This window comes from Oncorhynchus kisutch, linkage group LG25 (assembly GCF_002021735.2).
Source record: "Oncorhynchus kisutch isolate 150728-3 linkage group LG25, Okis_V2, whole genome shotgun sequence".
Lineage (NCBI taxonomy): Eukaryota > Metazoa > Chordata > Actinopteri > Salmoniformes > Salmonidae > Oncorhynchus > Oncorhynchus kisutch.
In genome coordinates, this window is record NC_034198.2 from 20,228,147 (window position 1) to 20,299,932 (window position 71,786).

General features: G+C 43.8%; 4 protein-coding genes across 6 annotated transcripts in view; 3 read left to right on the forward strand and 1 right to left on the reverse strand.

Moving 5' to 3' along the window:
- Positions 1-23,526: 23,526 nt before the first annotated feature.
- LOC109869892 (desumoylating isopeptidase 1-like) lies at positions 23,527-41,183 on the reverse strand. Of its 2 annotated transcripts, none has more exons than XM_020460174.2 (6): positions 41,050-41,183; positions 34,919-34,940; positions 34,630-34,699; positions 34,311-34,420; positions 32,316-32,438; positions 23,527-27,165 (listed from the first exon to the last, which is right to left on the reverse strand). In XM_020460174.2, the coding sequence occupies exons 1-6, from the start codon at positions 41,165-41,167 to the stop codon at positions 27,072-27,074; spliced, it is 537 nt and encodes a 178-aa protein (XP_020315763.2). In that variant the 5' UTR covers positions 41,168-41,183; the 3' UTR covers positions 23,527-27,071. The 2 variants fall into 2 exon arrangements, with proteins under 2 accessions (XP_020315763.2, XP_020315764.1); XM_020460175.2 differs by lacking the exon at positions 41,050-41,183 and adding an exon at positions 40,504-40,911.
- A 1,958-nt stretch (positions 41,184-43,141) lies between these two features.
- On the forward strand, positions 43,142-53,402 carry LOC109870006 (X-ray repair cross-complementing protein 5-like). The gene is made up of 11 exons (XM_031804807.1): positions 43,142-43,477; positions 43,759-43,872; positions 43,962-44,074; positions 44,308-44,449; positions 44,697-44,948; positions 45,176-45,362; positions 47,046-47,218; positions 47,335-47,499; positions 47,697-47,858; positions 47,948-48,077; positions 52,475-53,402. Exons 2-11 carry the CDS (start codon positions 43,800-43,802, stop codon positions 52,752-52,754), a joined length of 1,677 nt encoding a protein of 558 aa, XP_031660667.1. The 5' UTR covers positions 43,142-43,477; positions 43,759-43,799; the 3' UTR covers positions 52,755-53,402.
- A 4,176-nt stretch (positions 53,403-57,578) lies between these two features.
- LOC109870302 (josephin-1) lies at positions 57,579-71,522 on the forward strand. 2 transcript variants are annotated; one of them, XM_020460752.2, is made up of 5 exons: positions 57,579-57,890; positions 58,359-59,242; positions 59,605-59,733; positions 65,660-65,854; positions 69,768-71,522. In XM_020460752.2, exons 2-5 carry the CDS (start codon positions 58,938-58,940, stop codon positions 69,868-69,870), a joined length of 732 nt encoding a protein of 243 aa, XP_020316341.1. In that variant the 5' UTR covers positions 57,579-57,890; positions 58,359-58,937; the 3' UTR covers positions 69,871-71,522. The 2 variants fall into 2 exon arrangements, with proteins under 2 accessions (XP_020316341.1, XP_031660668.1); XM_031804808.1 differs by lacking the exon at positions 57,579-57,890 and having other exon boundaries at positions 57,913-59,242.
- A 128-nt stretch (positions 71,523-71,650) lies between these two features.
- LOC109870400 (chromobox protein homolog 7) overlaps positions 71,651-71,786 on the forward strand; it is a 6,546-nt gene continuing 6,410 nt past the window's right edge. Inside the window, exon 1 of the mRNA XM_020460891.2 lies at positions 71,651-71,786. This exon is cut by the window's right edge and continues 328 nt beyond it. The gene's annotated coding sequence lies outside the window, so the exon portion shown is untranslated.

Below are 71,786 nucleotides of genomic sequence, written 5' to 3' on the forward strand. Positions count from 1 at the left end.
TTGGAGGGTTGAGCATCGCTGCACAGCTATTTTCAGTACTCTCCAGAGATTTGATTGGGTTCAATTCCGGGCTCTGGCTGGGCCACTCAAGGACATTCAGAGACTTGTCCCGAAGCCACTCCTGCGTTGTCTTGGCTGTGTGCTTAGGGTCATTGTCATGTTGGATGGTGAACCTTTGCCACAGTCTGAGGTCCTGAGCACTCTGGAGCAGGTTTTCATCAAGGATCTCTCTGTACTTTGCTCCGTTAATCTTTGCCTCGATCCTGACGAGTCTCCCAGTCCCTGTCTCTGAAAAACATCTCCACAGCTGCCACCGCCATGCTTCACCGTGAACATGGTGCCAGGTTGCCTCCAGACGTGACTCTTGGCATTCGATCTTGGTTTCCTCAGACCAGAGAATCTTGTTTCTCATGGTGCTGTTTGGCAAACTCCAAGCGGGCTGTCATGTGCCTTTTACTGAGGAGTGGCTTCCGTCTGGCCACTCTACCACAAAAACCTGATTGGTGGAGTGCTGCAGAGATGGTTGTCCTTCTGACAGGTTCTCCCATCTCCATAGAGGAACTCTGGAACTCTGTCAGAGAGACCATTGGATTCTTGGTCACCTCCTTGACCAAGGCCGTTCTCCCCCAATTCCTCGGTTTGACTGGGTGGGCAGCTCTAGGAAGAGTCTTGGTGGTTCCAAACAGTGTTTGGAAAAAGTACCCAATTGTCATTCTTGAGTAAAAGTAAAGATACCTTAATAGAAAATTACTCAAGTAAAAGTGAATGTCACCCAGTAAAATACTACTTGAGTGAAAGTTTTAAAGTATTTGGTTTTAAATATACTTAAGTATCAAATGTTAAAGTAAAATTAGAAAAAATAAACCAAAGCAGGTGGGATCCTTTTCTTGTTTTTAAATGTACTGATAGCAGGCACATGCTCCAACACTCAGACATAATTTACAAACAAAGCATGTGTTTAGTGAGTCTGCCACTAAATCTCTTGATAAGTGTGTGAATTAGACCATTTTCGTGTCCTGCATTCAACGAGTACTTTTGGGTGTCAGGGAAAATGTATGGAGTACAAAGTATATCATTCTCTTTAGGAATGTAGTAAGTAAAAGTAAAAGTTGTCCAAATCATAAATAGTAAGGTAAAGTACCAATACCCCCAAAAACTACTTAAGTAGTACTTTGAAGTATTTTTACTTAAGTACTTTACACCACTGGTTCCAAACTTCTTCCATTTAAGAATGATGGAGGCCACTGTGTTCTTGGGGACCTTCAATGCTGCAGACATTTTTTGGTACCCTTCCCCAGATCTGTGCCTCGACACAATCCTGTCTCGAAACTCTACGGACAATTCCTTCGACCTCTTGGCTTGGTTTTTGCTCTGACATGCACTGTCAACTGTGGGACCTTATATAGACAGATGTGTGCCTTTCCTGATCATGTCCAATAAATTGAAATTACCACCGTTGGACTCCAATCAAGTTGTAGAAACATCTCAAGGATGATCAATGGAAACAGGATGCACCTCAGCTCAATTTCGAGTCTCATTGCAAAGAGTCTGAATACTTATATAAATAAGGTATTTCAGTTTTTTTTTTTTCGTACATTTGCAACATTTTCTAAAAACCTGTTACGCTTTGTCGTTATGGGTTATTGTGTGTAGATTGCTACACATTAAATATTTAATCTATTTTAGAATAACACTAACGTCACAAAATGTGAAGAAATTCAAGGGGTCTGAATACTTTCGAAGGCACTGTATATATTGCAAACTGCGCTGGCATGCCTTGGCAATGTTGGTGTAACAGTACATCATAGGGAAAAACACTTGGGGATTTTTATGGCGATGTACCGGTATGAAGGAATGATCATGTGAGCCTACTGTCTGTGCTCATATAGGCTACTAACAGACCCCAGTTCTAGGGCCACTGGCCATGCAGGGTGTGAGATGGCTCTGCCCCTATGCAACCCCTGTGTCCCACTTTTCTTGTTCCCCCTGACAGCATGACAGAGGCTGGGCCAGCAGCGGTCATTGATGCAGTTTTTTTCTACTTAGTTTGTTTGTTCCATTGTTAATTAGTCACACCTCATTTAGTACTAGGGGCCACATCCTCCCTTGGCAAAACAGCACTTTGCAACATGCAGTGTTGGGCTGTGATAGATCTGTGACAGATAGGGAAGAAGAATTCTCAATCCCATCACAAATGTTAGGAGCATTTAAATAGTATGCTGTTTGTACAATTGACAAATAAAGTGGTATTAATCTTATTACTAACTTTATTCTCTTTTTTTCTCTCCATCTCGCTCTCTATTCTTCTTTCTCCCTACAGAGCACTACCACCTGAACAATTCAGCCTTATACCCAGGAATGCCACACCCTCATAGCAACCTCAGTGGACTGGGCCTCAACAAGTACAACTCCCTAAGGGCTGTGGGTAAGGGGACACACACACACACACACACACACACACACACACACACACACATACACACACACACACACACACACACACACACACACACACACACACACACACACACACACACACACACACACACACAAGCATAATGGACACAAACATGCGCGTACACACACACATGCATAAACACACATTAACACACATATAAACATATGGACACACACATGCATTCTCACACACACACACACTGTGCACTCCAGGACATGCTGATCATAATCCAGACTGGCACTGTAACCTATTCAAACCATCGTAAGGTTTTCAAGCTGGCATCTGATGTGGTTTTGGCTCCCTTCATGGAAAAGACATATCATGAATGAAAGGAGATATCCTACTGGCATTACAGTCTCAGCGCTTTTCTGGAAAGTGTAGGTCAGATCCATATACACTCAGTGGCAGTTTATTAGGTTCACAAAAATGGTTTGCTCCTATAGGCAGACAGGCATCAAGCAGGCAGACAGGCATCAAGGCATTCAGTTACTGTTCGAGGTACTGCTGCTCATTCGGTTCACCAGCTCCGGAGGTCTACATCACCGGCCTTCTAGGCGTCACTGAACTGGATTCATTACCACCAACCCCGGACTGTCTTGTTTCATTACGCACACCTGGTTCCATTTCCCCCTGATTAGTATGTGTACATATGTGTCCTCTGTTCCCCTTTGTCCTTGTTGATTATTGTTCCGTGTCCATTGGTCTTGTGAGTACCTGTGCTGTGTTGTATTCGCTTGCGTGTTACCATGTTAGTGTGCACTTGTTATTATGTGTCACAGTCTTTGAGGAGTAGTGGGGTTGGAGTCAGGCGCAGAGAGCAGAGGGTTCGGAAACTCGTATTTTATTCCGGAACAAACGGTCACGCCAAACCTAAGTGGGCCTAACAGGCTTAAATAGACATAAATCAAGAAACAAAATAAGGGACAGGTGCAACCAATAAGACCAAACGAACAGAAAAGGAAAAAGGGATTGGTGGCGGCCAGTAGACCGGCGACGGTGACCGGGAGCCACCTTTCAGTGGGAGTTGGGACAGTACCCCCCTGACGTGCGGCTCCCACAGCGCTCCCCCACCGGCCTCGAGGGCGACCCGGGGGGCGAGGCGCAGGGCGATCCGGGTGGAGGCGGTGGAAGTCCCTCAGTAGTGAAGGGTCCAACATGTCCCCCACCGGTACCCAGCACCTCTCCTCCGGACCGTACCCCTCCCAGTCCACGAGGTACTGTAGGCCCCTCACCCGGCGTCTAGAGTCCAGGATAGCACGTACTGTGTACTTCGGGGACCCCTCGATGTCCAGAGGGAGCAGAGGGACCTCCGGCACCTCACCTTCCTGCAGAGGACCAGCCACCACTGGCCTGAGGAGAGACACATGAAACGAGGGGTTAATACGATAGTAAGGAGGAAGCTGTAACCTATAACACACCTCGTTTATCATCCTCAGGACTTTAAATGGCCCCACACACTGCGGCCCCAGCTTCCGGCAGGGCAGGCGGAGGGGCAGGTTTCGGGTCGAGAGCCAGACCCGGTCCCCCGGTGCGAACACGGGGGCCTCACTGCGGTGTTGGTCAGCGCTCCTCTTCTGCCGTCCACTAGCTTGTTTTAATGAAACAAGCTAGTGGACTTGTTTCCTCCACCGCAGGAGCCCATTCCTCCACCGCAGGAGCCTTGGTCTGGCTCTGATGCCATGGAGCCAGGACTGGCTGGTATCCCAACACGCACTGGAACGGTGACATGTTAGTAGAGGAGTGGCGGAGGGAGTTCTGAGCCACCTCCGCCCATGGGACGTACCTCAGAAACCTACCCACATCCTGGTTCACTCTCTCCACCTGCCCATTACTCTCGGGGTGGAAACCCGAGGTCAGGCTGAACGAGACCCCCAGCCGTTCCATGAACGCCCTCCAAACTCTGGACGTGAACTGGGGACCCCGATCAGAAGCGATGTCCTCAGGCACCCCGTAGTGCCGGAAGACATGGGTAAACAGAGCCTCCGCAGTCTGTAGGGCCGTAGGGAGCCCGGGCAACGGGATGAGACGGCAGGACTTAGAAAACCAATCCAAAACGACCAGGATCGTGGTGTTTCCCTGAGACGGGGGGAGGTCGGTGAGAAAATCCACTGACAAGTGCGGCCATTGCCGTTGTGGAAAGGGGAGGGGCTGTAAATTCCCTCTAGGCAGGTGTCGAGGAGCCTTGCTCTGATCGCACACCGAGCAGGAGGAGACATAAAACCTCACGTCCTTGACCAAAGTGGGCCACCAGTACCTCCTCCTAAGACTCCGCACTGTCCTCTCGATCCCAGGATGACCCGAAGAGGGTAGTGTATGGGCCCATCGAATCAACCGATCACGGACACCAAGAGGCACGTACTGAACACCTGCTGGACACTGAGGGGGTGCAGGTTCCAACCGTAACGTCCGCTCGATCTCCGCGTCCACCTCCCATACCACCGGTGCTACCAAACTTGAAGCCGGGAGGATGGGAGTTGGATCATTGGGCCGCTCCTCGGTGTCATATAGGCGGGACAGCGCATCGGCCTTCGTATTAAGGGAACCTGGCCGATAGGAAATCGTAAAACAAAATCGGGTAAAGAACATGGCCCACCTGGCCTGACGCGGATTCAATCTCCTCGCTGCCCGGATATACTCGAGATTACGATGGTCAGTCCAGATGAGGAAAGGGTGCTTGGCCCCCTCAAGCCAATGTCTCCACCCATTCAGAGCCTTGACTACAGTTAACAACTCCCGGTCCCCCACGTCATAGTTCCGACTCCGCCGGACCGAGCTTCCTCGAGAAGAAAGCGCAGGGGCGGAGCTTTGGTGGCGTGCCCGAGCGCTGTGATAGCACGGCTCCCACTCCAGCCTCGGACGCGTCCATCTCCACTATGAACCCCAAAGAGGGGTCCGGATGAGCCAGCATGGGAGCGTCGGTGAACAGCTCCTTCAGGCGACTGAATGCTCTGCCTGCCTCTGCTGACCAGCGCAAGTGCGCCGGTCCCCCCTTCTGCAGTGAGGTAATGGGAGCAGCCACCTGACCAAAACCCCGGATAAACCTCCGGTAGTAATTTGCAAACCCTAAAAACTGCTGTACCTCCTTTACCGTGGTCGGAGTCGGCCAATTACGCACGGCTGTAATGCGGTCACACTCCTTCACCACCCCAGAGGTGGAAATGCGATAACCCAGGAAGGAAGCGGCTTGTTTGGAGAACACACATTTCTCAGCCTTGTCGTACAGATCATGCTCCAGCAGTAGCACAAGTACCGTACGCACCAGCGACACGTGCGTGGCGCATTTGGCAGAATAGATCATATATCATCGATCATATATCATATATATATCATATATATATCATATATCATCGATCATATATCATCGATATACACTACCACCCCCTGCCCGTGCAGGTCTCTGAGAATCTTGTCTACGAAAGATTGGAAAATGGCTGAATCATTCTTCAACCCATAGGGCATGTTGAGGTACTCATAATCAAATCAAATCAAATCAAATGTATTTATATAGCCCTTCGTACATCAGCTGATATCTCAAAGTGCTGTACAGAAACCCAGCCTAAAACCCCAAACAGCAAGCAATGCAGGTGTAGAAGCACGGTGGCTAGGAAAAACTCCCTAGAAAGGCCAATAACTAGGAAGAAACCTAGAGAGGAACCAGGCTATGTGGGGTGGCCAGTCCTCTTCTGGCTGTGCCGGGTGGAGATTATAACAGAACATGGCCAAGATGTTCAAATGTTCATAAATGACCAGCATGGTCGAATAATAATAAGGCAGAACAGTTGAAACTGGAGCAGCAGCACAGTCAGGTGGAAGTTGAAACTGGAGCAGCAGCATGGCCAGGTGGACTGGGGACAGCAAGGAGTCATCATGTCAGGTAGTCCTGGGGCATGGTCCTAGGGCTCAGGTCAGTTGAAAATGGAACAGCAGCATGGCCAGGTGGACTGGGGACAGCAAGGAGTCATCATGTCAGGTAGTCCTGGGGCATGGTCCTAGGGCTCAGGTCCTCCGAGAGAGAGAAAGAAAGAGAGAAGGAGAGAATTAGAGAACGCACACTTAGATTCACACAGGACACCGAATAGGACAGGAGAAGTACTCCAGATATAACAAACTGACCCCAGCCCCCCGACACAAACTACTGCAGCATAAATACTGGAGGCTGAGACAGGAGGGGTCAGGAGACACTGTGGCCCCATCCGAGGACACCCCCGGACAGGGCCAAACAGGAAGGATATAACCCCACCCACTTTGCCAAAGCACAGCCCCCACACCACTAGAGGGATATCTTCAACCACCAACTTACCATCCTGAGACAAGGCTGAGTATAGCCCACAAAGATCTCCGCCATGGCACAACCCAAGGGGGGGCGCCAACCCAGACAGGATGACCACATCAGTGAATCAACCCACTCAGGTGACGCACCCCCTCCAGGGACGGCATGAGAGAGCCCCAGCAAGCCAGTGACTCAGCCCCTGTAATAGGGTTAGAGGCAGAGAATCCCAGTGGAAAGAGGGGACCCGGCCAGGCAGAGACCGCAAGGGCGGTTCGTTGCTCCAGAGCCTTTCCGTTCACCTTCCCACTCCTGGGTCAGACTACACTCAATCATATGACCCACTGAAGAGATGAGTCTTCAGTAAAGACTTAAAGGTTGAGACCGAGTTTGCGTCTCTGACATGGGTAGGCAGACCGTTCCATAAAAATTGAGCTTTATAGGAGAAAGCCCTGCCTCCAGCTGTTTGCTTAGAAATTCTAGGGACAATTAGGAGGCCTGCGTCTTGTGACCGTAGCGTACGTGTAGGTATGTACGGCAGGACCAAATCAGAGAGATAGGTAGGAGCAAGCCCATGTAATGCTTTGTAGGTTAGCAGTAAAACCTTGAAATCAGCCCTTGCTTTGACAGGAAGCCAGTGTAGAGAGGCTAGCACTGGAGTAATATGATCACATTTTTTGGTTCTAGTCAGGATTCTAGCAGCCGTATTTAGCACTAACTGAAGTTTATTTAGTGCTTTATCCGGGTAGCCGGAAAATAGAGCATTGCAGTAGTCTAACCTAGAAGTGACAAAAGCATGGATAAATTTTTCTGCATCATTTTTGGACAGAAAGTTTCTGATATGGCCAGATGTGGTACTAAACGCGGTCTTCCACTCATCTCCCATCCGGATACGCACCAAATTATATGCACTCCTAAGGTCACCGCCGTGGCGATGAGAGGTGATGGACTTTAGACCTCTATAATCAATGCACGGATGCAGACCTCCCTCCTTTTTCTTCACAAAAAATAAGCTTGAGGAGACGGGTGACGTGGAGAGCCAAATGTACCCCTGTCCCAGAGATTCAGTGACGTATGTCTCCATAGCCACTGTCTCCTCCTGGGACAACAGGTACACGTGACTCCTGGGAAGTGCAGCGTTTACCAGGAGGTTTATTGCGCAATCCCCTCGTCTATTAGGTGGTAATTGGGTCGCCCTCTTCTTACAGAAGGCGATAGCCAAACCGGCATATTCAGAGGGAATGCGCACAGTGGAAACTTGGTCTGGACTCTCCACCGTCGTCGCACCGATGGAAACTCTGATGCACCTGCCTGAACACTCCTCTGACCACCCTCGGAGAGCCCCCTGTCTCCATGAAATCTCAGGATTGTGATTAGCCAGCCAGGGAATCCCCAGCACCACTGGAAACGCAGGTGAATCAATAAGGAAGAGACTAATCCGCTCCTTATCATCCCCCTGCGTTACCATGTCCAGTGGAACCGTGGCCTCCCCGACCAGCCCTGACCCTAATGGTCGGCTATCTTAGGAGTGCACGGGGAAAGGTTGGCCTAACGACACCAGGGGAGTCCCTAGCCTTAACGTGAGCCCACGATCCATAAAGTTCCCAGCTGCGCCTGAATCGACTAGCGCCTTATGCTGTAGAGAGGGAGAAAACTCAGAAAAATAAATTAGTAAGAACATATGACCAACAGGGAGCTCTGGGTGAGTCTGGTGCTGACTCACCTGGGGTGAACAAGGAGTGCTCTGCCGGCCATCCCGACTCCCAGACGAGCTCCTCGAGCACCGATCGGCAGTGTGTCCTCTCTGAGCCTCCTCCGGTCACCCTCGATGCAGCCCCCCCTAACTCCATGGGGATTGGAGCGGGAGGGCCTGGAGGTGGAACCAACAGGGCATGTTCTGGACTCCCGCGGGCAGCCAGCAGTCAATAACTCGTGTCCCGACAAGCTAGCTCCCTGTGGATGTCCTCCCGGAGGCTACAGCGATAGTGGTCCATCAGGGCCCTGTCGTTCCACCCCGCCCCGGCGGCCAAGGTCTGGAACTCCAGCGCAAAGTCCTGCGCACTCTTCGTCTCCTGTCGCAGGTGAAACAGCCGTTCATCCGCCGCTCGGCCCTCCGGTGGGTGGTCGAACACGGCCCGGAACCGGCGGGTGAACTCGGGGTAGTGATCCCTCGCTGAGTCTGGGCCATTCCACACTGCGTTGGCCCACTCCAGGGCTCGACCAGTCAGACAGGAGACGAGGACGCTCACGCTGTCCTCCCCCGAGGGAGTCGGACGAACGGTAGCCAGGTACAGCTCCAGCTGTAGTAGGAACCCCTGGCACCCAGCCACCATTCCATCGTACTCCCTGGGGAGCGCCAGACGCAGGGCACCGGATCCGGATGCCAGAGGAGGGGTAGGTGGTGCTGGCAGAAGAGGAGCTGGGGTGAGGTAGGGAGGTCATTCCTCTCCCATCTGTCCATCCTCTCCATCATCTGGTCCATTGCCGACCCGATCCGGTGGAGAATGGCCGTATGATGGAGGACTAGTAGACCGGCGATGACGACCGCCGAGTACCACCCCGAACAGGCAGGGGAGCCACCTTCGGTGGGAGTCGTGACATTATGGGTCTCGTCCCGTGTATTTATTAGAGGTTTACACCTTGCTCTTTGTTTGGGTTACAGCCCTGTGTTATATGTATACATATTTGTTTTGGGCTTCGTCTATTTAATATTCATGACATAAGCTATTTTGGGTAGAGAAATAAAAGCCCCTATTTCACATCAATTGCCCGTTAGAATGGGCAAAACGAGTGACCTTAGCGACTGCGCGTGGCATGATCGGCGGTGCCAGGCGCACTGGTTCCAGTATCTCAAACGTCCAGCCCCCTGGTCTTTTCATGCGTGACAGTGTCTAGGCATTGGCGGAAAAAGTTAAAGTAAAGATGATACTCTTTAATATAAAGTTACTCAATAAAAGTCACCCAATAAAATATTACTGGTTTTATATATACTTAAGTATCAAAAGTACATGTGATTGCTAACATATACTGAATTATCAAAGGTAAAAGTATAAATATTTTGATATTCCTTACATTAAGCTAACCAGACAAAACACTCCAACACTCAGACATAATTTACAAAGGAAGCATTTGTGTTTAGTGAGTCCACCAGATCAGAGGCAGTAGGGATGAGTAGGGATGACTAGGGATGTTCTCTTGATAAGTGTGTGAATTGGACCATTTTCCTGTCCTGCTAAGCATTCAAATGTAACGAGTACTTTTGAGTGTCAGGGAAAATGTATAGCGTAAAAAGTACTTATTTTCTTTAAGAATGTAGTGAAGTAAAAGTTGTCAAAAATAGAAATAGTACAGATGCCCCAAAAAACTACTTAAGTAGTTTTATTTACATCACTGTGTCTAAAGGTTACAGAGAACGGTGCGACAAACAAACAACCAGTCAGTGAAGTCCTGTGGGCGAAAACATCTTGTTTATGAGAATGGTCGAAGTAGAATGGCAAGAATCGTGTAAGCTAACAGGTGGGCCACAAACAGACAAATAATGGCGCAGTGCAACAGTGGTGTGCAGAACAGCATCTTCGGAAAGCACAACTCGTCAGTCCTTATCGCGGACTATTATAGCAGACGACCACACCGGGTTCCACTCCTATCAGCTAAAAACAAGAAGCGGCTCCAGTGAGCATGCGATCACCAACACTGGTGGAGTGGAAAAACATAATCTGGTCCGACGAATCACGGTTCCTGTTGCGTCATTCTGATGCCAGTCAGGATTTGGCATAGGCAGCATGAGTCCATGGCCCCATCCTGCCTGGTGTCAATGGTTACAGGCTGGTGGTGGTGGTGTAATGGTGTGGGACATTTTTCCCTGGCACGTTTGGTCCCTTGATAACAATTGAGCAACATTTGAATGCCACACCTTGTAGAATACATGCCTCGAATAATTCAGGCTGTTCTGGAGGCAAAAAAAAGGGGTCCAGCCCGGTAGTAGATGGGTGTACCCAATAAACTTGTCACTGAGTGTATATACACAGTTTATGGTTCTGGTGAAGGTCATGTAAACCAGGGTTTCCCAAACCCTGGGTGCACGTTTTGTTAATTTCCTTAGGACTACACAGCTGATTCAAATAATCAAAGCTTGATGTTGAGTAAGTTATTTGAATCAGCTGTGTTGGGCAAAAACCAAAACATGCACCCAGGAGCTACAGTGATGTTGTGGTACAGACTGGCAGATCATGAACTTGGGAGATAGAAATATTAAAGTCGCACACTCTATACCATTCACAGTAATGTATTATTTTGGCAGTGTGTTGGGACAGAACACACCATTCACACCGACAGGCTGAAGAGAAATACAGCAATGGACAGGGAACAGAATCTCTGTCACTCCACAATCTACTTTTCAGGCATAAAGGGATGATTCACTGACTAGAGTGGAATGGAAAGTATTGCACTCTGAATTCCTCTCAGAAACATTCGCTCTTTCTCTCTTAGATTTGTCTCTCTCTCTAGTGAGTATCCAGGCATCACACACATACATATTGCCTTGCCGATAACGCTGATCCGACCTGACAGAGGTCACACGTACACACGTAGACACACACACACACGTGTATAAACGTATGTAGGAACACACATACTGTGCATACGTACAGGCAGACACTAAGATTTAGATTATTATATTTTTTATGAAAATCCTTCCTGAATTTAAATGGAATTGACACCAACTCTGCTGCTTCATTCAAAACCAAAAGCATCATCTGTGTGAAAGGGGCATTATGACTTCAGCTCAGAGAGAACAGAACGTCATTGACGTGTTCATGGAGAGAGACAGAACAATAAATTCACAAGAGCACACACACTCCTAACCCTGTCCTGCTCGCTTTGTGTATGCCTGAGGGATCGGGGTTCTGGAAGCACTGACCTCACTGCTAAGACCGAGGCTGTCCCCGTCCCCCTGAGCTGACCGAGGCTGTCCCCGTCCCCCTGAGCTGAAGCTACCTGACACACTGGCCTCCCAGTGCCCACCCTATTTATAACACAAACTTCCAGGATTATTACAGTCGAGTATTTTAGTTTTTTTCTGAAATCAGAGCCTCTTCTTAGACAGTTGACAGTTAACTTCAGGCCACTAACTCTCTTCTCTCTTGTCTGCTGCAGCGGACACTGCCTCTAGGGGATACTATAAGAGCTACCCTTTGATGGACTTCTCCCAGTACCAGGCAGCTCCAGCCTTCCAGCCCATCTCCCTGCACCCCAAGGACAAGTCCTACCTTCACCAGGACCACCACCAGCTCCCCACCCACCACAACCTCCACGCCCCCCTCTCCATCTCCATCCCCCAGAGCCACCCGGAGAGGTCCCGCCTGTCCAAGACCACCAGCCACCCCCTGTTCTCTAGCTCGGCCTTGAAAGCCTGGGACACCAGTGGACACTACGTCCAGAGGCAGACCTCCCAGCCTGGGCACATCTCAGCCCATCAGCATGCCTATTCCACCAGGAGACTGCACAGCGTAGAGAATTTCCCGGAGATGTTCAACCACCCTGTGTCATACGGCCACCCATCCTCCTACCACCACACCAGGCGTAAGAGCTACTCCACCAACAGCAAGACAGAGGTCACTGTCTGAGAATGGAGCTCTGAGCTCCTCTGTACCTACAATGATACAGAAACAGATACAAAAATGTACAGGATAGAGAGGAGTGTCGGATTGTTTAAAAGATACTGGATGAAGGGGGGTTAAAAGATAGGGCAACAATGTATCAGCATCGCCACCCACCACCATGACTCAAGTACAATAACAGAACCACAAAGATCCCCAAGACATTGATAATGCAAGAGAAACACTGTCGCTCTCGGAACACCTCTGAGCCTCTCGGTCTCTATGTCTACCACAACTCCTTGTTGCTCGAAACCTTTCTTTAACTCTACCACATCTCTCCATGCATTCTTCTCTGATCTTGTTCTTTCGCCTATATCCTCTATTTCCCACTCCCACCTCTCTCAGCCCTTAGAAGCGCTGTGTTCAGGCCTTTAGAGGGATGATGGCATCCCCGGGGCCACATTAACTCGACAGGGACAATGCCATCCTCACGTCAGCTCCAATCAGCCTCCGCCCCAGCGCAAGACAGAGAGAGAGAGAGAGAGGGAGAGAGACAGGTAGGGAGATAGTGGGAAATCACTCTAGGGATCTTTAGAGGAAAGTCGGATGACAGGAGTGGACAAAGTATATATGTACAGATTTTTCTTCCCTGGGGGTGAAATGAAGGAGTCATTGTGGACCTGGAGACTGTATAGCCTGGGTGCCAGTCTGTTTCTGCTCTCTTGCCAACTCCTTATGGAATTGTCACAGCTTGACAATGACAATGGAGTAGGCAATGGCACAAACAGATCTGGGACCAGGCTAGAGACTGGGTCTTGGTGGAGTGTTTATGAGTGCGTGTGAGAATGTGAGGACACACTGGGCTGTCAGTGTAAGTGAATTCGCTGCGGCATCTCAGACCCCAGAGGAGGTCTTCCGTGTTTTCCCCTGATGCACGGACAGTAAAGGGCACAGACAAGAGCTCTAGAGGTGTTGCTAAGGCTACCAGACTCTCTTTAAATGGCAATGGATGTACCCTATTCTACAAGTGGTGCATCTATTTGTTTACCAGGACTATGATTAACCACTGAGGTAGAATAAAGAAACAAAACTATTGTTGAAAAGTAGGATACTTGTACATGACTAAATGACACATAACAGGCAGGGGACTAGTGATAGCAGCATCTTTGGTCAGGTGCAGTAGTTCTAAAACCCAGACAATGGTGCAGAAATGTGTAAGGACCAATGAAGTCTAATCGACGCTACGGTCTCTCGGAAGGTATTGGGTTGAGCACAAACTCACCCTAAAGAGGTACACGCATCTAGTCTTGTAGGACCATCCTGCGATCTAGCAAGATCAGGATGGCCATACGAGGCTAACACACATGGCCAATGTACTAGCTGCACACTTCAGATTAAACCACTTCCAGAAGTGCTAATGCTAATGAAGGCAATGAATACAACTAAACTCTTTACATGAGTCATGATCATGATGCATTACTACCCCTTACCTCGCACATCCCTACCCTTCCTCCTTTTCGACAAGTAGTCTAACGTTTAAGAGTGTGTGCGCCAGTAACCGAAAGGTCACTGGTTCAAATCCCCAAGCCGACTAGATGAAAAATATGTCAATGTGCCCTAATTGTGCCTGTAAGTCACTCTGAATAAATGACTAACATGTAATCTTCACTCTATTCCTCCTCATCTTCTCTTCTCTATTCCTCCTCATCTTCTCTCTATTCCTCCTCATCTTCTCTCTATTCCTCCTCATCTTCTCTCTATTCCTCCTCTACCATTTTCTAATCAGCTCCTCTCCAGTTGTAACCGTAGCCTTCTTTCATCTCTTCCTTCTCTCGGCTCTCTCATCAAGTCTCTATTCACCCCATCTTTTGGAGAGCTATTTTCTTTCTCATTCCCTCCCTATCACTGTTCTCTGGCTCTAGGCGGTGTAACTGATAGTCCTTTGGCCCCCTGCTCTGTTTCCCAGTCCCATCACCCCACGTCCCACAGCCCCAGAATGCAGGTTTGCTTGCGTGTGTATGTATGTGTTTCAGGGCAGTGGGCTGAGACAAGGGCATGTGTACTCTCACATGAACATGATTGAAACTACCAGACACTGTTTAAATGACTCCCGCGCCAATAGCAGCTTTTAAAACAAATGTTTTGACGACAAGAACAGAAAACAGACCCGTTTTCAGCTAAGTTTTCCACTGAATGCTTCCTGTCCTCAACTGAAAACCGAACATAGCCTATGCAATGCCAAACCTGTAACACTGTATCAACATCAACACGCTAGCATTACACCCTCACAACAAATTGTAAGATACCACCACCACAATGACTACCGCAACTGGTCATAACCATGTCATAACAGCTGACATAACTTGCCATAACATGTCATAATGGTCATAACACTGTCATGACCCATATATTTTCACCTGTTGTGATATATATTGTGTTATTTTATGGCTGGTTATGACACCTACATACGAAACCCACATTTTTTTCAATTTCTTAAAATGCGTTTTAAAATCCTTTGTTGTTGTAATGTATTCATTAAAGCCATGTTTTTTTTTTAAATATTTTAAATAACTTGTAGAAAATACACTTTGTGTCATGAAGCATTCTGGCCACCCTGTGTCACTTTACTTGGACTAAGAAAATACAAAGAGTGAAGAGTGCAAAGCTGTCATCAAGACAAAGGGTGGCTAATTTGAAGAATCTCAAATATAAAACAAATTTTGATTTGTTTAACACTTTTTTGGTTACTACATGATTCCATATGTGTTATTTCTTAGTTTTGATGTCTTCACTATTATTCTAGAATGTAGAAAATAGTAAAAATAAAGAAAAACCCTGGAATGAGTAGGTGTGTCCAAACTTTTGACTGGTACTGTATATATACAGTTGAAGTCGGAAGTTTACATACACTTAGGTTGGAGTCATTTTTCAACCACTCCACAAATTTCTTGTGAACAAACTATAGTTTTGGCAAGTCGGTTAGTACATCTACTTTGTGCATGACACAAGTAACTTTTCCAGCAATAGTTTACAGACAGATTATTTCACTTATAATTCACTGTATCACAATTCCAGTGGGTCAGACGTTTACATACACTAAGTTGACTGTGCCTTAAAACAGCTTGGAACATTCCAGAAAATGATGTCATGGCTTTAGAAGCAACTGATAGGCTAATTGGAGGTGTACCTGTGGATGTATTTCAAGGCCTACCTTCACACTCAGTGCCTCTTTGCTTGACATCATGGGAAAATCAAAAGAAATCAGCCAAGACCTCAGAAAATAAATTGTAGACCTCCACAAGTCTGGTTCATCCTTGGGAGCAATTTCCAAATGCCTGAAGGTACCACATTCTGTACAAACAATAGAATGCAAGTATAAACACCATGGGACCATGCAGCCATCATACCGCTCAGGAAGGAGACACGTTCTGTCTCCTAGAGATGAATGTACTTTGGTGCGAAAAGTGCAAATCAATCCCAGAACAACAGCAAAGGAACTTGAAGATGCTGGAGGAATGCTGGAGGGAAACAGTAAAATAAAATACATCATATATCGACATAACCTGGAAGGCCGCTCAGCAAGGAAGAAGCCACTGCTCTAAAACCGCTATAAAAAAAGCCAGACTACGGTTTGCAACTGCACATGGGGACAAAGATCGTACTTTTTGGAGAAATGTCCTCTGGTCTGATGAAACAAAAATAGAACTGTTTGGCCATAATGACCGTCGTTATGTTTGGAGGAAAAAGGGGGAGCCTTGCAAGCCGAAGAATATCATCCCAACCGTGAAGAACGGGGGTGCCAGCATCATGTTGTGGGGGTGCATTGCTGCAGGAGGGACTGGTGCACTTCACAAAATAGATGGCATCATGAGGAAAGAAAATTATGTGGATATATTGAAGCAACATCTCAAGACATCAGTCTTGGAAGTTGAAGCTTGGTCGCAAATGGGTCTTCCAAATGGACAATGACCCCAAGCGTACTTCCAAAGTTGTGGCAAAATGGCTTGAAAGTCAAGGTATTGGAGTGGCCATCACAATGCCCTGACCTCAATCCTATAGAAAATTTGTGGGCAGAACTGAAAAAGCGTGTGCGAGCAAGGAGGCCTACAAACCTGTCTGAGTTACACCAGCTCTGTCAGGAGGAATGGGCCAAAATTCACCCAACTTATTGTGGGAAGCTTGTGGAATGCTACTCAAAATGTTTGACCCAAGTTAAACAATTTAAAGGCAATGCTACTAAATACTATTTGAGTGTATGTAAACTTCTGACCCACTGGGAATGTGATGAAAGAAATAAAAGATTAAATAAATCATTCTCTCAACTATTATTCTTTATTTTTCAAATAAAGTGGTGACCTAAGACAGGGAATTTTTACTAGGATTAAATGTCAGGAATTGTGAAAATCTGAGTTTAAATGTAGTTGGCTAAGGTGTATGTTAACTTCCGACTTCAACTGTATATAACATAAACCTACTGTTGACACATAGGCTATGGAGTAATGGAATGTTTTGCTTTGTGTGTAGGTTTTGTGGGTTTTGAAACTTCTGTACGAGTCATAACCAGCCATAAAATAACTACCGTGGTAGGTTTTGTGGGTTTTCACACTCTTATGTAGGTGTCATAACCAGCCATAAAATAACTACCATGGTAGGTTTTGTGGGTTTTCACACTCTTATGTAGGTGTCATAACCAGCCATAAAATTACTACCGTGGTAGGTTTTGTGGGTTTTCACACTCTTATGTAGGTGTCATAACCAGCCATAAAATTACTACCGTGGTAGGTTTTGTGGGTTTTCACACTCTTATGTAGGTGTCATAACCAGCCATAAAATTACTACCGTGGTAGGTTTTGTGGGTTTTCACACTCTTATGTAGGTGTCATAACCAGCCATAAAATAATGCAATGTCACAACAGGTTTAAACATGTGTCATGACAGTGTTATGATCATATTATGACAGGTTATGTCAAACGTTATGACATGGTTATGACTCTGTAATGAGGCTGGGTGTCACGTAAAGTGTTACCATACAACATAACACAACATGAGTGAGGCAAAAACTGTGCAAGCAGCACACACTGGTGACGGTGGTCAATAGGGACTAGAAAGGTTGAAGCAATATAAATAATTATTCATATTTCAGCATTTAAGTCAATGTTTTTACCGTTGAATGAAGTGCTTCCAACCTTTTCTATTATGACACCATGCATTTTTCCAACCCTTGTACTTACCGTAAGAGTAGGGGTGTTAACCCCGGTGTCCTGGCTAAATTACCAATCTGACCCTCATGCCATCATGGCCACCTAATGATCCCCAGCTTTCAATTTGCTCATCCATCCCCCTTCACTCCCCTGTAACTATTCCCCAGGTCGTTGCTATGAATGAGAATGTGTTCTCAGGCAACTTACCTGGGAAAAAAAATAAGAACGTACAGGGAATACTTTGCTTTAAATGTATGACACACAGTGAGCTCCAAAAGTATTGGGACAACAAATATTTTGTTATTTTGGCTTTGTACTCTAGTACTTGTTGGTTGTGAAATGATACTATGACTATAAGGTTAAAGTGCAGACTGTCAGCTTTAATTTGAGGGTATATACATCCATATCGGGTGAACCGTTTAGAAGTTACAGCACTTTCTGTACATAGTCCCTTCATTTTAGGGGACTAAAAGTAGTGAAAAGTTAAGTATTTGGTCCCATTTTCATCGCACGCAATGACTACATCAAGCTTGTGACTCTACACATTTGTTGGACGAATTGGCTGTTTGTTTGGTTGTTTCAGATTATTTTGTGTCTAATAGAAATGAATATACCTAACTGAAAGCGCGAACCATCGCATTTAACAATGAAAAAAGGTGACTGGGAATATTGGTGAATACAAACAGTGTTGAAGTCCTGGACTTCCTGACGGGCCGCCCCCAGGTGGTGAAGGTAGGAAACAACACCTCCACTTCGCTGATCCTCAACACTGGGGCCCCACAAGGATGTGTGCTCAGCCCACTCCTATACTCGTCGTTTACCCATGACTGCGTGGCCATGCACGCCTCCAACTCAATCATCAACTTTACAGACGACACAACAGCCTGATTACCAACAATGACGAGAGCCTACAAAAAGGAGGTGAGGGCCCTGGGAGTGTGGTGCCAGGAAAATAACCTCTCCCTCAACGTCAATAAAACAAAGGAGATGAACGTTGACTTCAGGAAACAGCAGAGGGAGCACCCCCTCATCCACATTGACGGGGCCGCAGTGGAGAAGGTGGAAAGCTTCAAGTTCCTCTGCGTACACATCACTGACAAACTGAAATGGTTCACTCACACAGACAGTGTGGTGAAGAAGGCGCAACGGAGCCTCTTCAACCTCAGAAGGCTGAAGAAATTTGACTTGACACCTAAAACCCTCACAAACAGGTGCATCAAAGCTGGGACCGAGAGACATCTATCTCAAGGCCATCAGACTGTTAAATAGCCATCACTAGCACATTAGAGGCTGCTGCCCTATATACATAGATTTGAAATCACTGGCCACTTTAATAATGGAACATTAGTCACTTTAACAGTGTTTACATATTTTGCATTACTTATCTCATATGTATATACTGTATTGTATACTATTCTACTGTATCTTAGTCTATGCTGCTCTGACACTGCTTGCCCAAATATTTATATATTCTTAATTCCATTCCTTTACTTTAGATTTGTGTGTATTGTTGTGAATTCTTTAGATATTACTTGTTAGCTATTACTGAAGTGTTGGAGCTAGAAACACAAGCATGTTCACTACAGCCGCAATAACATCTGCTAAAAACGTGTATGTGACAAATTAAATTTGATTTGATAAATAAATAATGTAGTCATTTTGGAGTCACTTTTATTGTAAATAAGAATAGAATGTTTCTCAACACTTCTACATTAATGTGCACACTACCATGATCACTCATTATTATTCATGAATTTGTAGAGTCACAAGCTTGATGTAGTCAGTGTGTGCTATGAATATGGGACCAAATACCTAACTTTTTCTACTTTAATACGCACAAGTGAATTAGTCCAAATACTTTTGGTCCCCTAAAATGGGGGGACTATGTACAAAAAGTGCTGTGATTTCATTTCACCTGATATGGATGAAAATACCCTCAAATTAAAGCTGACAGTCTGCATTTTAACATTTTAGTCATTGTATAATTTCAATTCCAAAGTGCTGGAGTACAGAGCCAAAACAACAAAAAATGTGCCACTTTCCCAATACTTTTGTAGCTCACTGTATAAATGTATGTATTCTTGTATGCGTAAATTATATTTGATGGGCAATACATGACTTACAGATCATACCAAATTATAGGTTTTATAGTGAGAAGAAATCTGAAAATCATGTGTTCAGCTGTAAATTTCAATAATATTATTTTGTGTATATGTTATGAGATGTGATGGAGTTTTAATATTTGGTTTGCATAAGGGCTTTATGATCTGAGAAAATATATGTATTTCATCTGATAGTTTATTGAATTGCAGTTGATCTCTCAGACTAGTCCACTGTGATGTGACCAAATCAGCTGGATTTTCACGTAGAATGTTACTCTGATAAAATGGAGGCCATTGAAATCTATGCTCATAAAAAAGTGTGAAAGGTAGATATATTTCTGATGAGTAAACCCAGGGTTACCAGGGGTAAATTGTGACAGAATGCAGTGGGAATGAATTTCCTGTTTCTATTGGAAATTACCATAATGGAATAACAACCAATTTAACCTATGTGAATTTCAATCCATCTATTCACTGCATATAAGCATATAAGCTGTACATAACATTTAACCCAGAGTAGGCCACTCAAAACTATGAGTCTCACTGTACTGTTGTATGGGCATCATACTGTATGCAGATCTGGGAATGGGAGCTACATTAGTATCCATTCTTTTCTAAAGTAAGATCTGTCTTGTTGACAATGTGGGTTTGGTAATAGGAGAGATAATACTTCCACATACAGATGATACAGTTCCCCTTTAGGACTGTGATGTCTGACTAGGGATATATTCTGCTTAGTTGTAAATCCAAGGCTGGCTCTTACTGCAGTGCTTGTAGTAACAAAGCTGTCACCAGCTGAAGACTGAATCAACAGCCTAGTTTGGTACACAAAAAGACAACTAGACCAATGCATAAATCGTTATATGAATATACCTACTTCACTCAAAAGTATACAGTGCAGTATTAAATGTACAAGATACTATGACCAAACATAATTATCTGATATAAGTGTGATATGTGTACGCTATTATGTGCTGAATAAGACCAAACTACTTATTTGTGTCTGTACATGCTGTATATGGAAATGTTCTTTGTTGAGGACTGTTTAAGTTTTCGTTAACATTGACTTTTCAGATGAAGATGAAATATTATGGAACAATTTCAAGAGGTTTAAATGTCTCTCTCAAAAGAGACCTTCTTAAGTGTTATTTGTATAACTTGATAAAACTTTTTTTTTAAACACTGGTGTGTTTCATGTTTATAGCTCTATTCATTTGTCACAGCTGACAAAAGAAAGAGGGAGGGAAGAAAATAAAGCATTGCTCCTAAGACTCCTTGCTCACAAAAGCCACGAGGAGTCTATTGTTTTTTCCCCCTCAATTCTGTGTTCCCTGACATATGTGTGTGTAGAGTAATGTCACAGAACAATGAGCCAGATGTTTGACCGAAATCTGAAGCATCCGGTTGGTATTTCCACTCACCACCAAATATGGTGATGAGAGGAAGTCCAGTGGCCGGCAGTTGGAGAAGATTGATTTTTTTTTACGAGCAGAGTGGAATAAGTTTTTTAGACTTTACCCTTTGTCAGTTTCAAAAAAATTGCGTTGTTTTGGAGTGCAAGGGCGAATTGAGTTACTGCACACGTGCACTTCACATACTAGGCGTTCCCTAAAGGAAATATGCAAATACATGCTAGAATGCACCAATAGGATCTCGCTAGCTTGTGCTTGGCTCTACCCACCTCCTTGCTAGTTCTGACCACTATGATTAATTTGCTTGCATTGGAAAGAGGCTTTGGACTATCTTGGGTATAACAAATCGTTGGTAAAGTTGGTAAAGTGTGACAGGAAATGAGAAAATCTGAAACTAGAAAACCAACATCCCCACCATGTGGACATTCTGGGCATTATTCATCAAAAGCACTTACCAGTGTCACTCAATACGTATCTTACACACCAGTGGTTCCCAAACTTTTTTCTAGTCCCATACCCCTTCAAACATTCAACCTCCAGCTGCGTACCCCCTCTAGCACCAGGGTCACCACACTCACAAATGTTGTTTTTTTGCCATCATTGTAAGCCTGCCACACACACACTATACAATACATTTATTAAACATAAGAATGAGTGCGAGTTGTCGTCACAACCCGGCTTGTGGGAAGTGACAAAGAGCTCTTATAGGACCCGGGCAGAAATAATGATATAATAATAATCAAGCATTTTGTTCTTTATTTAACCATCTTACATATAAAACCTTATTTGTTCATCGAAAATGGTGAATAACTCACCACAGGTTAATGAAAAAGGTGTGCTTGAAAGGATGCACATAACTCTGCAATGTGGGTTGTATTAGAGTCTGTCTTAAATAATTTTCCACACACAGTCTGTGTTTGTATTTAGTTTTCATGCTAGTGGGGCCGAGAATCCACTCTCACATAGGTACGTGGTTGCAAAGGGCATCAGTGTCTTAACAGCACGATTTGCCAAGGCAGTATACTCTGAGCGCAGCCCAATCCAGAAATCTATAAATGGCTTCTGATTAAATTCAATTTTCACAGAACCGCTTGTTGCAATTTTGACGAGGCTCTCTTGTTCAGATATCGGTAAGTGGACTGGAGGCAGGGCATGAAAGGGATAATGAATCCAGCTGTTTGTGTCATCTGTTTCAGGAAAGTACCTGCGTAATTGCACACCCATCTCACTCAGGTGCTTCGCTACATCACATTTGACATTGTCCGTAAGCTTGAGTTCATTTGCGCACAAAAAATCATACAATGATGGAAAGACCTGTCTGTTGTCCTTGTTAATACAGACAGAGAAGAGCTCCAACTTCTTAATCATAGCCTCAACTTTGTCCCACACATTGAATATAGTTGCTGAGAGTCTCTGTAATCCTAGATTCAGATCACTCAGGCGGGAAAAAACATTACCCAAATAGGCCAGTCGTGTGAGAAACTCGTCGTTATACCAACATAATCCGTTTTGTCACCAAAGCCCCATATACCACCCACCACTGCGACCTGTATGCTCTCGTCGGCTGGCCCTCGTTACATATTCGTCGCCAGTCCCACTGGCTCCAGGTCATCTATAAGTCTTTGCTAGGTAAAGCTCCACCTTATCTCAGCTCACTGGTCACCATAACAACACCCACCCGTAGCACGCGCACCAGCAGGTATATTTCACTGGTCTTCCCCAAAGCCAACACCTCTTTGGCCACCTTTCCTTTCAGTTCTCTGCTGCCAATGACTGGAACGAATTGCAAAAAAAAAGTTAAAAAATAAATAAAATAAAAATCGCTGAAGTTGGAGTCATATCTCCCTCACTAACTTTAAGCATCAGCTATCTGAGCAGCTTACCGATCGCTGCAGCTGTAAATAGCCCATCCAACTACCTACCTCATCCCCATATTGTTTTTATTTACTTTTTTGGGGCTCTTTTGCACACCAGTACAACATCATCATCTGCACATCTATAACTCCAGTGTTAATTAGCTAAATTGTAATTACTCAGCTAATATGGCCTATTTATTGCCTTACTCCATTTGCACACACTGTATATAGATTTTTCTATTGTGTTATTGACTGTACTTTTGTTTATCCCACGTGTAACTCGGTGTTGTTTTTGTCACACTGCTTTATATTGGCACGGTTGCAGTTGTAAATGACAACTTGTTCTCAACTGGCCTAGCTGGTTAAATAAATAAATAAATCACATTTTTCTTTGGCGTACCCCAGTTTGGGAATACCTGTTACACACCATCATATAATGTAGTATGGTCTCCCACTAATCACTGGCTGAAGAGATATTTCTGGGTGAATAAGTATTTGTTTAGGAAACTACCTGTACAAAAATAACCATAGTCAGAGGCTGGTAGCATACTGCACTTTGGTGTGTATTTCACCGTGGAACATCCTCCATCTGCCTTAAGAGTGTTAACAAAAAAAGACACATAGACAACCATACTTAGAGAAAAGTTGTCTTTATCAAGCAGAGGCAAGAGTTTCGTTAAATATAAACAGGATCTTTACATCACAATAGTGGACAGAGTAAGGATGGACATTTTGGGGGTATCACAACTTTGACTTAATACCAAATGTGAATTACCGAATATATTAAATCTTGATAATACAATAATAATGATATGTATGCTCATAATGACATTAGGTAATAAATTAAAGTATGTAACTTACAAAGACAGTCTTGTGTATATAATATTACAATAAATAAACAGATCAAAACAAACAAATAATGCCATCAAAATCACAGACACTTGATATCAGGAAAAAAGTGAATGGCGGTTGGCATAACTCTCGATATGGAGAGTGATTTCCTATGCTGGAACAACATTAGGCTGCACACTGATTGCAAGAAAACAGTACAGAGACTCAACAACATTCCAATCTTTGAAAATGCCTAGATATGGTGCATTCCTGCTATTTTGAAAGGTATAAGTATACCAATTCTGGAAAGATGCATTTGTTCAGTGTATTACTGTAAAATCCTACATACAGACATGCTCAAATTTGTTGGTGCCCTTACAGCTCATTGAAATAATGCTTCATTCCTCATGAAAAGTGAGTAAATTAAAAGCGGTATACTTGCATGCCGTTGGTACGTCATAGAATAAAGCAAAGAAGCTGTGAAAAGAGATGAATTATTGCTTATTCTACAAAGATATTCTGAAATGGCCTGGACACATGTTGGTACCCCTTAGAAAATAGAATAAATAATTTCATTATAGTGATATTTCAAAGTAATTTGTTTCTTTAATTAGTATCTCCAATCTTGTAAGCAGTCATTCAGCCTATTTAAATGGAGAAAAGTAGTCACTGTGCTGTTTGGTATCATTGTGGTCACCACACTGAACATGGACCAGAGTAAAGTAGTCACTGTGCTGTTTGGTATCATTGTGGTCACCACACTGAACATGGACCAGAGTAAAGTAGTCACTGTGCTGTTTGGTATCATTGTGGTCACCACACTGAACATGGACCAGAGTAAAGTAGTCACTGTGCTGTTTGGTATCATTGTGGTCACCACACTGAACATGGACCAGAGTAAAGTAGTCACTGTGCTGTTTGGTATCATTGTGGTCACCACACTGAACATGGACCAGAGTAAAGCAAAGGAGAGATTTGTCTGATGAGACCAGAAAGAAAATAATAGACAAGCATGGTAAAGGTAAAGGCTACAAGACCATATCCAAGCAGATTGATGTTCCTGTGACAACAGTCGCACATTTTATTAAGTTTAAGGTCCATGGATCTGTAGCCAATCTCACTGGGCGCGTCCAGAAGAGGACAATCGACCCCAGATTGAACAGAAGGAGAGTGCGAATGGTAGAAAAAGAACCAAGGATAACTGCCAAGGAGATACAAGCTGAACTCCAAGGTGACGGTACGTCAGTTTCTGATCGCACCATCCGTCGCTTTTTGAGAGAAAATGGGCTCCATGGAAGTAGACCCAGGAGGACTCCACTTTTGAAAGAAAAACACAAAAAATGCCAGACTGGAATTTTCTAAAATGCATAATGACAAGCCACAATCCTGAGAGAATGTCCTCCAAAACTGGAGCTTTTTGCCAAGTCACATCAGCTCTATGTTCACAGACGAAAACATGAAGCTTTCAAAGAAAATAACAACATATCTACAGTGAAACATGGAGGAGGCTTGGTTATGTTTTGGGACTGCTTTGCTGCGCCTGGCACAGGGTGCCTTGAATCTGTGCAGGGCACAATGAAATCAAGACTATCAAGGCATTCTGGAGCGAAACATACTGCCCAGTGTCAGAAAGCTCTGTCTCAGTCGCAGGTCATAGGTCCTCCAACAGGATAATGACCCAAAACACACAGCTAAACGCACCTAAGAATGGATAAGAACAAAACATTGGACTATTCTGAAGTGATCTTCTATGAGTCCTGATCGGAATCCTATCGAACAACTATGGAAAGAGCTGAGACTTACAGTCTGGAGAAGGCACCCATCAAACCTGAGACAGCTGGAGCAGTTGGCTCAGGAAGAATGGGCCAAACTACCTGTTAACAGGTGCAGAAGTCTCATTGAGAGCTACAGAAAACATTTGATTGCAGTGATTGCCTCTAAAGGTTGTGCAACAAAATATTAGGTTAAGGGTCCCATCATTTTTCATTTGTTTTATTATTTAAAATATTATGTTTAATAAAAAATCTAAAGCAAAGTCTGATTTCTATTAAATATGGAATAAGCAACAGTGGATGCCAATTACTTTTGTCAGTTAAGTTATTTCAGAGAAAATAGTTCATTCTTCGTTTTTTTGTGGAGGGGTACCAACAAATTTGAGCACGTCTGTACAGGTCACACGAGGTCATAGCTTGATGATCTTGAGTGTGTGTGTGTGCTTGTGTGTAACAATGTTTTCAAGGGATAAACCTTGACACCAGACAGTTGGAAGTTGATACGAAGATAAGTGAATACGCAAGTTCACAATATCAAGACAAGAGCAAAGTCAGAATTTGTATAGTTTTTATCACGTCTCCAGCTAAAATCTCAAACGTGGTTTGTTTCTCTTTTCATCTTCTCTATCCCTTCTCTCTACCTCTCTGGAGTGTCAATGCAGTCATGTCATGGTAATTAAAAAAGAACAATGAAAACACTAAAATAGCTTACTTAATTACTTATAACAGGAAGGTAAAAGGACACCCTACCCACCCCTGTGCAGGAAAGAGCTGCAGCTCTGGCTCTAGATAGAAACCTTGCAGCTCCCTAGTTTTACATTCAGCTGATCATGGGCTCCTATGGAGAGTAGAAGAAATATCCATCTTATCATACACTTACCCTAAGTTTATAGTGGAAAAGGGGTAAGTTAGGTAGGATCATGTTAAGTCTGGGGAGTGTCAGGCTGGGCTGGGGTAAAAGGTCAGATGCAGCTGTTTTTATCTCAATATCAAATCATTTCTGGGGAACAATTAAGTACCTTAGTGTGATTATTTTAAATGAGTCAAAAATAACTAAGAGAATTTCTTAGCAAAGAGAATTTCTCAATAAATAATTTTGCTAGGACTGTCTGGGAGTGGTCTGAGTGGGGAGGGGAAAACTGAAGATGTGCTGATATTGGCAGAGTTTTGGAACTCTTTCTTATTGGTCTATTAACTAATTTACCACGTGGTGATGTCAACATGAAAGGCCAAAATGCCATCCCACCAAAATACGCTGAAATTTCCAGCGGTCTTTTCAAACAGCTCCTACACTAAAAGAGCATTATAATTTTCACAATTTCACTGTATTATTGACACCTCATAGTGTGGAAATATATATATATAAAAAAAAACAGGAAAATCACTTTTTTGACTGCACTGGGCCTTTAAGGTATTAAAGAGGTCAGGTTGGGTTAGGTTGCTGCCTGGCCCACTGACTGACTACTGTACATCAGTAAGGGACTTACAAAGGTCCAGAGCTGCAGATCTCCCCCCCACCCCCACACAGACTGACTGATCGTTTAATATATTACTCTGTGCACCTTTGTTATCGGTCTATCTCTGGCCATAATGTCCATTGAAGGTGTTGCCCCCCTGAGGTGCAATATTGATGGAGTCCAGAAGTGGGCGTAGCGCCTGGCCGAAAGGTCTGCGGGTGACAGAGTGGAACACAGCACAAATTAGAATCCACACAGTGAGTTATGTTTTGAACAAGCTTTCCTTATTTATATCATACATTCCAACAAACTCAATTGAACTTGAAACATACAGTAAGTGCAGTGAGTGTGAGGTGACCTGGGAAGTTATGTGGCATAGAGCAGTAGAGTAGAGTCACTTACATTAGTAGCACACATGGGGACATGTTTTAATAGCCTACGGTCCGGGGAGAAAATGTGCCTTTTATAAACCAATTTCATGCAATTCTACATCATTTTACATGACTGGAGACTTTTTATTTTTATTTTTATACCACACAAATGATCAACATGTCAGGCTACTTTGACACTGACAAACTGAGATCAATAAAAACGACCTTGACTTGAATCCATCAACAGCCTAGGCCTAGGTGTGTGGAGACACATTATGTAGGCTACAATATGAAGAAATTATAATCCTAAAAATGATTTCCAGTTTCACTGACTCACCCAATGATGAGCAGCTCACTCACTGGTGATGGCAGATGCGCTCGTGCCAAAAGCCCCTCTCTCTCTTTTTGTAAAACAATATTTGGAAGTTGATCTAATATTTTGGTAGCTTTATAGCATAGAGTCTTCACTCTTCAGCAGGAGTAATTTGTTTTCCAACCTGTGTTTTCCCTCGATTGTATTTGAAATATTGCAAAAGGCCAGTTTTATCTGCATGCTGTTTTTTCACCAACAGATTTGCCTTGCGTTCCCAACTGTAGGCTATTCCTGGTTATTGGGCTACAATCCACAGCTACGCTATTTTGAAAAAAAAGAAGAAGCTATTGATCCTCTGTGGCTAAATTATAGGGCTTCTCGTGGTGTAGTAGGCTATTCTGAATTGTTTATTTTACTTCTGAACAGAGAAGTAATCCTATAATTTTGGCCTATGTATTTCAATTTATCAGGGGTGGCTACAGTTCCTTCAGAACCCTTTGTGTGGCTGGGATTCTATAAAGGCAATAAATTATGAAGTGCAAGGCTGGAGAGATGAGAGTTGCAAGCTCATATGTGTATCAGAGCAGAGAGGGAGAGAGATCCTAGAAAGTGAATCTCATTCTAGTTATGTGAGAGATACTGGCGTGCTTCACATACAGCCATGGCCAAACGTTGATCTCAGTGTTGCGCAAACTATAAGCCTGGGTCACCCCAACCCAAATCAACTCTTAGAATATTAGGCCCGGGCTGAAAATCTACTTTTTCACGTAACGTTTTTTTTGTGCTGGCAGGATAATTAACGAAGAGGCAACTGGAATGAACTCTGATCACTTTTATTATAATTTTTACATTGCAAAAAGTGAAAATTATTTTTCAATGCCACAAGAGGTACCGGAACAAAATGGAGAGGTGTCGGATCCTGTTCCAGCAGGATCCGGCTCAAATTAAGCACTGATTAAGTGTAAAATTTGGCACATGCAGTGCATTCAGAAAGTATTCAGACCCCTTGACTTTTTCCACATTTTGTTATGTTACAGCCTTATTCTAAAATGGATTCCATTTTTATTTTTTAATCTCATCAATCTACATACAATACCCCATAATGACAAAGTGAAAACAGGTTTTTAGAATTTGGGGTAAATTCATTTAAAAAAAAAACTGAAATACCTTCTTTACATAGGTATTCAGACTCTTTGCTATAAGACTCGAAATTGAGCTCGTGTATCCTGTTTCCATTGATCATCATTGAGATGTTTCTACAACTTGGGAGTCCACCTGTGGTAAATGTGATTGATTGGACATGATCTAGAAAGGCACACGCCTGTCTATATAAAGGTCCCACAGTTGACAATGCATGTCAGAGCAAAAACCAAGCAATGAGGTGGAAGGAATTGTCCGTAGAGCTCAGAGACAGAATTGTGTTGAGGCACAGATCTGGGGAAGGGTGGCAAAAGATTTCTGCAGCATTGAAGGTCCCCGAGAACACAGTGACCTCCATCATTCTTAAATGGAAGAAGTTTGGAACAACCAAGACTCTTCCAAGGGCTAGCCGCCCGGCCAAACTGAGCAATCGAGAGAGAAGGGCCTTGGTCAGGGAGGTGACCAAGAACCCGATGGTCACTTTGACAGAGCTCCAGAGTTCCTCTGTGGAGAGGGGAGAATCTTCCAGAGGGACAACCATCTCTGCAGCACTACACTAATCAGGCCTTTATGGTAGTGGCCAAACGGAAGACACTCCTCAGTAAAAAGGCACATGACAGCCCTCTTGGAGTTTGCCAGAAGGCACCTAAAGAACTCTCAGACAATGAGAATTAAAATTCTCTGGTCTGATGAAACCAAGATTGAACTCTTTAGGCTGAATGCCAAGCGTCACGTCTGGAAGAAACCTGGCACCATCCCTACGGTGAAGCATGGTGGTGTTAGCATGAACAGAGCTAAGTACAGAGATCCTTGATTAAAACCTGCTCCAGAGCACTAAGGACCCCAGACTGGGGCGAAGTGTGACCTTCCAACAGGACAACAACCCTAAGCACACAGCCAAGACAACGCAGGAGTGGCATCAGGAAAAGTCTCTGAATGTCCTTGAGTGGCCCAGCCAGAGCCCGGACTTGAACCCGATCGAACATATCTGGAGAAACCTGAAAATATCTGTGCAACGACGCTCCCCATCCAACCTGACAGAGCTTGAGACAATCTGCAGAGAAGAATGGGAGAAACTCCCCAAATACAGGAGTGCCACGCTTGTAGTGTCATACAGAATAAGACTGGAGGCTGTTATCGCTGCCAAAGGTGCTTCAACAAAGTACTAAGTAATGTGTAAATGTGTTGATTGTTTATACATTTGCAAAAATATCTAAAAACCTGTTTTTACTTTGTCATTATGGGGTATTGTGTGTAGATTGATGAGGTGAAAAAATGATTTAATCTTTCCTAGAATAAGGCTGTAACATAACAAAATGTGGAAAAAGTAAAAGGGTCAACACCAGGGCTGTCCAACCCTGTTCCTGGAGAGCAACCGTCCTGTAGCTACAGTTGAAGTCGGAAGTTTTCATACACTTAGGTTGGAGTCATTAAAACCACTTTTTTCAACCACTCCACAAATTTCTTGTTGACGAACTACAGTTTTGGCAAGTCGGTTAGGACTTCTACTTTGTGCACGACAAGTAATTTTTCCAACAATTGTTAACGGACAGATTATTTCACTTATAATTAATTCACTGTATCACAATTCCAGTGGGTCAGAAGTTTACATACACTAAGATGACTGTGCCTTTAAACAGCTTGGAAAATTCCAGAAAATGATGTCATGGCTTTAGAAGCTTCTGAAAAAACCATGTCAATTAGCCTGAGTCAATTGGAGGTGCACCTGTGGATGTATTTCAAGGCCTACCTTCACACTCAGTGCCTCTTTGCTTGACATCATGGGAAAATCAAAAGAAATCAGCCAAGACCTCAGAAAAAAATTGCAGACCTCCACATGTCTGGTTCATCCTTGGGAGCAATTTCCAAATGCCTGAAGGTACCACGTTCGTCTGTACAAACAATAGTATGCAAGTATAAACACCATGGGACCACGCAGCCATCATACCGCTCAGGAAGGAGACGCGTTCTGTCTCCTAGAGATGAATGTACTTTGGTGCGAAAAGTGCAAATCAATCCCAGAACCACAGCAAAGGACCTTGTGAAGATGCTGGAGGAAACAGGTACAAAAGTTTCTATATCCACAGTAAAACGAGTCCTATATCGAAATAACCTGAATGGCCGCTCAGCAAGAAAGAAGCCACTGCTCCAAAACCGCCATAAAAAAGCCAGACTATGGTTTGCAACTGCACATGGAGACAAAAATAGTACTTTTTGGAGAAATGTCCTCTGGTCTGATGAAACAAAAATAGAACTGTTTGGCCATAATGACCGTCGTTATGTTTGGAGGAAAAAGGGGGAGCCTTGCAAGCCGAAGAACACCATCCCAACCGTGAAGCACACCATCCCAACCGTGAAGCACGGGGGTGGCAGCATCATGTTGTGAGGGTGCTTTGCTGCAGGAGGGACTGGTGCACTTCACAAAATAGATTGCATCATGAGGTGAGAAAATTATGTGGATATATTGAGGCAACATCTCAAGTCATCAGTTAAAGCTTGGTCACAAATGGGTCTTCCAAATGGACAATGACCCCAAGCATACTTCCAAAGTTGTGGCCAAATGGCTTAAGGATAACAAAGTCAAGGTATTGGAGTGGCCATCACAAAGCCCTGACCTCAATCCCATAGAAAATTTGTGGGCAGAACTGAAAAAGCATGTGCGAGCAAGGAGGCCTACAAACCTGTCTGAGTTACACCAGCTCTGTCAGGAGGAATGGGCCAAAATTCACCCAACTTATTGTGGGAAGCTTGTGGAAGGCTACCCGAAACGTTTGACCCAAGTTAAACAAATAATAATTGAGTGTATGTAAACTTCTGACGCACGGGGAATGTGATGAAAGAAATAAAATAACTATTATTCTGACATATCACATTCTTAAAATAAAGTGGTGATCCTAACTGATCTAAGACAGGGAATTTTTACTAGGATTAAATGTCAGGAATGTGGAAAACTGAGTTTAAATGTATTTGGCTAATGTGTATGTAAACTTCCGACTTCAACTGTATTAGTGTTTTTCCAGGAACGGGGTTGGAGAGCCCTGGTGTTGACTCAATATGTGAATGGAGACTTGTCATCCTTATGTATTCTTTATTCAGACAGCATTGAACGTAGATATAGGGGGACAGGTAGAGGAGATATAGGGGGACAGGTTGAGGAGATATAGGGGGACAGGTAGAGGAGATATAGGGGGACAGGTAGAGGCGATATAGGTGGACAGGTTGAGGAGATATAGGGGTACAGGTTGAGGAGATATAGGGGTACAGGTTGAGGAGATATAGGGGTACAGGTAGAGGATATATAGGGGGACAGGTAGAGGATATATAGGGGGACAGGTAGAGGATATATAGGGGGACAGGTAGAGGAGAACCCGCACAAAGGTGTCAGGGCTGGAATTCATACCAATGTCGCTCATGGACAATATGTGCTCGGAAGACTGCAGCACTGTCGTTGTGCCACGCTCCCACACTACACTCATTATGTTTGACAATAGGTTCTTGTTTCTAGAGAGACGAGGGAGGGAAGAGAGGGGTAACTCACGTGGACAGCACTTCAGCCGGCAGGTCTGTGATGTGGGCAGGGATCTTGCTGCCGGTGAGGAACTGGGCCACTTCGTTACTGAACGTGTTACAGTTCCACTCAAACAGATGGTACTGGTTCCCCCTACAGTGTGTGAGAGAGAGGGGGGTGAGTGGGGAGAAAGGCAGTGAATGAGAGAAAGAAGCAAAGATAGGGACAGAGTAAATATAGAGTGGATACAGCAAGAGAGCTAAAAAGATCTCGTCAGTATCCAACTGCACATCTCCATCTATACATACCTACAGTACATACACACAGTGCATTCAGAAAGTATTCAGACCCCTTGACTTTTTCCACATCGTTACATTACAGCCTTGTTCAAAAATGGATTAAATTGTTTGTTGTTTTCTCTCAATCTACACGCAATACCCCATAATGACAAAGCAAAAACAGGTGAATTTATTTTGCAAATGTATTAAAAATATACAAATAAAATATCACATTTATCTAGTATTCAGACCCTTTACTCAGTACTTTGTTGAAGCCCCTTTTCGGCAGCTATTACAGCCTCGAGTCTTCTTGGGTATGACGCTACAAGCTTGGCACACCTGTATTTGGGAAGTTTCTCCCATTCTTCTCTGCAGATCCTCTCAAGTGTTTCTGCACAGCTATTTTCAGCTTTCTCCAGATATGTTAGATCGGACTCAAGTCCGAGCTCTGGCTGGGCCACTCAAGGACATTCAGAAACTTTTCCAGAAGTCACTCCTGCGTTGTCTTAGCTGTGTGCTTAGGGTCGTTGTCCTGTTGGAAGATGAACCTTCGCCCCAGTCTGATGTCCTGAGCACTCTGGAGCAGGTTTTCATCAAGAATCTCTCTGTACTTTGTGCCATTCATCTTTGCCTAGATCCTGACTAGTCTCCCAGTCCCTTCCACTGAAAAACATCCACACAGCATGATGCTAACACCACCATGCTTCACCGTAGGGATGGTGCCAGGTTTCCTCCAGACGTGACACTTGGCATTCAAGCCAAAGTGTTCAATCTTGGTTTTATTTGACCAGATAATCGTGTTTCTCATGGTCTGAGTCCTTTAGGTGACTTTTGGAAAACACGTGTCATGTGCCTTTTACTGAGGAGTTGCTTCCGTCTGGCCACTCCACCATAAAGGCCTGATTGGTGGAGTGCTGCAGAGATAGTTGTGCTTCTGGAAGGTTCTCCCATCTTTACACAGGAACTCTAGAGCTCTGTCAGAGTGGCCAGCGAGTTCTTGGTCACCTCCATGACCAAGGCCCTTCTCCCCCAATTGCTCAGTTTGGCCGGGCGGCCAGCTCTAGGAAGATTCTTGGTGGTTCCAAAATTCTTCCATTTAAGAATGATGGAGGTCACTGTGTTCTTGGGGACCTTCAACACTGCAGACATTTTTTGGTACACTTCCCCAGATCTGTGCCTCGACACAATCCTGCCTCGCACCTCTACGGACAATTCCTTCGACCTCATGGCTTGGTTTTTGAGCTGACATGCACTGTCAACTGTGGGACCTTATATAGACAGGTGTGTGCCTTTCCAAATAATTTCCAATCAATCAAATTTACCACAGGTGGACTTCAATCAAGTTGTAGAAACATCTCAAGGATGATCAATGGAAACAGGATGCATCTGAGCTCAACTGCGAGTCTCATAGCGAAGGGTCTGAATACTTATTCAGAGGGGTTGGGGTAAATGCGGAAGACATTTCAGTTGAATACATTCAGTTGGACAACTGTAAATAAGGTATTTCAGTTTTTATTTTTAATAAATGAGCAAATATTTATTTAAACCTGTTTTCGCTTTGTCATCATGGGGTATTGTGTGTAGTTTGCTGAGAGAAAAAAAGAAGGGTTTAATCCATTAGAATAAGGCTGTAACGTAACAAAATGTGGAAAAAGTCAAGGGGTCTGAATACTTTCCAAATGTACTGTACATACATACACACACATATCCCAGTGGAGTTAAGATACACCAGGTGCCTCAGCCTCACCTGTACGTGGACTCTCCCAGTGAAGACAGGTACTCCATAAAGATTTCCTCAGTCACTTCTGTGATGCCCAGGTCTATTATGGAGTTGGGTTCTCCCAGGGACGTCCCACCCTGAAACACTCAACAAACACAAACAGCTTAGTCATGTCCCCTGCTTGCTCAGATGTCCTCCAATGGCCCTGTATTTGCAGCTTTTACTTAGCCCCAGGATTTGTTCAAGGATCACAACATCTATGTTTGGTGCAACTCTAACTTAGACTTCTGTGGACAACTCAGGTCTAGTTTATTGTAGGAAGGAATAGAATAAAACGTTGTCTTACAGGTGGGCAGTTTGCGATGCCCTCTCCCCCATAGAAGAACTCCTCTCCATGGACAACAATAGCAGTGTGCCTGAGAGGAATATGTTACTGTTTCGTTTCACATAAAGAGGGATTCTCAATTTACAGACTTAAAAACACTGGGGAAAAAATATCCCTATCATGACATTCATGTAGAGAATGCTCAAAATATTTTACAACATCCAGTTATGAAATGATAGGTGAACATAAACTTGACCTTTGTCCTCACAAAAAATAAGAACTTAAATCAAAGAATAGATAATTTACTCACCATATTCCATCAAGCTGTTTCCCTGTGAATAGAAGAAAATAGTTTGTATGTACATTTTGTGAATGAGAGCTAGAAGTAGGTTATTATAATATATATATAATATATATATATAAATAATAAGTTCAGCCCATGGGCCTAAATTGCATCCTCAGTCTCTCCTCATCCCTGCTACAAATAGTCACTTGTATCGAAGTGCCGTGTTTTTAGAGAGTCCCAGCTCTCGCATCACCAAAGATATTTGCTCCTTGTTCCGTGTGGCATCAATTTCCGCGGATAATACAACTTCTATTCCAACCAAAGCTTGTATATACAAGGAATAAAAATATAAATGCAACATGTAAAGTGTTGGTACCATGTTTCATGAGCTGAAATAAAAAGGTCATACACATTTACCATACTCACAAAAAGCTTATGTTTCTCAAATTTGGTGCACAAATTTGTTTTACATCCATGTTAGTGAGCATTTCTCCTTTGCCAAGATAATCCATCCGCCTGACAGGTGTGGCATATCAAGAAACTGATTAAACTGCATAATCATTACACAGGTGCACCTTGTGCTGGGGACAATAAAAGGCCACTCTAAAATGTGCAGTTGTCCCACAACACAATGCCACAGATGTCTAAAGTTGAGGGAACGTGCAATTGGCATGATGACTGTAGGTATGTCCACCAGAGCTGTTTCCAGAGCATTACATTTAAATTCCTCTACTATAAGCCGCCTCCAAAGACGTTTTAGAAAATTTGGCAGTACGTCCAACTGGCCTCAGAACCGCAGACCATGTGTAACCACGCAAGCCCAGGACCTCATGGTAGTTGTGGGGTTATGGTATGCTACAACAAACAATTGTATTTTATCGATGACAATTTGAATGCACAGAGATACCGTGACAAGATGCTGAGGCCCATTGTCGTGCCATTAATCCACTGCCATCACCTCATGTTTCAGCATGATAATGTACGGCCTCGTGTCGCAAGGATCTGTACACAATTCCTGGAAGCTGAAAATGTACCAGTTCTTCCATGGCCTGCATTCTCACCAGAAGTCACCCACTGAGCATGTATAGGATGCTCTGGATAGACGTGTACGACAGCGTGTTCCAGTTCCCGCAAATATCCAGCAACTTCACACAGCCATTGAATAGGAGTGGGAGGACATTCCACAGGCCACAATCAACAGCCGGATCAACTCTATGCAAAGGAGATCTGTCACGCTGCATGAGATAAATAGTGGTCACACTAGATACTTAATGGTTTTCTGATCCACGTCCCTACTTTTCTGGGGATGACTTGGCCCGCAGAGCGAAGGAAAAGCAGCCAACAAGTGCTCAGCATATGTGGGAACTCCTTCAAGACTGTTGGAAAAGCATTCCAGGTGAAGCTGGTTTTGAGAATGCAAAGAGTGTGCAAAGCTGTCATCAAGGCAAAGGGTGGCTACTTTGAAGAATCTTAAATATAAATATATTTAGATTTGAACACTTTTTTACTTATAAGAAATCCCGCTATGCCCTCAGACGAACCATCAAACAGGCAAAGCATCAATACAGGACTGAGATTGAATCCTACTACACTGCTTCTGACGCTCGTCGGATGTGGCAGGGCTCACAAACTATTACGGACTACAAAGGTAAACCCAGCCGCGAGCTGCCCAATGACGTGAACATACCAGACAAACGAAATGCCTTTCATGCTCGTATTGAGGCAAGCAACACTGAAGCATGCATGAGAGCACCAGGTGTTCCGCTCTCTGTAGTCGATGTGAGTATGACCTTGAAACAGGTCAACATTCACAAGACCGCAGGGCCAGACGGATTATCAGGACGTGTACTCAGACCATGCATGGAACAATTGGCAAGTGTCTTCACTGACATTTTCAACCTTTCCCAGACCAAATCTGTAATAACTACATGTTTCAAGCAGACCACCATAATCCCGGTACCCAAGAAAGCAAAGGTAACCTGCCTAAATGACCACCAAGTGCTTTGAAAGGCTGGTCATGGCTCACAACACCATCATCCCGGAAACCCGAGACCCACTCGAATTCACGTACAACCCCAACAGATCCACAGATGGCGCAATCTCAATCGCACTCCACACTGCCCTTTCCCACCAGGACAAAGGAACCCCTATGTGATAATGCTGTTCATTGACTACAGAATAGCGTTCAACACCATAGTGCCCACAAAGCTCATCACTAAGCTATGGACCCTGGGACTAAACACCACTCTCTGCAACTGGAACTAGCATTTTCCCAACACACCAAGACAGTTGTGAAGAGGGCACAACAAAACCTTTTCCGCCTCAGGAAAAGGGGTCCCCAGATCCTCTTTCCTGCCATCCAGGACCTATATACTAGGCATGTCAGAAGAAGGCCCAAACAAATTGTCCAAGACACTAGTCACCCAAGTCATAGACTGTTCTCTCTGCTACCGCATGGCAAGCGGTATCAGATCGCCAAGTCTAAGCCTCCTTAACAGCCTTAACCCCCAAGCCATGAGACTGCTGAACAATGAATCAAATGGCCACCTGGACTATTTACATTGACCCCCCCCCCCCCTTTGTTTTTACACTGCTGCTACTCGCTGTTTATTATCTATGCATAATTACTTTTCCCCTACATACATGTACTAATTATCTCGACTAACCTGTACTCCCACACATTGACTCCGTACCAGTGCCCCCTGTATACAGCCTCGTTATTATGTTTTACTTTGGCTTATTTAGTCAATATTTTTTTCATGCTATCCCCAGAAGTGCCCCGAACTGCATTGTTGGTTAAGGCCTTGTAAGTAAGCATTTCACATTAAGGTTGTATTCGGCGAATGTGACCCAAAATAATTAGTTGTGATTTGACAGAATTTAGAACATGAGCCATTTTTACAGTATTCTCCCTGCACACGAAGTCAGAACTGTATGATAAATAAAGTGGCCAAATAAGCAGACAATGAAAGCTCTTACATTATTCGATGATGACATTTCTCAAAAACAGTCTATTAGCTAAATTACCGTTCAAAACTGACTTTCCCTAGTCAGAGCTCATTTTTTCAGAGTTCCCAGATGTCTTGAACTCACTGAAGTCTGAGATTTCCCAGTTCCAATTGTTTTGAATGTGTCAGAAGTCATGCTGGATTGACAGCATGGCCAATGTTGAATATTAATCCTTTTAAGCTTGGAAAAGAGACCCTTAAACCCAGACTTGTACCACACAACCACTCCATTGAATAGCAGGCTAGTGATTGCTTTGCAATACTTGCAGTTAAGCACTGATTCCTTCCAAACCACTCATTGCTGAATTTGTGATTTTCAACTTGTTGTGTAATGTTTATGTCCAATGGCCGATGAACATCGATATGTTTTATCTATAATTTCTCTTCAAATGACAAGGATTGAAAAGTATTTGCCAGTAGATAGCCGACTTGATTCATGATGACGACTGCTAGCTTGCTAGCTAAGATTTTGAAAGTATGACATTGACATGATCAGTCCAATTAAAAGGTAGGGTACATATAACGTGATTTGACAAAATTTTATCTGTCGCCAATGACCAAGCCTTCTTGGATGGGCACTTCTAACGTAACTCTATGGCAACACCCAAGGGGCTTGAATTTTCAATCTCTCCCTGTAGATTTTGCGGTGACGTAGTGCCCCCATGAGTGACAGAACACTGATCCAATCACGGTGCAACTAGATAACATTACCAACCCCTACGCTCCGTATATTCCACTGACTCCCCCACCACCACAGAAAGCACTGAGCTAGGCTGAGCTGCCTTACTCTAGAAAGCTAAAAGGAGAACATGTTTGTATGCGGCTTTATTAACTCAATTATATTTGATTTATTTTTACATTGTTTGCAAACTGATATGCGACACAAAATAACATGCAAAACAGGCAATTTTTTATATATATATCTAAACTCAGTAAAAAAAATAAACATCCCTTTTCAGGATCCTTTCTTTCAAAGATATTTAGTAAAAATCCAAATAACTTCACAGATCTTCATTGTAAAGGGTTTAAACACTGTTTCCCATGCATGTTCAAGGAACCATAAACAATTAATGAACATGCACCTGTGGAACGGTCATTAAGACACTTACTGCTTACAGACGGTAGGAAATTAAGGTCACAGTTATGAAAACGTAGGACACTAAAAAAGAGGCCTTTCTACTGACTCTGAAAAACACCAAAAGAAAGATGCCCAGGGTCCCTGCTCATCTACGTGAATGTGCCTTATGCATGCTGCAAGGAGGCATGAGGACTGCAAACGGGGCGAGGGCAATAAATTGCAATGTCCATACTGTGAGACGCCTAAGATAGCGCTAGAGGGAGACAGGGCGGCCAGCTGATCGTCATCGCAGTGGCAGACCACGTGTAACAATACCTGCACAGGATCGGTACATCCGAACATCACACCTGCGGGACAGGTACAGGATGGCAACAACAACTGCCCAAGTTACACCAGGAATTCACAATCCCTCCATCAGTGCTCAGATTGTCCGCAATAGGCTGAGAGAAGCTGGACTTAGGGTTTGTAGGCCTGTTGTAAGGCAGGTCCTCACCAGACATCACCGGCAACAACGTCACCTATGGGCACAAACCCACCGTCGCTGGACCAGACAGGACTGGCAAAAAAGGCTCATCCTGACATGACCCTCCAGCATGACAATGCCACCAGCCATACTGCTTGTTCTGTGCGTGATTTCCTGCAAGACAGGAATGTCAGTGTTTTGCCATGGCCAGCGAAGAGCCCGGATCTCAATCCCATTGAGCACGTCTGGGGCCTGTTGGATCGGAGGGTGAGGGCTAGGGCCAGTCCCCCCAGAAATGTTCAGGAACTTGCAGGTGCCTTGGTAGAAGAGTGGGGTAACATCTCACAGCAAAAACTGGCAAATCTGGTGCAGTCTACGAGGAGGAGATGCACTGCAGTACTTAATGCAGCTTGTGGCCACACCAGATACTGACTGTTACTTTTGATTTTGACTACCCCCCCCCCCCCCCCCCCTTTGTTCAGGGACACATTTATGTTAGTCACACGTCTGTGGAACTTGTTCAGTTTATGTCTCAGTTGTTGAATCTAGTTGTGTTCATAGAAATATTTACACATGTTAAGTTTGCTGAAAATAAACGCAGTTGACAGTGAGAGGACGTTTCTTTTTTTTGCTGAGTTTATATAGTTTTTTAGGGTTCTGTCCCACCTGCCATGAATTACAGGTCGCCATTGGTCCCTTAATAAGGTCTTTGTGTTATTGTACCCCCTAGCCCAAAATCCTTGGTATATTCTTTATTTACAAACTGGGTGGTTTGAGCCATGAATGCTGATTGGCTGACAGCCGTGGTATATCAGAACGTATACCACGGGTATGACAAAACATACATTTTTACTTCTCTAATTACATTGGTAACTAGTTTATAATAGAAATAAGGTACCTCGGGGGTCTGTGATATATTGGCCATATACCACACCCCCTCATGCCTTATTGCTTAAGCGTACTTGTGTTCCCCGTGTACATTTGTATTGATGTATTATTGTTAATAAAAAAGAAACATTTACAAAATAGTACAACCAAAGATAACTAGCTTGCATCTTACCTAGCATGAGGGGGCTCAGCTGGCGAGCCATTCCGTTAGACAGGTCGTAAACGTACAGTTTAACAGGATACAAGGTGTAATTTTGATCCATAATTCAGCTCGATGTTAAATCAGGTTTTTTAGTGTTGTTTTGTCTCCAATGTTTACGAGCTGGCTACAGTAACGTTAGCTCGTTCTGGTTCCGCTTGGCCTAAAATGGCAAAACACAAATCGTCCCGAAATGGCGTATGTTGGGCAAAATAAAAAGGCAGCTGAATTACGACTATCTAATAATTTAGGCAAATTCACGACCATAGTAAGACATCACCTAACAGCTAGCAAGCTAATCAGCTGTTTCTGTGTCCCTGTCGTTTACCACCACTATGGTGCCGCCGGTAGAGGGCGGCTTGAGAACGTTCATAACAATGGCATGACGCGACCGAGTGACGGAGGTGCAACCATAGAAATGGCATGAGAGGAATATTGACTTTGTTCTTGATATTTTCGACAACAGGGGTAATATTCTCACATATGAACAATTTATAACATTGAACGAGTTTCCAATACCTTTCAGAGAGTTTATTTCTGTGATCAAAGCCGTAACTGTAACAGCATAACTTAGACCGTCCCCTCGCGCGAAACAGGGACCCTCTGCACACATCAACAACAGCCACCCATGAAGCATTTACCCATCGCTCCACAAAAGCCGAGGAGCAAGGGGAACCACTACTTCAAGGTCTCAGAGCACGTGACGTCACCGATTGAAACGCTATTTAGCGCGCTTCACCGCTAACTAGCTAGCCGTTTCACAACCGTTACATAACTACACTTATGAAAAGTCATCTTAATTTTGGGAATGATTACAAAGTTTATCCAGAACTCAGATTGGAAGGCGTGGGTTTACTTGAGAAATCTTGACAAATTCTTCATTCACAAAACCAACTTACACCGAGAGGAAAGTCTGGAAAAATGCATGGTTAAGGCCTTACAAATACTGTATACCAAACAAAGTTAAGGAAGTGCACTTCAACATTTTACATAAGATATATCCATGTAATCCATGTAAGATTTCCAAATTTGTGGCTATTGATGATATCTGCGTTTTCTGTGAAAAAGGTGAGAATCTGTCTCACTTGTTCTTTGAATGTAAATTTGTGTCAGGATTTTGGGAAAACCTTGTAAAGTACTTATTTACCATTATGAACACTGCTTATAATTTTAACATAAAATATATAATATGTTACTATTGCAATGATATTTTTTTTATTCTTGTTGCCAAATACTTTATACAGAAACAAAAATTCCATAATTCTATTCCAAAATTAGAACATTTTCTGATTGAATTTAATTATCTTATTAAAACACTAACTCTAGTGAATAACAACAAGAATAACATCTTCATGAATCATTATAATAAGATATTTTCAGAGTGAATATAATTGCACTTAAATTGTTTCTTTTTTGCATTTTATTTATATTTGTTGTATGTTTGAGCATTGTTAATACCTGTGTTTGGTTTGCTAGACATGTTTGATGTAGCAATGTAAGTTGATTTTTGTATTATGAATCAAATAAATTTATAATAAAAAATAAATAAAAAATAAATAAAATGCCATAGAAATATACTGAATAAAACAGTGGTCCCCACTCAAGTCAATGATGGCAGAACGGGTGGACAAGCGGCGATTACGAGCGTACCCATAAACAGCAAAGCAAGAAGTAAATGCAAGACGTGTACCCATCAATCTGTGCTGTGATTTGTTGACTCAACTGACATATTGTAATAAAATATATATATATATACAGTGGGGCAAAAAAGTATTTAGTCAGCCACCAATTGTGCAAGTTCTCCCACTTAAAAAGATGAGAGAGGCCTGTAATTTGCATCATAGGTACACTTCAACTATGACAGACAAAATGAGAAAAAAAGATCCAGAAAATCACATTGTAGGATTTTTTATGAATTTGGTGTAATAGTAAATAGTAAATAAGTATTTTGCAAGGTTTTCCCAAAATTCTAACAGCTGACATTACACAAAGTACATTCCATTGCATGAGTCACATCAGGTAGCATCATTTGAATGAACATTCTACATTACCATGGAAATTATTGTATCACAATACCAGGAGCCATTGCGAGTTTACACATGAGTTTACCAGTCAAATTGCCAGGGTTAGAGGTTCCAAGCCTGTTCAGTTCATTATATTTCTATGGCCTATACATATTTCTACATACAGTTTAGAAACCAGACAATTAATGGATATAGTGGGACTGGGACCTACTGTACATTATCAGCTGATAAAATATTATTAAATGAGTCACACAAGCAAAAATCGATAAAATTTTGAAATCTTGTGTTTATTCAAGTGAGCTTTTACAATTGATATGACAATTATTTAGACAGTATGCAGTATGTTTCATAAATGCGCAATCAATGCGTCTCCACTTCAATCACACAGTAGGTGGCGCTATGCAATTTTAGTTTTACATGAACACACCAAAATATTTTTCAACAGAAAAAGTACTGCACGTTCAGCTCTCTGCAGGTGGCGCTCGGCGGTCGTCGTCGCCGGTCAACTAGCTGCCACCGATCCTTTGTTCCGTGTTAGATTGGTTTTGTCTAATTGTTTTCACCTGTTCATTGTTTGGTTGTTAGGGTGGTGTTGTTTAGCCCGCTTCTGTTTGTGCGGGCTTGTTCTTCTGTATTTGTGAGAGGTGTTAGTGTTTTGTTGGGTTTTCTCGCTGTCCTGGTATTTTTTTTAATAACCTAAGGGTACTTATTGTAGTAATAGTTACGCCTGTGTTGGGTATAACTATTTTGTTCTGTTTGATTTTGGACATTAAAGCGTGTTTTTTTCCCCCGCATCCTTTGCTCTCTGCGCCTGACTCCACACCCATTCACTCATTGAGCGTTACAACCTGCATCAAGACAAAGCGTGTGGTTAGCCATTCTAATCCGAAACACATTCGTAACGCCACACACTCGGTCGCAAGGTATGCTTTATTTTTGCTGCAAAGGTTAAAGGAAAATGTATTGTTATTTTATGGCGATAAATGTCTGCTAAACTAGCTAGCCAAAATACACTTACCCGCCAGGAAGAAGTTGAGTATTGATTCCCCGAAGTCATCATGACCTTCCTTCCAAAACAAATCCGTCTTCAAACAATACATATGCTATTAGCTAACTAATCAGAGTTTTATAACAATCACAATTTTCAACATTTTTCACAAACTTTAATGACCTCTCCCTGTGTGTCGTGTCATGTCATTTTCAGGGCTCCACCAGAGCCTTCCAGTGTAGCCTAGTTGGGGGACAATGGCAGAGTGGAAAGCCTACTACCAGAATGAGGATGAATATGTGGACGGGGAAGAAGGGGATGAGTTTGAAGGTAGGACAAACATTGATGGCGATTGAATGGATCATGAATTGTATGGAGTTTAGTATATGTTGTGATGTAATTGCAATCCCTCTCCCCAGTGGACTATAAGTGCACAGGGCGTGACAGCCTGGTGTTTCTGGTGGATGCTTCCAAGGAGATGTTCATCAGGGGGGAGGATGGAGAGCCCTCACCATTTGACATGACCATGCAGGTAGATCTGTTTCTCTTGAGTCGTCTCAACTCTCTACTTTCCCTTAGTTTCCTGTCTTTTCTTCACCACCTTCCCTGCCACTCTCTCTTTCTCTCACTCAGACATGATCAATATTACTGAACTCTCAGAATCATGAAAATGGCTCTTTCCCACCCACCCTCTCTTTATCTCTCGGTTGTCCTGCTTAGCCCCCTGACAGTGTTGTATTGTATCTTGTTACTCTCCCTCCCCAGTGTGTCCGCAGTGTGTATACCAGTAAGATTATCAGCAGTGACAAGGACCTGGTGGCTCTAGTGTTCTATGGGACGGAACAGAGCAAGAACCCCAGGAACACTTTCAAGCATGTCTATGTTTACCATGACCTGCACTCACCTGGTATGTCTCCCTGGCTGGCAGTTTCTGTATATGTTCTGAAAGGGTTTTGGAGTCTTCTGGAAGCCAAATTAACTTTTGCTATTATGCTCTCTGTATCTCCATTTCCAATCTACTTGTCTTTACTCGTCTTCCTTACCTCTCTCTGTCTATCCACCTCTTATCTCCCCCACCCATTACTCTCATTCCTTTTTTGTCCTCTGTCCTGTTCTGTATTCCTTCATCCATCTCCCTCCCTCCCTCCCTCTAGGTGCCCGTCGGGTGAAGGATGTGGACGGGCTGCGTGGGGATAACGGTGCCCAGGTGGCAGATGAGACCATGGGTAGTGGGAAGACCAACCTGGGTGAGGCCCTGTGGTGCTGCTCCAACCTCTACAGCGACGTCAAGTTGCGGCTCTCCTACAAGCGCCTCATGATCTTTACCTGCCGAGACACGCCACACAGGGGCGACTGCGAGCATGACCGCCAAGCCCGCACCAAGGCCGGTGACCTTAAAGAGACTGGTGGGTCTGGAGAAAGGGGACGGGCAATTATCAAAGATAGAACACTCATAGTTGTACCTCTATGGCATTTGGCATCCTCAATGTAACTGGGTTGTAGGTGGAGGGTTTTGAAAAATGGCCTGAAATACATCTTGGTCCTGCAAATGTATAGTTTATCACTAGAAGTGTGTGATACATTTTCTCACTCACTCACTCACTCACTCACTCACTCACTCACTCACTCACAGGTGTGGTGATAGACCTGATGCATCTGATGAAGCCAGGTGGGCTTGACATCTCGCTTTTCTTCTGCGACGTGGTGAGCCCCCCCGAGGATGAGTCTGAGCTGGGCCTGCAGATGGAGCCTTGTGGGAAACTGGAGGACCTCCGGAAGAGGGTTCGAGCCAAGGAGATGAAGAAGAGATCCATGGCAAGGTGACAAGCACAGGCTAGCTAGTTTCCCCCACCATTGTATAGGCGGGGCACTGTTCTTATAGGACATGTTTAGATGTTTCAAACGTTTAACATTTCTCTCTACTAAGGGTGTGAACGTTTAACGGAAATTGGGATCGTTAAAATAAAATCTCTAACCGAAAAACACTGTAGAATACAAATCACACAATTACATTTGCAGTGCAGTTAACACACAACTACCACTAACAGCTCCCGATCATCATAAAGGGAAAAATGAAACAAATACTTAATGCAACAATGCTTTAACATTTCTAGGGGGGGAGAAGCATCTTTCAAATGATTTGCCATAGATATAAAGCGCTCCGCACGTCATTGTCAGCAGCATATCACCCTGCATACCACTGCTGGCTTGCTTCTGAAGCTAAGCAGGGTTGGTACTGGTCAGTTCCTGGATGGGAGACCAGATGCTGCTGGAAGTGGTGTTGGAGGGCCAGTAGGAGGCACTCTTTCCTCTGGTCTAAAAAAATATCCCAATGCCCCAGGGCTGTGATTGGGGACAATGCCCTGTGTAGGGTGCCGTCTTTTGGATGGGACGTTAAACGGGTGTCCTGACTCCATGACGTCATTAAAGATCCCATGGTACTTATCGTAAAAGTAGGGGTGTTAACTCCGGTGTCCTGGCTAAATTCCCAATCTGTCCCTCAAACCATCACGGTCACCTAATAATCCCCAGTTTACAATTGGCTCATTCATCCCCCTCTCTCCTGTAACTATTCCTCAGGTCTTTTCTGCAAATGAGAACATGTTCTCAGTCAACTTACCTGGTAAAATAACAAATAAATTGTCAGTTGGAAAAATGTCAGTGAGACAGGGAAGGGACAGCAGCGAAGTCCTGCATGGCAATACTTTAAAAAGTTAAATGAGAAGGTGGTGGAATTGCACTACAGTAGCAGTACAGGTTCAACGCTTAGCCATCTGAATGGGTCTCATGGTTCCTCCCTAACCGCTGCAGCAGTGCAGACATCCAACAACAGACAGATTGGCTCTTCACGTGAAAGAAGTGCGATATGGGACGGCGTGAGAAACTCACAGCGCTGATTACAGAAATGATTGCAGTTGATATGCAGCCGTTGTCAATGGTAGAGGATGTCGGCTTCAGTGTCCTGATGGTATTTCTAGGACCAGTCTACAATATGTCATGTCGAAAAACCATTGACGGCCCGGATGGAGAAATTGTACAATGATTCCTCTGCGAGTACAGAGCTCGAGCTCTCAAACACCATACGTGGCGTTAGCAGGTTGTTGGACTTCTATGAACACGCTGTCATACATAATTTCAACGAGCCATCACATTGACGAGAAGTGGCACATTAATTCCGATGTACTGGCCTCGGAGAACATGGAGGAGAGGCACACGGCAGAGAACCTAAAAACGTAATTAACTACCATAGTTGCTGAGTGATTGGGGGACAGCAGTAAAGCGAGCGCCATCTGGTAGCCAGTACTGCTGTAGATTGAACTGCATCTCCCACTAGCGGTCACACGCAGGACCATATCTGCATTGTGAATTCACATGTCGTTTTATATTTTTTTGTTATAAAAAATAAAATAAAAATGTAAATGGTAAGAACATTTTTACATTTGTCACATGCCTACTGAATAGGGCCCTGGTTGCTGATGAGTCTTCTCTCCTCTGAGTCTCAGGTTGAATCTGTGTCTGGGGGAAGGGATGAACGTGGCGGTGGGTGTGTACATCACGGTCCGACAGACCAAGAAGCCTAATGCCAACAAGCTCTACAGAGACAACAACGAGCCGGTCCACACACAGACAGACAGCCTGCTGCTCCCCAGTGACACTAAGAGGGCTCAGGTAACTTGTTGGAATCTCAAAGTATAGCAATTATTGAAAGTGTATCAAAAAGTATAAATTCATACTTCTCGTGCTGTTAGGGTTATTTCAGTCTAGAAGTGGTTGTGTGTTTTGTCTGTGTAGGTGTATGCAGGCAGATAGTGATGGAGAAAGATGAGGTGGATGTGATAAAGAAGTTTTCTGACCCGGGTCTGGAGCTGATTGGGTTCAAGCCCATGGAGTGTCTCAAACTGCACCACCACCTCAGATCTGCTCTCTTCATCTACCCAGAGGAGGAGACGGTCACAGGTGTGTTTGTGTGCGTCCGTCCTTAAACACTGAACCTGTCATTATGATGGGAAGAGAGACGGTGACAATTTAATACATAACTGCCTGTCAAAATGTTATCTGGGGATTGTCAACCCATGTTTGCCCTCTTGAGTTCCATTATCTTTTGAGTTCCAACTTTAACCCCTTTCTCACTCTGTCCTGTTTTTCCATCCCAGGGAGTGCCTGTGTGTTTACAGCGTTGCTGCGCAGGTGTAGTGAGAGGAACGTGTTCGCTCTGTGTAAATACACACGGATCCGTAACTCTTCCCCACGCTTCTTAGCCCTGGTGCCCCAGAGAGAGGAGCTAGATGAGGGCCAGGCCCAGATTGAGGCTCCAGGTATAGTCATTGGGTCCCACCCCAAAGAATATCGCACAATTAATATAATTTTAAACTTTCAGATTAATTATAGTGATGTGTATTCTCAGGCTTCCATGGCATCTTCCTGCCCTACGCGGATGACATCCGTAACCTGGACGCTCCTCAGCTCCCCACCGCCTCCGACCTCCAGGTGGACAAGATGAAGGAGATAGTACACAAGTTACCCTTCAAATACAGGTTCGGCCCTTTCATTACAGTGAAAATATAAACATCACAGCTGTCTGCACAGATTGTTTCCATACCAGGATTTGCATTTTGAAAAAAGTAAAAGCATAAAACATAAGTGTCATTCATGTCCTATGACAAATTCCCACTTACTCCTGTGTTGTCTGTCTACAGTGCATTCAGAAAGTGTTCAGACCCCTTGACTTTTCCCACATTGTTACCTTACAGCCTTATTCTAAAATTGCTTAAATTGTTTTTTTCCTCATCAATCTACACAATACTGTGAAAACAGTTTTTTTTTAATGTATGGTTATTAACATAAGTATTCTGACCCTTTACTCAGTACTTAGTTGAAGCACCTTTGGCAGCGATTACAGCCTCGAGTCTTCTTGGGTATGACGCTACAATCTTGGCACAACTGTATTTGGGGAGTTTCTCCCATTCTTCTCTGCAGATCCTCTCAAGCTCTGTCAGGTTGGATGGTGAGTGTCGCTGCACATCTATTTTCAGGTCTCTCCAGATATGTTCGATCGGGTTTCAAGTCCGGGCTCTGGCTGGGCCACTCAAGGACATTCAGAGACTTGTCCTGAAGCCACTCCTCCATTGTCTTGGCTGTGTGCTTAGGGTCATTCTGTTGGAAGGTGAACCTTCGCCACAGTCTGAGAACCTGCTCCAGAGCGCTCAGGACTTCAGTAAGGATCTCTCTCTACTTAGCTCCGTTCATCTTTCCCGTGATCCTGACTAGTCTCCCTGGCCCTACCGCTGAAGAACATCCCCACAGCATGATGCTGCCACCACCATGCTTCACCATAGGTATGGTGCCAGATTTCCTCCAGATGTGACGCTTAGCATTCAGGCCAAAGAGTTCAATCTTGGTTTCATCAGACCAGAGAATCTTGTTTCTCATGGTCTGAGAGTCCTTTGGGTGCCTTTTGGCAAAACTCCAAGCGGGCTGTCATGTGCCTTTTACTGAAGAGTAGCTTCCGTCTGGCCACTCTAGCATAAAGGCCTGATTGGTGGAGTGCTGCAGAGGTGGTTGATCCTCTGGAAGTTTCTCCCATCTCCACAGATGAACTCTGGAGTTCTGTCAGTGACCGTCAGGTTCTTGGTCACCTCCCTGACCAAGGCCCTTCTCCCCTGATTGCTCAGTTTAGCAGGGCGGCCATCTCCAGGAAGAGTCTTGGTGGTTCCAAACTACTTCTATCTAAGAATGGAGGTCACTGTGTTCTTGGGGACCTTCAATGCTGCAGACGGTTTTTGGTACCCTTCCCCAGATCTGTGCTTCGACACAATCCTGTCTTTCAGCTCTACGGACAATTCCTTCGACCTCATGGTTTGGTTTTTGCTCTGACATGCACTGTCAACTGTGGAACCTTGTATAGACAGGTGTGTGCCTGTCCAATCAAATTAATTTAGCAGCACAGGTGGACTCCAATCAAGTTGTAGAAACATCCCAAGGAGAAAAAAAAAACATTAAAGATGGCGAACTGAACACAGCAGTGCAGATCACCTCAAGATAAAAACTTAATATTCAATATCTGAAAGTTAGACCAAATATTAGCACTTCACATACTGGTGGGTAATAACCTTCAATCTGGATAACACAAAACAAATCATAAGGCTAGAAAAATGTATCGAAAAATATTACGAAAACAAGCAACATCCAAACATGACTGAGAGTAGGATTTCTAAAAGAAAATGTGGTGACTCGATGACTTAGGCTTTTCACCACCGGGAATGGACAGGGTGGAAACCGATCTGTTAAAATCAATAAGACAAACTGGGCATACTTGAATTAGTCAGTAAAGATAGAAAGGAGTTGAAAGGTGAGCCTCGAGATGAGTGATGAGAACTGTGACAATGGAGAAAGATACAAACAAGCTAAAAGGGACATCTGAGAGAAGCCTTACTTGACATACAGACGAGATCCATGAGAGAGAATTTGGTACTTCCAAGAGAAGAAATTCCTGATCCTTCAGATCCCAAACGAAGCTGTCGACAAAATCCAACTCGAATGTGTACACCGTTTCGGACAGAGATATGAGCACCCAATCTTTGCCAAATTGATATTTTTAATAGATTTTTTTTACCCCATTTTCTCCCCAAATGGTAGTAGTTAGTCTTGTCTCATCGCTGTAACTCCCGTAGGGACTTGGGAGAGGAGAAGGTCGAGAGCCATGCGTCCTCCGAAACACAACCCAACCAAGCCGCACTGCACACAATGCACATCCAACCCGGAAGCCAGCCGCACCAATGTGTCGGAGGAAACACCGTACACCTACTTTCTCTCTACAGGAGTCGCTAGTGCATGATGAGACGAGGATATCTCTGCAGGCCAAACCCTCCCCAACCCGGACAATGCTGGGCCAATTGTGCACCGCCCCATGGGCCTCCCGGTCGCGGCCGGCTGCGACAGAGCCTGGACTCAAACCCAGAATCTCTGGTGGCACAGCTAGTACTGCGAAGCAGTGCCTTAGACCACTGCGCCACCCAGGAGGCCTACATTTATTTTCTTTAAAGTTAAAATAAAGGTTAAAAGCCTGGATAAAACACTTGCTGGCACGAAAATGGCTATGAGTCAGCATTAGAAGAGAGGGTAATTAGCAAAATAATACAAATTCAAATATAAGGAACAGGAACACAAGTACTCAATCAACATCTTATAGATAAAACACAACAAGCACAGGACACAGTATGTGCGGATGTATTGTGATGGAAGGTGGGGTGTGTGTTTTGGTGTGTGGAGTTAAGTGGGTGAAAAAGGATAATGGTTGCAAATCCTAGAGCCCATGTGTGTTTGTAAGCAGGGGTTGTGAGAGAGAGCTTTACATTTTGTGCAGATATGGGATGCACAGTACCAGTCAAGTTGACACCTACTCATTCCAGGATTTTACTTTATTTTAACTATTTATTTTTTACTATTTTCTACATTGAAGACATCAAAACTATGAAATAACACATATGGAATCATGTAGTAACCCAAAAAAATGTTAACCAAATATATTTGAGATTCTTCAAAATAGCCACACTTTGCCTTGATGACAACTTTGCACACTCTTGGCATTCTCTTAACCAGCTTCATGAGGTAGTCACCTGGAATGCATTTCAATTAACAGGGGTACCTTGTTAATTTGTGGAATGTCTTTCCTTATTAATGTGTTTGAGCCAATCAGTTGTGTTGTGACAAGGTAGGGGTGGTATACAGAAGATAGCCCTATTTGGTGAAAGACCAAGTCCATATTATGGCAAGAAGAGAAATGACAGTCCATCATTACTTGAAGACATAAATAATTTCAAGAACTTTGAAAGTTTCTTCAAGTGCAGTTGTATAAACCATGAAACTGGCTCTCATGAGGACTGCCAATAATAAGAGACTTGCTTGGGCCAAGAAAAACGAGCAATGGACTTTAGACCGGTGGACATCTGAGTCCAAATTTGAGATTTTTGGTTCCAACCACCATGTCTTTGTGAGATGAGGAGTAGGTGAACAGATGATCTCTGCATGTGTGGCTCCCACCATGAAGCATGAAGGAGCAGGTTTGATGGTGTGGGGGTACTTTGCTTAACCAGTACGGCTACCACAGCATTCTGCAGCGATATGCCTCCCATCTGGTTTACGCTTAGTGGGACTATCATTTGTTTTTTTAACAGGACAATGACCCAACACTCCTCCAAGAAGGAGAGTGATGGAATGCTGCATCAGATGACCTGGCCTCCACAATCATCTGACCTCAACCCAATTGAGATGGTTTGGGATGAGTTGGACCGCGGAGTGAAGAAAAAGCAGCCAACAAGTGCTCAGCATATGTGGGAACTCCTTCAAGACTGTTGGAAAAGCATTACAAGTGAAGCTGGTTGAGAGAATGCCAAGAATGTGTGTTTACTTTGAAGAATCTCAAATATAAAATATATTTTGATGTAACTTTTTTTTTTTGGTTACGACATGATTCCATATGTGTTATTTCATAGTTTTGTCTTTACTATTATTCTACAATGTAGAAAATAATAAAATAAAGAAACCCTTGAATGAGTAGGTGTGTAAAAACCTTTTACTGGTGCTGTATATATTATCTGCAATATTAAAGCTGATCTACCCCTAAAATATATATATATTTTTTAAACATCTCAATGGAAACAGGATGCACCTGAGCTCAATTTCAAATCCCATAGCAAAGGGTCTGAATACTTATGTCAATACGGTATTTCTATTTTTTAATTTATTTTATTTTACTTGCATACATTTCTAAAAACCTTTTTTTACTTTGTCATTATGGGGTATTGTATGTCTATTGATGGGGGGGAATTCTTTAATCCATTTTAGATAATAAGGCTGTAATGTAACAAAATGTGGAAAAGGGGAAGGGGTCTGAATACTTTCCACACACTGTATTGCTCTTCCTGTGCTGCAGGAGTGATGCCTTTGAGAACCCAGTCCTCCAGCAGCACTACAGGAACCTGGAAGCCTTGGCACTAGATCCCATGGCCCCGGAACACATAGAGGAACACATAGAGGACCACACCGGTAATACCCAAATGGTGACCACCATTTGTCTCATGCAGCGTGACAGATCTCCTTTGCATAGAGTTGATCAGGCTGTTGATTGTGGCCTGTGGAATGTTGTCCCACTCCTCTTCAATGGCTGTGCGGAGTTGCTAGATATTGGTGGGAACTGGAACACTCTGTCGTAGACAACGATCCAGAGCATCCCACACATGTTCAGTGGTTGACATGTCTGGCGAGTATGCAGGCCATACTCATTGTGGGATGCTGGAAGAACTAGAACACTTTCAGCTTCCAGGAATTGTATACAGATCCTTGCGACATGGGGTCGTGCATTATCATGCTGAAACATGATGTGATGGTGGCGGAGGAATGGCACAACAATGGGCCTCGGGATCTTGTCACGGCGTCTCTGTGCGTTCAATTAAACGCAATTGAATTTGTTGTCCGTAGCTTATGCCTTCCCATACCATAACCCCACCGCCACCATGGGGCACTCTGGTCACAATGTTGACATCAGCAAACCTCTCGCCCAAACTACACCATACTCGCTGTCTGCCATCTGCCCGGTGAAGATGAAACCGGAATTAATCTGTGAAGAGCACACTTCTCCAGCGTGCCCGTGGCCATCGAAGGTGAGCATTTTCCCACTGAAGTCATTTACAACGCCGAACTGTAGTCAGGTCAGGACAACGAGCATGCAGATGAGCTTCCCTGAGATGGTTTCTGACAGTTTATGCAGAAATTCTTCTTGTGCAAACACAGTTTCATCAGCTGTCCGGGTGGCTGGTTTGAGATGATCCTGCAGGTGAAGAAGCCGGATGTGGAGGTCCTGGGCTGGCGTGGTTACATGTGGTCTGCGGTTGTGAGGCCAGTTCGAAGTACTGCCAAATTCTCAAAAACGACGTTGGCTTATGGTAGAGAAATTAACATTAAATTCTCTGGCAACAGCTCTGGTGGAAATTGAGTGATGACAAGTGCATGCTCCCTCAACATCTGTGGAATTGTCTTGTGTGACACAACTGCACATTTTAGAGTGGCCTTTTATTGTTCCCAGCACAGGGTGCACCTGTGTAATGATCATGCTGTTTAATCAGCTTCTTGATATGCCACACCTGTCAGGTGGATGGATTTTCTTGGCAAAGGAGTCATGCACCCTAACAGGGATGTCAAAGCAATTTGTACACCAAATTTGAGAAAAATACACTTTTTGTGCATATGGAGAATTTATGGGATCTTTTATTTCAGCTCATGAAACATGGGACCAACACTTTACATGTTGTGTTTTATATATTTTTTCAGTGTAGTTGGAAGAGTTGCAATGTTCATTTTAAATAATGCCTTTGTTGATTAGATGCTTTTTTCATTAATTAGGCTATTTTCTGTTGAACCATATGGTCTATGTACTAGAAACTCATGGACAATATGGACATAATGGATATAATAAATGAACACTATACACAGAGTGTTTAAAAAACAAAAACAAAAAAAAGAAACGAACACCTGCTCTTTCCATGACATGGACTGACTAGGTGAATCTAGGTGAAAGCTATTGTCCCTTATTGAATAGCTTTCACCTAGATTCACCTAGTCAATCCACTTCAATCAGTGTAGATGAAGGGGAGGAAACGGGTTAAAAAATTTTTTTTTTTAAATGTATTTTTAATTTGACCCCCTTTTCTCCCCAATTTCGTGGTATCCAATAGTAATTACTAACAATCTTGTCTCATCGCTACAACTCCCGTACGGGCTCAGGAGAGACTGTCAATCATGCATCCTCCGAAACACAACCCAAACAAGCCGTACTGCTTCTTAACACAGTGCGCATCCAACCCGGAAGCCAGCCTCAGAGGAGGAAACATCGTGCACCTGACGACCTTGGTTAGTGTGCACTGCGCCCTGCCTGCCACAGGAGTCGTTGGTGCACGATGAGACAAGGATATCCCTACCGGCCAAACCCTCCCTAACCCGGATGATGCTAAGCGCCCCACGGACCTCCTGGGCGCGAACCCAGAGTCTCTGGTGGCACAGGGTCGAGAACCCAGAGTCTCTGGTGGCTGCGATGCAGTGCCCAAGACCACTGTGCCACCCGGGAGGCGGTAAAGAATAATTTTTAAGCCTTGAGACATGGATTGGGTATGTGTGCCATTCAGTGTGAATGGGCAAGACGAGATGTTTAAGTGCCTTTGAATGGGGTATGGTAATAGGTACCAGGCGCACCGGTTTGTGTCAAGAACTGCAACGCTGCTGGATGTCCAGCCAATTTGACACAACTGGGAAGCATTGGAATCAACATGCGCCAGCATCCCTGTGGAATGCTTTCAACACCTTGTAGAGTCCATGTCTCGACGAACTGAAGCTGTTCCGAGTGTTTTGTACACTCAGTGTATATGAATACATTTTATAGCAGTTATTTAAGTATAAATTACCAAAGTTACGATAGATTGCCATAGATTTTCTGATAATTACTGAAGATACCGGTAAGTTGTGGTGTGGTCCAGTGCAGATATGCAATTTGTTATCTTCATAGGTTTTGAAAACTCCGAAATAAACAGCACAACGTAAAAACACAGTAACCGGTATGAAGGAGATGGTGGCACTCTCGGATTGTTAAAAAAGAAACAGCATTGGCCCATCTCTCACTCACCATATATACAGTACCAGTCAAAAGTTTGGACACACCTACACATTCCAGGGTTTTTCTTTTTTTTTACTATTTTCTACATTGTGGAATCATTGTGAAGACAAACTATTAAGTAACATATGGAATCCTGGAGTAACCAAAAAAGTGTTAAACAAATCAAAATATATTTGAGATTCTTCAAAGCAGCCACCCTTTGCCTTGATGACAACTTTGCACACTCTTGGAATTCTCTTAACCAGCTTCATGAAGTAGTCACCTGGAATACATTTCAATGAACAGGTGCGCCTTGTTAATTTGTGGAATTTCTTTCCTCCTTTATGCGATTGAGCCAATCAGTTGTGTTGTGACAAGGTAGGGGTGGTATACAGAAGATAGCCCTATTTGGCAAAAGACCAAGTCCATGTTATGGCAAGAACAGCTCAAACGAGCAAAGAGAAATGACAGTCCATTACTTTAAGACATGAAGGTCAGTCCAGAAAATGTGCAGTCACAAAAACCATCAAGCGCTGTGATGAAACAGACATACCTTATGTAAATAAGTATTCACACCCTTTGCTATGAGACTCGAAATTGAACTCAGTTGCATGCTGTTTCCAATGATCATCCTTGATGTTTCTACAACTTGATTGGAGTCCACCTGTGGTAAATTCAATTGATTGGACATGATTTGGAAAGGCACATACCTGTCTATAAGGTCCCACAGTTGACAGTGTATGTCGGAGCCAAAACCAATCCATGAGCTTGAAGGAAATGTCCGTAGTGCTCCGAGACAGGATTGTGTCGAGGCACAATCATTTCTGCATCATTGAAGGTCCCCAAGAACACTGGTGTCCTTCATTCTTAAATGGACGAAGTTTGGAACCACCAAGACTCTCCCTAGAGCTGGCCGCCAGGCCAAACTGAGCAGTAGAAGGGCCTTGGTTAGGGAGGTGACCAAGAACCCGATGGGTCACTCTGATAGAGCTCCAGAGTTCCTCTGTGGAGATGGAAGAACCTTCCAGAAGGACAACCATCTCTGCAGCACTCCACCAATCAGGCCTTTATGGTAGTGGCCAGACATAAGTCACTCTTCAGTAAAAGGCACATGACAGCCGCTTGGAGTTTGCCATAAGACACTTTAAGGACTCGCAGACTATGAGAAACAAGAACTCATGACTGGAGGAAACCTGGTACCATCCATACAGTGAAGCATGGTGGTGGCGGCATCACGCTGTGGGGATGTTTTTCAGCGGAAGGGACTGGGAAAATAGTTGGGATCGAGGGAAAGATGAACGGAGCAAAGTACAGAAATCCTTGATGAAACCTGCTCCAGAGCGCTCAGAACCTCAGACTGGGGCAAAGGTTCACCTTCCAACCTGACAATGACCCTAAGCACACAGCCAAGACAACGCAGGATTGTCTACATGACAAGTTTCTGAATGTCCTTGAGTGGCCCAGCCAGAGCCCGGACTTGAACCGGATCAGACATCTCTGGAAACACCTGAAAATAGCTATGCAGCAACACTCCCCATCCAACCTAATAGAGCCTCAGAGGATCTGCAGAGAAGAAAAGGAGAAACTCCCCAAATACAGGTGTGCCAAGCTTGTAGCGTCATACCCAAGAAGACTCGTGGCTGTAATCGTTGCAAAAGGTGCTCCAACAAAGTACTGAGTAAAAGTGTCTGAATACTTGTGTAAATGTATTTATGTATTAAATGTATTTATAAATTAACATTTCTAAACGTGTTTTTGCTTTGTCATTATGGGGTTTTCTTTGTCCATTGATGAGTTGTCCATCACTCTCGATTTAGTTTGTCTGCAGTTTTTTCACATATTTCCTAGCCTCTGTAGCCAGCACTTTGTTTTGTGTTTACTCTCTCCTACATATTTATTTTGACAGTGAATGTAAACCAAACATTTTAGGGAAATATTATTTTTGTGAGTATTGAACGTTTGTTATCTTTTATTTCAGCTCATGAAACTTGAGACCAACACTTTACATGTTGCTTTTATATTTTTGTTCAGTGTAAAAGGTTCAGCTTCACTGTCCAAATAAATACGTAAGGGAGTGTAGTGTATGTGCAATTTTGTGATCATTTTGTCACTTTTGGATTCTAGGTTTGTTATCTTGTTTGGGGAATTGATCCGCATGAGTTCCTTGTCTCTGCATGGATTATTGTTAAGTATGTAAGACTTGGCCTGGGCTTGTTGGGTAACAGCTTGTTATGTAAAAACAATGTCAATATCTTGTTTCCTCTTTTTCCATGGTTTCATCATTTATTTGAAGCTTTAAAAAAAATGCCTCAGAAAATAAATGCAGTGACTGTATTTTCTGGTAGTGTAACTCTAAATCAAAAGAGCACTTCCATTAATTGTGTCCGTTTTTAGGTTTGGAGAGATCGGATGTTTTTTTCAAAAGATACATTGTGGAACATTTTTGGTCACGCCCTTTTTTATATGAAAATAAACTGAAATCTCGGGTTTCGAAGTCTCACGGGAGGGACTACATTACGCAGATAGGTCTGACGCAGGCTATGACAAGCGAATGACGTTTTGCGCATGCTCATGGAGATCTACGGAGCTAGATGGGGGGGAAAAGTGCAAAAGACAAAGGACTAAACAACCCAGGAAAAGAGGCTAAACGATTAATTTCACCAGGATTATGACATGCCTACTACAGTAGTATCGCATAAAGAGAAAGGTATGTGGCAACAGAAACATCTACGAAATATGAAAGGTTTCACATGCATGTTTACGCTATCAAGAGTGGCGTGTACAGCTAGCTGCTCATAGTATAATCTAGTCGTTGCACTGGATTTTAGCTAGAGCGATTCATTTGAATATCATGTAGATTTTAAACATATTTCGTTCATCCGTAAATATCACTTGTGTCACATAATAGTGAAGAATGCCTAGACTCTTGCGCCTGTTGTCAAGCTATATCAGTTTAGTGTGATGTTGCCTATTCCACAAGCCTGCTTCTCTTATCCAGTCAGTTTCTAGTATAAATGTTTACCCTCTTGTTCCTTCCTTCTGACCACTGCTGACAGAACGCTTTAGAAAAACACCTGATAATTCCTATATTTTTCTTTCAGCATGACAAACACTTGATTTGGGTGGTGACAACTTTATTTAACATGCATTTCTGCCTCTCGTCTTCCTACCTCAGTTGTATTCCTAAAGAGTCCTGTCTGTCTACACATCACAGAGCCTCATGTATCAAGTCCCTCATCTTTTCCACTGGAACTGACTCCTCATGGTGGAACCGTGGTACTCTTTGGGTTCTCTAGAAATGGAAAGAACTAGTAAACTTTAGTCTGACAGTTGAGGTGCAAAAAAAAAAAAAAAAAAAAGTCACGAGGACAGACGTCAGAATGGAGGAAGTTGAAAAAAGAGATGCATGCTCTTGCTTCTCTGCCTAGTATTTGTTTAGCTATAGATGTGACCTTGGGGGTTCGTTATCTTTTAACTCTGAAGTAGCTGCATAAATGTTCACACCCTCCTTTTTGCTCTCATAATTAAATGTGGACCTTAGTCCACACTTGGAACATTTTGTTTTCCAGCAGTTTTTTACATTTTCTACCAGTCAGCACTTTTGAAACAGCAGGCTAGCTGAAGTGGCCTGGCCCACCTCAGTGTCACCCAGTAACCCACCTCCCCCTTCCCTTGCGACATGCACGGCCCTCCAGCAGCTGAGCAGTTGCCATGGCGATGGTAGTTGTGTCGGCATAGCGACAGGGTGACAGTGATGGGGAGTACTCCATTTTCTGGTAAGGGGAGGGGGGGAGGAGGGCTGCAGGACCTGGGCTGTATGCCATGGAAGCTGAGCAAGCAGAAAGGGATGGTGGGGGGTGAGGTGGGGGAAGGGACGGGAGGGGGGGAGGAGAGGTCGGACCTGAGAGAGCATGATATCTCGACCCCTCCGGCCCCGCCTCCAACCCCCATCTACCACGAGAAGCAACGGCGGGAGCTGTGTGCTCTGCATGCGCTCAATAACGTCTTCCAGGACGGGGCGGCTTTCAGCAGGGATACACTCCAGGACATCTACCAGAGGTGAGCGGTTAAGGTTGTGCCTTCTAGGGCAGTGTTTCCCAACTCGTCCTTGAGTACCCCCCAACTGAACACATTTTTGTTGTAACCCCAGACAAACTCACCTGAATCAACTCATTGAGGGTGTTGTAATTTGTTGACGAATTGAATCAGGTGTGCTTGTCCGGGGCTGCAACATAAATGTGTGCTTCTGGGGGTACTCGAGGACTGGAGTTAGGAAACACTGCTCTAGGGGAGGGATTTATCTTCTCCATTCTCTCTCCCTCATATTCTTCTTTCTTTCTCCCCCCTCTGCATCTCTCCCTTTTTTACACTCTTTCTTTCTCATTTATTCTGTCCTCACTATCTCGTCCCTCTCTCCACAGACTCTCTCCCGGCACTCTGGTAACCCCCCACAAGAAGAGCGTGCTGGGAAATGGGAACTATGATGTGAATGTCATAATGGCTGCCCTGCAGACCCGAGGGTTCGAGGCTGTCTGGTGGGATAAAAGAAGGTACACCTCTGTTCTTATTAAAGCTATATGGTCTACACTATCTAGTTATTTAACATTTTTGTTTATTTTTTATTTACCAGTCTCCCTCTTTGGAGGACAAAAGTAACTTACATTTTTGTTTTTGTTTATACAGCTTTTTTGTAACATACATTTGACAAATATTTTAAATACATTTTAGAATCTTTCTAATAGCTTAGTATTCACATATTGTAAGTTAAAGATTAATATTCAAGTTTCAACGTCCAACAAAATGCTTAGTTGCAGGGTCCTTCTGGACAATGCAACAACAATAAGAAATAATACAAGCTAAGAAGATGAACATAAAGTAAATGTCTCAGTAGGATATAAACTTTTTAGCGTAAGTATAACATCCATCAAACATCAAAGGCACAATTTTATAGTGCGGTATTTACACATATCAGAGAAAGGGGGGGATAAGGGGTCAAAAGTTTAACTTGTGCAGTAATAGTAAATAAGAGTCTGGTAGCAGCAATTGTGGGGAGTGAGTGCATGTGTGCCAAGGTGCGGAGAGTCGGTGCAGGTGTCCAGTTCAAGTGTTCAGCAGTCTGATGGCTTGTAGATAACCTGTTGTTATCAGACTTCATGCTCAGATACCGTCTGCCCGTCGGTAAGGGAGCTGAACTGTGGTCAATGAACAGCATTCTCTTTTTTTATTTCAAATATTTTTACCCCTTTTTTCTCCCCAATTTTGTAGTTGTAGTAGTTTTGTAGTAGTTACAGCCTTGTCTCATCGCTGCAACTCCCGTACGGACTCGGGAGAGGCGAAGGTTGAGAGCCATGTGTCTTCCGAAACACAACCCAACCAAGCCGCACTGCTTCTTGACACAATGCACATCCAACCCGGAAGCCAGCTGCACCAATGTGTCGGAAGAAACACCATACATCTGGTGACCTGGTCAGCGTGCACTACGCTCAGCCTGCCACAGGAGTTGCTAGTGCGCGATGAGACAAGTACGAGCCGGCCAAACCCTCCCTAACCCGGACGACGCTGGGCCAATTGTGCGTCGCCCCATGGACCTCCCGGTCGCGGCCGGCTGCGACAGAGTCTGGGCTCAAACCCAGAATCTCTGGTGTCACAGCTAGCACTGCGATGCAGTGCCTTAGACCACTGCGCCACCCGGGAGGCAATGAACAGCATTCTCACATAGGTGTTCCTCTTGTCCAGATGTGTTGGAGTCGAGTGAATAGCGATGGAAATGGCATCTTGAGTGGATCTGTTGGAGCGGTAAGCAAATTAGATGGGGTCCAGTGTGTCTGACATGCTGGCCTTGATGTGGGCCATGACCAGCCTCTCGAAGCACTTCATGATGATGGGTGAGGGTGACGCGACGGTAGTCATTTGGGCACCTTGGTTTTCTTGGGCACTGGGACGATGGTTGTCTCCTTGAGGCATGTGGGGACTACAGCCTGGGAAAGGACAGGTTTAAGATGTCCGAGAAGACGCTCGCCAGCTGGTCAGCGCACACTCTGAGGATGCGACCAGGGAAGCCATCTGGGCAGGTGGCTTTGTGAGAGTTCACTCTTTTGAGAGTTTTCCTCACATTAGCCTCGGAGCATGAAAACACCTGGTGGTCGTCTGGAGCAATGAGAGCCTTCCTAGATTTCTCTGTATTGTCTGCCTTGCAGCGAGCACACTATCTTCAGCTGAGAAGGGAGGCTTCAGTGGTCACCACACAGCTGGATTTTCCTTTGTAGTTTGTGATAGCCTGAAGTCCTTATCACAAGGCGTCGCGAGTCTGAATTGTCAAACATCGATTAAAGTTTGAGTTTGTAATGTCTCTTCGCGTCCCTAATGGATTTGTGGCGCTTGTACCCACTTGCTTGTATGTGTTGCGCGTCATTGATTCTTCTGGGTTTGTTCTGCTGAGATTGAATGCAGTACGGGCTCTCAGAATGGTATGGATTTCACCTTCATCCAGGGTTTTTGGTTGGGATATGTCCGGATTGTTATTGTGGATACAACGTCAACAAATTTCCCAATGAAGCCTGTGAATGACAATGTATATTCCTCAATGTTGATGGATGAATCCTGAGTGGATGAATCTTGAACAAATTCCAATCAGTATCCTCAAAACATCATTGAGTCCAGCACCTCAATATTGTGTTGGTGGCCTCCTCTTGAGTTGCTTCTTGTATGGGGGAGTAGAAACAGAGACATGAAGTGGGGGCGGGGGAGTGCTTTGTACACTCATGATCCAGTACTTTGTTTCCTCTTTGTAGGATACATGTTGGTGATACTTTTGAATAATTTGTTTTAAAATTACTTGGTTAAAATCTCCCGCGACATTAAATACTGCTTCCAGGTGAGCGGATTCTTGCTAGCTAATGTTCTTGTGCAGTTCACTGAGTGCCGCCTTGATGTTTGCTTGTAGAAGTATGTACACAGCTAGGATAATAAAACACGTGAATTCCCTCTACATATAGGGGTGTTATTTTACCATCAGAAACTCCAGGTGGGGTGAGCAGGAGCTCAAAATGTTTTCTACTTTGTTACACCAGGAATTGTTGATGAGGATTGCAAACACCGCCTGGTTGAATAGCAGAGTCGGGTGAACTGTCCGTAAGCCATGTCTCTGTAAACGCAAAGACGCAGGATTCCCTGATTTTCCTCTTGGTGTAGTCAACAATATAATAAGACTATTGTACACTGCTCAAAAAAATAAAGGGAACACTAAAATAACACATCCTAGATCTGAATGAATGAAATATTCTTATTAAATACTTTTTTCTTTACATAGTTGAATGTGCTGACAACAAAATCACACAAATTATCAATGGAAATCAAATTTATCAACCCATGGAGGTCTGGATTTGGAATCACACTCAAAATTAAAGTGGAAAACCACACTACAGGCTGATCCTTCTTTGATGTAATGTCCTTAAAACAAGTCAAAATGAGGCTCAGTAGTGTGTGTGGCCTCCACATGCCTCTATGACCTCCCTACAACGCCTGGGCATGCTCCTGATGAGGTGGCGGATGGTCTCCTGAGGGATCTCCTCCCAGACCTGGACTAAAGCATCCGCCAACTCCTGGACAGTCTGTGGTGCAACGTGGTGTTGGTGGATGGAGCGAGACATGATGTCCCAGATGTGCTCAATTGGATTCAGGTCTGGGGAACGGGCGGGCCAGTCCATAGCATCAATGCCTTCCTCTTGCAGGAACTGCTGACACACTCCAGCCACATGAGGTCTAGCATTGTCTTGCATTAGGAGGAACCCAGGGCCAACCGCACCAGCATATGGTCTCACAAGGGGTCTGAGGATCTCATCTCGGTACCTAATGGCAGTCAGGCTACCTCTGGCGAGCACATGGAGGGCTGTGTGGCCCCTCAAAGAAATGCCACCCCACACCATGACTGACCCACCGCCAAACCGGTCATGCTGGAGGATGTTGCAGGCAGCAGAACGTTCTCCACGGCGTCTCCAGACTCTGTCACATGTGCTCAGTGTGAATCTGCTTTCATCTGTGAAGATCACAGGGCGCCAGTGGCGAATTTGCCAATCTTGGTGTTCTCTGGCAAATGCCAAACGTCCTGCACGGTGTTGGGCTGTAAGCACAACCCCCACCTCATACCACCCTCATGGGGTCTGTTTCTGACCATTTGAGCAGACACATGCACATTTGTGGCCTGCTGGAGGTAATTTTGCAGGGCTCTGGCAGTGCTCCTCCTGCTCCTCCTTGCACAAAGGCTGAGGTAGCGGTCCTGCTGCTGGGTTGTTGCCCTCCAACGGCCTCCTCCACGTCTCCTGATGTACTGGCCTGTCTCCTGGTAGCGCCTCCATGCTCTGGACACTACGCTGACAGACACAGCAAACCTTCTTGCCACAGCTCGCATTGATGTGCCATCCTGGATGAGCTGCACTACCTGAGCCACTTGTGTGGGTTGTGGACTCTGTCTCATGCTACCACGAGTGAAAGCACCGCCAGCATTCAAAAGTGACCAAAACATCAGCCAGGAAGCATAGGAACTGAGAAGTGGTCTGTGGTCACCACCTGCAGAACCACTCCTTTATTGGGGGTGTCTTGCTAATTGCCTATAATTTCCACCTGTTGTCTATTACATTTGCACAACAGCATGTGAAATGTATTGTCAATCAGTGTTGCTTCCTAAGTGGACAGTTTGATTTCACGGAAGTGTGATTGACTTGGAGTTACATTGTGTTGTTTAAGTGTTCCCTTTATTTTTTTGAGCAGTGTAATTATCAGCAAATCTTCAATTGAAGCCTTTCTCGGAGTACATTTTTCCATTGATTGGACATGAGAAAATACACTTTGAACTCAGAGCAAGGCTTCAATTGCAGATTTGCTGATAATATGATAGTCTTATTATATTGTTGACTATAGATTTCCATGTCTCCCAACAATGCTATTTGTAGGGTTAATACCAGAATACATGAGTAATTCTCTCTTCGCAGCAAATCTTCAGAGATGGTTGTATGCCCCTTTATATATAACATTCTGTTGGTGGTAATTTTAAATTGAAAAACGCAGAGTTTTCATGCATTATTATCCAAAGTAATTCATTTGGCCCATGCAGGAAAATCTAAATCCACAACACTGGTGTTGCAAACACCATTCAACCCACTGAGCCACATTCAACCCACTGAGCCACAGTGCTATGCTTGTTCATACTCTCCATCTTGTTTACTGCTCTCCGGTTTGGTGCATGTGCTGTTGTCAGCAACTTTCAGTCAGCTCAGCCCTGCTCAATTTAGGTAACTTCAATCACTGGCTGTACACCAGCAATAGAGGAAAGATTAAGATTATTTCCATATCCTCTTCATTGTGAATCCCTGTTGAGCACAAGGTAGTAAAACAAGGAATTAGGCTACTCATGATTACCCAAACAGATTCTGAAAATCAAAACGAGCTATTTTTTACATTCAGCATCACTCCGTCACGGGAAATATTTGTTTTCTTTCTAACAATGATATCTACATATATTTCAGGATGTTGTGTATCCATGGAAGTAAACAGAATTCTTAACATTTTTTAAAACACAGCTTGTCAGAAAATAAGGGGTCTCTTGGCACAACTTACACCAGGAATGGGGTAGGTTGAGCATAGGGACAGGGTAAGGCGGCTCAACTTCGTTGTCAGGTTCTCTGCGTTTTGAGGCTACTAGCCAATGAAACTGAGACTTGATACGTTTAGCAAGCTCAGACTCCATATCATAAAATAAGTTACCGAAATCTTCAGTAATTTTGCCATAAATGTTCTGTTAATTACCAATCTATCGTAACTTTGGTAATTTCCTTCAGTGTCATTCTATTTTTTCATTCCTTGCTGCTGCTCGAATCTTCCCTCGTCTCACTTCCATGGCTGCTCTCTCAAGAACCTCAAGGGGGGGCTAGACCCCTGCTTGTTTTATGTTTTGTATACACAAGGCATGATGTATACACTCAGGGTATGAGTTCATGCACATATACGATGCATAAAACTGACAATGTAATGATCATTTGTATGGGGTATGGTGGCCATTGACTCAAGCCCACACAGCTACAAGGATGCACTTTCATGCCAGGTTTAGGACCTCAAATTGTAGCTTATAGAGACCCTAATGTGTAAAATGATCTACTTTGATTTATACTTTGGGTTATATACAAACATCATGAAACCTATAACACAAATGTATTTGACTTTGTTAAAATCCTGTTTTTTGGGGACCTAACTTTTTGGGACCTTTTCTCTCTTCCTAAATATTTGGTCACATGATTCATTTTGTGTATGGTTTCATAGAAACAAGGGGTGGATCAACTAACTCCTTGGCTCAACTTGCTCAACTTACCCCACTCTGACCTACAGACATCATCATGGATTTTACAACATTCATGTAGCTACTGAAAATCCACTCCTGCAAGACCAATGGACTGCGTGATTGACTTCTGTATTGTATTCCTGCAGGGATGTGGGCAGTATAGCTCTGTCCAACGTAACAGGCTTCATCCTGAACGTCCCGTCCAATCTGCGATGGGGTCCACTGCGCCTGCCACTCAAACGGCAGCACTGGATAGGGGTGCGGGAGGTGGACGGAGTCTATTACAACCTCGACTCCAAACTACGCAGCCCACACACCATCGGAAACCCTGATGAGCTCAGGTACAGCGTGTGTGGGTGTGTCATCCCAATTATGTTGTCCTGACCATTGGATTAAGCCCATCATAATTTGCATTGCTCATTTTACATAGTGCATTCAAACCCTTTCCCTTTTCCCACATTTTGTTACATTACAGCCTCATTCTAAAATATGTGTGTATATGTGTATCACTCTACACACAATACCCCATCATGACAAAGTGAAAACAGGTTTAGAAATGTATGAAAATTTTAAAACTGATACCTAATTTGAATAAGTATTCAGACCCTTTGCTATGAGACTCAAAATTGAGCTCAGGTGCATCCTGTTAACATTGATCATCCTTGAGATGTTTCTACACCTTAATTGGAGTCCACCTGTGGTAAATTCAATTGATTGGACATGATTTGGAAAGCCACACACCTGTCTATATAAGGTCCCACAGTTGACGGTGCATGTCAGAGAAAAAAACAAGCCATAAGATTGACGCAATTGTCCGTAGAGGTTCGAGACAAGATTGTGTCGAGGCACAGATCTGGAGAAGAGTTCCAAAAAATGTCTGCAGCATTGCATTGAAATATATTTATATATAAAAAATGTATATAAAAAATATACAGTTGAAGTCGGAAGTTTACTTACACTTAGGTTGTAGTCATTAAAATTAGTTTCAACCACTCCACAAATTTCTTGTTAAACTATAGTTTTGGCAAATCGGTTAGAACATCTACTTTGCATGACACAAGTAATTTTTCCAACAATTGTTTACAGGCAGATTGTTTCACTTATAATTCACCGTATCACAATTCCAGTGGGTCAGAAGTTTACATACACTAAGTGCCTTTAAACAGTTTGGAAAATTCCAGAACATGTCATGCCTTTAGAAGCTTCTGATTAGTCTAATTGACATCATTTGAGTCAATTGGAGGTGTACCTGTGGATGTATTTCAAAGCCTACCTTCAAACTCAGTGCCTCTTTGCTTGACATCATGGGAAAATCAAAGGAAATCAGCCAAGACATCTAGAAAAAAAAATTATGGTCCTCCCCAAGTCTGGTTCATCCTTGGGAGCAATTTCCAAACGCCTGAAGGTACCACGTTGATCTGTACAAACAATAGTACGCAAGTATAAACACCATGGGTCCACACAGTCGTCATTCCGCTCAGGGAGGAGACGCATTCTGTCTCCTAGAGATGAAAGTACTTTGGTGCAAATCAATCCCAGAACAACAGCAAAGGACCTTGTGAAGATGCTGGAGGACACGGGTACAAAAGTATCTATATTCACAGTAAAATGAGTCCTATATCGACATAACCTGCAAGGCCGCTCAGCAAAGAAGCAGCCACTGCTCCAAAACCAACATAAAAAAGCCAGACTACGGTTTGCAACTGCACATGGGGACAAAGATCGTACTTGTTGGAGAAATGTCCTCTGGTCTGATGAAACAAAAATTGAGCTGTTGGGCCATAATGACCATCGTTATGTTTGGAGAAAAGGGGGGAGCCTTGCAAGCCGAAGAACACCATCCCAACAGTGAAGCACGGGGGAAGCAGCATCATGTTGTGGGGGTGCTTTGCTGTAGGAGCGACTGGTGCACTAAACAAAATAGATGGCATCATGAGGAAAGAAAAGTATGTGGATATATTGAAGCAACATCTCAAGACATCAGTCAGGAAGTTAAAGCTTGGTCGCAAATGGGTCTTCCAAATGGACAATGACCCCAAGCATACTACCAAAGTTGTGGCAAAATGGCTAAGGGACAACAAAGTCAAGTGGGCATCACAAAGCCCTGACCTCAATCCTATAGACAATTTGTGGGCAGAACTGAAAAAGCGTGTGCGAGCAAGGAGGCCTACAAACCTGACTCAGTTACACCAGCTCTGTCAGGAGGAATGGGCCAAAATTCACAACTTATTGTGGGAAGCTTGTGAAAGGCTACCCAAAACGTTTGACCCAAGTTAAACAATTTAAAGGCAATGCTACCAAATACTAATTGAGTGTATGTGAACTTCTGACCCACAAGGAATGTGATGAAATAAAAGCTGGAACGATTCTCATTACTATTATTCTGACATTTCACATTATTAAAATAAAGTGGTGATCCTAACTGACCTATGACAGGGAGTTTTTACTATGATTAAATGTCCGGAATTGTGAAAAACTGAGTTTAAATGTATTTGGCTAAGGTGTATGTAACTTCTGACTTCAAGTGTGTGTGTGTGTGTGTGTGTGTGTGTGTGTGTATGTATATATATATATATATATATATATATATTTTAAATGCCTCTTTCTCCCCAATATCGTGATAGTTTACAGCCTTGTCCCTTTGGCGAAGGTCGAGAGCCGAAACACAACCCATCCAAGCCGCACTGCTTCTTGACACAATGCCCGCTTAACCCGGAGGCCAACCGCACCAAGGTGTCGGAGGAAACACTGTACACCTGGCGACCCTGTCAGTGTGCACCGCGCCCTGCCCGCCACAGGAATCACTAGTGTGCTGTTGGACATGAACAACCCTGCCGGCCATACCCTCACCTAACTCCGACAAAGCTGGACCTATTGTGCGCCGCCCCATGGGTCTCCCGGTCGCGGCCGGCTGTGACAGAGCCTTGACTCAAACCAGGATCTTTAGTGGCACAGCTAGCACTCCGATGCAGTGCCTTAGACCACTGCGCCACTTGGGAGGCCCGGCCTCAATCATTCTTAACTGGAAGAAGTGTGGATCCACCAAGACTTCCTAAAGCTGGCCGCTCGTCCAAACTGAGAAATTGTGGGAGAAGGGCCTTTGTTAGGGCGGTGATCAAGAACCCGATGGTCACCCTGACAAGAGCTCTAGAGTTCCTCTGTGCATATGGGAGAAATTTCCGGTCGGACAACCATCTCTGCAGCACTCCACCAATCAGGCCTTTATGGTAGAGTGGCCAGACAGAAGCCACTCCTAAGTAAAAGGCACATGACAGCCCGCTTGGAGTCTAAAGGACTCTGACCATGAGAACAATGTTCTCTGGTCTGATGAAACCAAGATTAAACTCTTTGGCATGAATGCCAAGTGTCACGTCTGGAAGAAGCCTGGCACCATCTCTACGGTGAAGCATGGTGGCAGCATCATGCTGTGGGGATGTTTTTCAGACCAGGGACTGGGAGACTAGTCAGGATCAAGGGAACGATGAACAGAGCAAAATACAGAGAGATCCTTGATGAAAACCTGCTCCAGAGCGCCCAGGACAAAGGGCAAAGGTTCACCTTCCAACAGGACAACAACCCTAAGCACACAGCCAAGACAACGCAGGATTGTCTTCGGGACAAGTGTCTGAATGTCCTTGAGTGGCCCAGCCAGAGCCCGGACTTGAACCCGCTCAAACATCGCAGTGACGCTCCCGATCCAACCTGACAGAGCTTGAGAGGATCTGCAGAGAAGAATGGTAGAAACTTCAAAATACCTGTGTGCCAGGCTTGTAGCGTCATACACAAGAAGACTCGAGTCTGTAATCGCTGCCAATGGTGCTTCAAAAAAGTACTGAATAAAGGGTCTGAATACTTATGGAAATGTAATATTTGATATTTATTTTTAATACAGTTGCAAAATAATCTAAACCTGTTTTTGCTTTGTTATTATGGGATATTGTGTTTATATTGAGGGGAGAAAAACATTTAATCGATTTTAGAATAAGGTTGTAACAAAATAGTCAAGGGGTCTGAATATTTTCCGAATGCACTGTGTATTGTGGAGCATCCAAAGTAACAAGTTTTATTCATGTATCCACTAGATGATGCCTCATAGTAATACATAAGAGGTTCATTGAGTCTCATTCCCTTTGCTAAATAATAGATCATTCCACGGCCGCCATCCACAATGGTGATCGATCTTTGTCTAACGCATAATGAATAACAAGCTGATATCTTTATTCTTCTGTTCTTTTAATTCCATCCACACAACAGGAAGTTCCTGCGTCACCAGCTGAGAGGGAAAAACTGTGAGCTCTTATTGGTGGTGTCTGAGGAGGTGGAGGTCCACCAAACATGGAGGTCAGATGGCTGTTGATTGAATGTGCCTGCCAACCTTTTCTCTACCGGATTAGACTTTTCTCAGTTGCTGCTCAGGATAACAGGCGTGGTCCAAGCAGGGTATAGATTGAAAAGCAGGTGGGGTTGTGCTCAGCCAATCACACAGATGCGCACTGGCCGGATGTACTTTTTTTGCTTCCTCACCCATTGCTGGACTCTGGCTGAAACCTGAAGTGATGAAGGAAATGGACGCACACAGGGAGGTCACGAAGAATTCACACTACACAACACTTAGATTTATGAACATACTGTTTGGGATTCTGTGTTTATATATTGATTATTTTTCAATGTTTATTTTTTGTTGTTGTATATTACTGTCTCCAAGTATGGGAGGCGTGTGACTGTGTAATCTCTCGCTCCCCCCCCCCCCCCCTCCTGTTTACCCCTGTACTGTATATTCACTGATGTGTCTTTGTTTCTCTCTTTTTCTTTGTTTATCTCTATTTGTCCTTCTCTTCTCTACTACGACTGTACATCTCTTCTTTACCTCAGTGTCTTCCTCTGTCACCGCTCACAATTTAGTTTTTCACCCGGCCAACATTAAATCCCCCCCAGTGTATGCAGCTGTTTTATCCTCTCAGTTACTGCTGAGGCCATCTGTCTGTTAGTAGAAATCCTTGCTAGTTCCTGTCTTCAAACTAGAATTCTAAGCTATGGTTGTGTTAGGCCCAGGTATTGACAAATGGCTGGATACTGTAACAAGGTAGAGCCAGGAGGGTTTCAATGTGATCTGACCAGGAAAATCCACCAACCTGTGTAATCTGCAAGTCACAGCCCAGGGGGAGTTATTTTCTGTTTTGTAGTAAAAACTCCTGAGCAATTGACCATTGCTAAATAGTTATTTGCACAAATCCACCTGCCAAATATACAGAATTGTGGAATCAGTAGAACTTGTTATTATACCCAAGGTTTAGAATTGTTCACTGAAAATGCACTGTTAGATCAAAATCTGTAGATGCCATGGCTGAAATGTCCAGAATGCTGAGTGATTTGTGAGAAGTGGAGTAAGAGGGGAAAAGGTTGACAGTTGAGCGAATAAATAGAAAGAGAAAGTGATCCATGTGTAGAAGGAAAAAGTGAAAGAACGGCATGAGTCCAGCCAGACCATGTTAGTTTTGAAATCAGCCATTTGAGGAATTTGTGTTGGTTGATGGGTCTTTATCATCATAACAACATATTGTGTATTATTGAAGACTTGATCAGAGCTTTAATGTGTTTACAGAGGAAGCAGGCATTATTCTCTACCTAAAGAGGGGTTGTTGAATTTTGCTCCTCATTGGCTCAATCCCAACACTTTTCCTATTCATCTGAGCATCCAATCGCTGGTTCATTAAACTGATAATTTAATAATTTGCGACTATCACTAATCATGAGACAAATCAATGAGGTTGTTGGACTGAGGCTTCCCCTAGGGGAATGCAGGTTGGGCAACCAAACTCACAGGTAGAAAATCCCCTCACTACTTTAAACCAGGGTATTTGGGTGAAAAAACTGTGGTGACAGAGGATTTTCTTTTTGCCATGACAATCCCACCCACCTTCTCCCCTCTATTGAAGGGTCCTGGTTGTGTTATTTTTCTCTTGTTTTTCACAAAAATAAAATGCTTGTAATGGCACTTTATGTACACTCCTTAGTGAGGATGTGGCTTAATTTCTTGAGTGAAATTGCTGTTGGAATTTGGATGGAGAATCGAGCACATTTATAAGAAATGGGCCACGGGTTGGCTACTTTATTTTCCTGCTACTGCTTGTGTGTCATCTGCGTGCGCGGACCCATGTTCCAGCGTTAGCTCCAGGCTCGAGCTGACAGCGTTGCTTTGGCGCTGTGGAACGAAGAGCGCGCCTAGGACGAGCTTTTGGAAGCACGGGGACGCGCCAAGCAGTGCAGATGTGT

Excerpts from the sequence above, each read along its gene's own strand:
- LOC109869892 (XM_020460174.2), bottom strand. The coding sequence starts at position 41,167 with ATGCTTCATGGGTGGCTGTTGTTGATGTGTGCAGAGGGTCCCTGTTTC. Across the intron at positions 34,700-34,918 it reads AAACAGCTTGATGGAATATG|GCACACTGCTATTGTTGTCC; the intron begins GTGAGTAAATTA and ends TATTCCTCTCAG. Across the intron at positions 34,421-34,629 it reads GCATCGCAAACTGCCCACCT|GGTGGGACGTCCCTGGGAGA; the intron begins GTAAGACAACGT and ends TGAGTGTTTCAG.
- LOC109870006 (XM_031804807.1), top strand. The coding sequence starts at position 43,800 with ATGGCAGAGTGGAAAGCCTACTACCAGAATGAGGATGAATATGTGGAC. Across the intron at positions 44,949-45,175 it reads CGGTGACCTTAAAGAGACTG|GTGTGGTGATAGACCTGATG; the intron begins GTGGGTCTGGAG and ends ACTCACTCACAG. Across the intron at positions 47,859-47,947 it reads GGCCCAGATTGAGGCTCCAG|GCTTCCATGGCATCTTCCTG; the intron begins GTATAGTCATTG and ends GTGTATTCTCAG.
- LOC109870302 (XM_020460752.2), top strand. The coding sequence starts at position 58,938 with ATGGGGAGTACTCCATTTTCTGGTAAGGGGAGGGGGGGAGGAGGGCTG. Across the intron at positions 59,243-59,604 it reads CTCCAGGACATCTACCAGAG|ACTCTCTCCCGGCACTCTGG; the intron begins GTGAGCGGTTAA and ends CTCTCTCCACAG. Across the intron at positions 59,734-65,659 it reads GTCTGGTGGGATAAAAGAAG|GGATGTGGGCAGTATAGCTC; the intron begins GTACACCTCTGT and ends GTATTCCTGCAG.